This window comes from Triticum urartu, chromosome 4A (assembly GCF_056163025.1).
Source record: "Triticum urartu cultivar PI428250 chromosome 4A, HENAU_Tu73, whole genome shotgun sequence".
NCBI classification, from domain to species: domain Eukaryota; kingdom Viridiplantae; phylum Streptophyta; class Magnoliopsida; order Poales; family Poaceae; genus Triticum; species Triticum urartu.
Genome location: NC_141876.1, coordinates 259,762,157 through 259,834,245, shown reverse-complemented (window position 1 = coordinate 259,834,245; position 72,089 = coordinate 259,762,157). Strand labels below are relative to the sequence as shown.

General features: G+C 44.3%; 1 pseudogene; it reads left to right on the top strand.

Moving 5' to 3' along the window:
* The first annotated feature begins 34,169 nt into the window (after nucleotides 1-34,169).
* LOC147975539 (uncharacterized) lies at nucleotides 34,170-49,596 on the top strand (annotated as a pseudogene).
* The last annotated feature ends 22,493 nt before the right edge of the window (nucleotides 49,597-72,089 follow it).

Genomic DNA, 72,089 nt, shown 5'->3' with positions numbered 1-72,089 from the left:
CACATCATCATAGATGGAGGGAGCTGCAATAACTTGGCTACCATGGAGATGGTGGAGATGCTATCTCTCACCACAAGACCACATCCACATCCTTACTACATCCAATGGTTCAACAAGAGCGGCAAGGTTAAGGTAACACGTACTATTCGTGTGCATTTTAGTATCTCTACATATGCTGATTATGTTGATTGTGATGTGGTACCTATGCAAGCATGTTCCTTATTACTTGGTAGACCATGGCAATTTGATAAAAATTCTGTACAGCATGGTAGAAACAATTAGTATACTCTTGTTCATAAGGATAAAAATATTACTTTGCTTCCTATGACTCCTGATTCCACTTTGAAAGATGATATTAATAGAGCTAATAAAGCAAAACAGGAGAAAAATAAGAGTGAAAATCAAATTGTGGCAAAGAATTTGAGAAACAAATGAAGCCTAATAATAAACCATCTAGTGTTGTTTCTGAAATTAAATTGAAAAGTGCATGTTTACTTGCCACGAAATCTTGTATTGATGATCTAGATTTTAGCAAATCTGTTTGCTATGCTTTTGTGTGCAAAGAGGCATTATTTTCATTCGAGGACATGCCTTCCTCTCTGCCTCCTACTGTCACTAACATTTTGGAGGAGTTCACTGACGTCTTTCCACAAGACGTGCCACCGGGATTACCACCTATTCAAGGGATTGAGCATCAAATTGACTTAATTCCCGGTGCATCATTACCCAACCGTGCACCATACCATACCAATCCAGAGGAGATGAAGGACATTATGCGTCAAGCACGAGAACTACTCGACAAAGGTTATATATGTGAATCCTTAGTCCTTGTGTTGTTCCTATCATTTTAGTGCCGAAAAGGGATGGTACGTCGCGTATGTGCGTTGATTGTAGAGGCATTAATAATATTACTATTCGTTATCGTCATCCTATTCCTAGGCTAGATGATATGCTTTATAAATTGAGTGGCTCTACAATATTCTCCAAAGTGGATTTGCGTAGTGGATACAATCAAATTCATATGAAATTGGGAGATGAATGGAAAACAACATTTAGAACTAAGTTTGGATTATATGAGTAGTTAGTCATGCCTTTTGGGTTAACTAATGCACCTAGTACTTTCATGAGATTAATGAATGAAGTTTTACGTGCTTTCATTGGACGATTTGTGGTAGTTTACTTTGATGACATATTGATTTATAGCAAATCTTTGGAGGAACATTTGGAACATTTACGTGCTGTTTTTGTTGCTCTACGTGATGCATGTTTGTTTGGTAAGCTTGGAAAGTGCACCTTTTGCACCGACCGAGTATATTTTCTTGGCCATGTTGTTACTCCACAGGGAATTGAAGTTGATCAAGCCAAGATTGAAGCTATTGAGAGTTGGCCGCAGCCCAAAACGGTCACACAAGTGAGGAGTTTCCTTGGCCTCGTTGGTTTCTATAGGCGTTTTGTGAGAGATTTCTGCACCATTGCTGCACCTCTCAACGAGCTTACAAAGAAGGATGTGCCTTTTGTTTGGGGTACCGCACAAGAAGAAGCCTTCACGGTGGAATGTGATGCTAGTGGAATTGTATTAGGTGGTGTGTTATTACAAGATGGCAAACCTGTTGCACACTTTTTTGAAAAATTGAGTTGGCCTAGTCTGAACTATTCTACTTCTGATAAAGAATTATATGCTCTTGTTCGAACCTTAGAAACATGGCAACATTATTTATGGCCCAAGGAATTTGTTATACATTCTGATCATGAATCTTTGAAACACATTAAAAGTCAAGCAAAACTGAACCATAGACATGCTAAATAGGTTGAATTCATTGAGACTTTCCCTTATGTCATTAAACACAAGAAGGGTAAATAAAATGTTATTGCTGATGCATTGGCTCGTCGTTATACTATGCTTTCAGAACTTGACTTTAAAATATTTGGTTTGGATACCATCAAAGATCAATGTGTGCATGATGCTGAATTTAAAGATGTATTGCAGAATTCTAAGGAAGGGAGAACTTGGAACAAGTTCATTCTTAACGATGGATTTGTGTTTCGTGTTAACAAGCTATGCATTCCAGCTAGCTCCGTTCGTCTTTTGTTGTTGCAGGAGGCGCATGGAGGAGGATTAAGGGGACACTTTGGCGTCAAGAAGACGAAGGATATACTTGCTACACATTTCTTTTGGCCAGAGATGAGACGGGATGTTGAGCGTTTTGTTGCTCGCTGCACTACATGTCAAAAAGCTCATGACTCAATCCTCATGGTTTATATATGCCTTTGCCTGTACCTGGTGTTCCTTGGGAGGATATATCTATGGACTTTGTTTTATGTTTGCCTCGAACAAAGAAGGGGAGGGATAGCATATTTGTTGTCGTGGATACATTTTTTTAAATGGCACACTTTATACCATGTCATAAAAGCGATGATGTTGTTAATGTTGCAGATTTGTTCTTTCGTGAAATTATTCGCTTGCATGGTTTGCCAAATACTATTGTTTCAAATCATGATACCAAATTTCTTAGTCACTTTTGGAGATGTTTATGGGCTAAGTTGGGGACTAAACTGCTTTTTATTACTACTTTTCACCCCCAAACTGATGGACAAACTGAAGTAGTCAGTAGAACATTGTCTACTATGCTTAGGGCTATTTTGAAGAATAATAAGAAAATGTGGGAAGAATGCTTGCCTTGAATTTGCTTATAATCGTTCATTGCATTCTACTACTAAGATGTGTCCTTTTGAAATTGTGTATGGTTTCCTACCTCGTGCACCTATTGATTTGTTGCCTCTTCCATCTTCGGAGAAGGTTAATTTTGATGCTAAAGAACGTGCTAAATTGATTTTAAAAAGGCATGAGTTAACTAAGGAAAACATTGAGCATATGAATGCTAAATATAAACTTGCTGGAGATAAGGGTAGAAAACATGTTGTGTTTGCACCTGGAGATCTTGTTTGGTTACATTTGCGTAAGGATAGATTTCCTAATTTGCACAAATCAAAGCTAATGCTACGTGTTGATGGTCCTTTTAAGGTGTTAGAGAAAATAAATGATAATGCATATAAACTTGAGCTGCCTGCAAATTTTGGCGTTTGTCCCACTTTTATCATTGCAGATTTGAAGCCTTATTTGGGTGAGGAAGATGAGCTTCTGTCGAGGATGACTTCATTTCAAGACGGGGAGGATGATGAGGACATCAATACCATTGTTATACCAACAGCGCCTGCTGCTATACATACTAGACCAATTACTAGAGCTCGCGCACGCCAATTGAATTATCAGGTACTTTCGTTTCTTGGTAATGATTCTGATGTTCATGAGAATATGATGCTGCCTAAATTGGATACATTTGATTTTCTTACAAATGAAGGGCCTAGCATGGATAAGAGGGATGAACACTGGAGCAAGACCAAGCATGGAGATGATGGCATGCGCAAGGGGATCAAGAATGGAGTTATAAGTGATGATTTTAGGACTTTGAAGCCACCATAAGGAGTGCAAGAAGCCTTGGATGAAATATGCATGGTGCCACTTCATAAATTTTGTCTAGAGGCTATTCTAGGTGTTGCGTCACCTTGTTATTGGGCCAGGCCCATGTATTTTCGAAATACTTAAGTATAGGCTGTTTTTCGAGTCCGTATGTGTGGGGAAACAAGAGTTAGGGTTGGTCTCGGACCCCTCCTCCAAGGGCCACGAAATCCCCCCCTCTTCCTCCATATATACAGCCCTTAGGGCGTCGTTTAGACCTTGGGTTTTGTTTAGATTAAAAGTTTGGCATAGCTGCAACTTCACATACTTTGTTTGTCTTCAAGGACCAGACCAAAGCATCACAGAACCCCAGCTTGATCAATAAATCTTTCATCTTATATTCGCAATATCCAGATTGCAATCTCAGTTTATTGCTTGTTTTTCGTTTGCCCGCAGGAAACAGACCCTCGTGGTTATGTTGAGCGTCCTGCAGCGTGGTCAATAACCCCTCGGAAGTTGGTTTAGAGATTGCTAAGGCGCGACGTCTCGCATGTTCATAGTCGGATCGTCAAGGTCGACTCTGATAGAAAATGATAGCCACCATCTCGTCGAAACATCGGGACACCTTCGCCTCTATCATGTAGGCACACGAGGTCACCAATGTTGAAGACCATGGGGTGCTTGTTAATGTTGAGCTTGGTCGCAAGTCGTTGTACTTGGCACTCGATAGTATGTCTTGTATCTTCATGCACCTTCTTGAGATGAGTCACAAGTGCACTTGCGTCCAAATTGATGCGCTCTTGGAGTGGTAGAGGGAGGATGTCCAATGCTGACCATGGGTTGAATCCGTCGACGACCTCGAAGGGGGACTTGTTGATTGTTGAGTGTCTTTCTCGGTTGTAGGAGAACTCAGCGATAGGTAAGCACTCCTCCCACTCCTTGATGTTCTTTTGATGAGTACTCGAAGTAGAGCGGAGAGTGTGTGGTTGGTCACCTCCGTTTGGCCGTCGGTTTGTGGATGATACGCCGAGCTTGGCGCGTAGGGCCTTCCAAAAGTAGCTAAGGAACTTGACATCACGGTCCGAGATGATCATCTTTGGCACACCATGTAGATGCAATATTTCCCTACAAAACAGATTAGCAACATTTGAAGCATCGTCTATCTTGTTGCAAGGAATGAAATGTGCCATCTTAGAGAAACGGTCCACAACGACAAATACCAAATCCTATCCATTTCTAGTCCTAGGCAATCCAAGTACAAAGTCCATGCTAATGTCTTCCCATGGTTGATATGGAATTGGGAGAGGCATGTAAAGGCCATGGGATTGAGCTTTAGACTTAGCTTTGTGACATGTAGAGCATCGGTTGGTGAAGCGGTTGACGTCGCGAAACATCTTGTGCCAATAGTAGTTCTTGCAGAGCGTGTCGAAAGTCTTGTCGCGTCCAAAATGTCCCATTAAGCCTCCTCCATGAGATTCATGCAAAAGCAACAAACGAAGAGAAGACTCGGGGATGCAAAGCTTGTTAGCTCTCATAAGATAACCATCTTTGATGTAATAGCATTCCCAAGAGGTGTGCGTCAAACACTTGGCATGAGGAGTAGCAAAAGCAGGATCATGCTCATACAAGTCTTTTATATGCTCAAAGCCAATGACATCCAATTCAAGTTGAGTAACAAGCATGCATATGCGGGAAAGGGCATCCGCCACAATGTTTTCCTTACCTTTAATGTACTTGATGACATAAGGAAAAGACTCAATAAATTCACTCATTTAGCATGATGCTTGTTCAACTTGGTTGGCCTTTTAGATACTTGAGTGTTTCATGATCGGAATGAATGATGAATTCATGAGGGCGAAGATAGTGTTCCCATTCATGCAAAACGCGCACTAAAGCATAAGCTCTTTGTCATAGATGGGCTAATTGAGTTGCGCTCCGGAAAGTTTCTCACTAAAGTAAGCTATGGGGCGCTTCTCTTGCGTTAACACACCTCCTATGCCATTACCACTAGCATCACAATGAATCTCAAAGGGTTTGTCAAAGTTGGGTAAAGCAAGCACGGGAGCATGAGTAAGAAAATTCTTAAGCTCATTGAAAGCGGTATTTTGGGATGGTCCCCAAACAAAAGGCGCATTCTTCTTGCTCAAAGCATGCAAAGGCGAAGCAATGGTGCCAAAATCTTTCACAAAGCGACGATAGAAACCCGCAAGGCCAAGAAAGCTACGCACTTGATGCAAGTTGGTTGGTTGGGGCCAAGTTTTAATAGCATTGATCTTGGAGTAATCAACATGAACACCCTTATAAGAAATAACAAAAACCAAGAAAACGAGCTTATCAACACCGAAAAGGCACTTCTCCATGTTAGCAAAGAGATGCTCGTTTCGAAGAGTTTGCAAAACGGTTCGAACATGGGTGACATGATCTTGAAGAGATTTGCAACAAACAAGGATATCATCGAAGTAGACCACAACAAACACACCAATGTAAGGGCGAAAGACATGATTCATAAGACACATAAAAGTACCCGGTGCTTCTGATAGACCCATAGGCATGACTAACAATTCATATAACCCAAACTTAGTTTTGAAAGTTGTTTTCCATTCATCACCCTCTTGTATGCAGATTTGATAGTAACCACTCTTAAGATCAATTTTTGAAAAGATAGTGGCACCACTAAGTTCATCAAGCATATCATCAAGGCATGGAATGGGATACCTATAACGAATGATGATAGCATTGATAGGTCTACAATCGGAGCACAACAAAAGCTATAGTCTCGTTTTGGCACAAGAATGACCGAGACGGCACAAGGGCTCAAACTTTCACGCACATGTCCATGGTCTATGAGATGCTTTACTTGCCTTTGTATTTCTTTGGTTTCTTCAGGGTTGACGCGGTAGGGAGCCTTGTTCGAAAGAGGTGCTCTGGGGATGAGGTCGATGCGGTGCTCGATGCCTCATAGTGGAGGTAGTCCCGGAGGTAGCTCGTCGGGGAAAATATTGTGAAATTCCTGCAAAAGAGAAGACAACACTAGAGGAAGAGTGTGAGAGGTGTTAGCTTGTGGTTCATTGTCCTTGCACAAAAGGACGTAGTGTAGGACACTAGATGGGTTCTCACACACTCCTCTTATCTCACTTTTAGTGGCAAATAGGACTAAGTTTTTCTTTTCGCTCATCGTGGAGGCGCTCGATTTGGGCTTGTGGTGCTCATTCTCTTTTTGGTGGCTCACTCTCTCACTATGCTCTCAACGATGTTTCTTGTCGGCGATCACTTGGCTTGGATACATGGGACGAAGTACGTACTCCTTGCCCTTCATTTTTAAGATGTAGTGGTTCGTTTGGCTGTTGTGAATGACTCCTCTATCAAATTGCCATGGGCGTCCAAGGAGAATGTGGCAAACGGTCATTGGAACGACATCACACTCCAAAGTGTCTTCGTAGGCGCCAATTTTGAAGGAGACTTGTACTCGATGCTCGACTTGGAGAGTGCCAGAGTCGCTAAGCCATTGAACTTTGTATGGATGTGGGTGCTTCCTCTTGGGCAATTGGAGCTTGGAGCAAAGTTCTTCACTTGCGAGGTTATGACAACTCCCTCCATCGATGATGACCTTGACGGATCATCCACTGATGCCGGCCTTGGTATGAAATATGTGGCATCGTTGGTCTTCTTCTTGGTGATGTTGGAGAGTCAAGACCTTCAAGACAACAAGAGCGGGACTTGAATCTTCATCGCAAAAGACTTGTTCCTTGTCATCATTCACTTGCTGGTGCATGGCGACTTGCTCAATAGCGTCCATTTCTCCTTCACTCATCGAGTCGTAGGTGCCGTCGTCGTTGAGAATCATGGTCCCCTTGTTGGTGCACTCATAGGACTTGTGGCCTCGGGCACCGCATGTGAAGCATTTGAAGGAACTTGTCTTGACGGTCTCATCGGTGGGGGTTGATGATGAAGCTCTTGGCTTGAAGTTGCTTGTAGTAGGAGGATGACTTGGAGTTGACGAAGCTTTCTTATGACTCAACTTGTCGGCGTTGCTTGTAGAAGGCTCGGTAGACGGTGTTGGAGTCATTGAATCTTGGATGTTGGAGAAGCCGTATGACTTGGATGCGAACATGGCATACTTGAAATCATCTTGCACTTGACGTTCTGCCTTTGTAGCTTGATGCACTAGCTCAATGAGGTTCGAGTATGGTTTGAAGTCGGCGATCTTCTTGATAGGATGGTTGAGTCCATTCAAGAAACGTGCCATTGTTTGCTCATCACCTTCCGTGACATTGGCTCTTATCATGGCAATCTCCATCTCCTTGTAGTACTCTTCAACGCTTTTGGTTCCTTGCTTGAGTAGTTGGAGTGTCTTGAAGAGGTTGTGGTTGTAGTAGGTAGGCACAAAGCGTGCTCTCATGACATCATTCATTTGCGCCCAAGTAGTGATGGGTGGTTCACCTTTTGCCCCTCGGCGCTTGATAACTTGTTCCCACCAAATGAGGACATAGTCTTGGAACTCAAGGGATGCCATCGCGATCTTCTTCTCTTCTTCATAGTTGTGCAAGCAAAAGATTTTGTTGACCTTCAATGCCCATGAAAGGTACTCTTCGGGATCATTTCTTCCATTCTACTTGGGCATGGTGAACTTTAGCTTGCCGTAGCGTTGCTCTTCATTGTGTTGGGGTCGGGGATGATGACGTCCATGTTGTTGATGATTGTCAAGCTCATGTTGCTCTTGGTGAGGAGGATTGTCAACCTCATGTTGCTCTTGTCGTGGAGGATTTCCATTGTCTTCATGCGAGCTTGTGGAGGAGCTTGTCGAGCTCGAGGAGGAACTTGACGATGCGCGCGAGCTAGAAATCTTCGTTCGTGAGCTTCTTCACGGGTGCTGCCTCTTGTTCACGCCGATGGCGATTACTTGTGGCGACGACGTGACTTGAATCTTGAAGGGCACATTGCGCCTCAAGTGCTTGAGCTTCACGGATTTTTTGTTCTTGGCGTAGTACCTCGACATCTTGTGCATATTGGTGTAGACGTGCGCGCTCTTCCTCTTCATGTTGGCGTTGTCGTTGATGTTCTCGTGCTAGCGCAAAAGCCTCTTGGGTTTGACGTTGTCGGTGCTCTTGAGAGTTGGTGTCGCGTAGAGGATTGAGGATTGCTAGACGATCGTTGCGTGCGGTAATGCGGAGCATCCTACGGACATCACCATGTCAAGAGTCCATTTGGCAAGTGACACGCGCGACATCTACTTCTCATACCTAAAGGTGAATCTTCTTCTTCACACGTGTTCACTTGACCCCTTCGAGGATGGTATACTACTTGACACCCCTCTCATGTGCATGCATAGGTATTGTCAGAACTTCACGGATGACGAGGAGGAGTGCAAGCGCCAAGGAACACCTACACCATCCGCGAGGGAAGCATGGAAGAGAAGACGGAAGAAGAAGGAGCTGCAAAGTCTACAGCGACCGGACGACCAGACGCCACCGGACGTCCGACCCTCTACAGCCGCCGGACGACCGACGAAGACCAGACGCCCGACAAGTCCCAGGCACCGGACGTCCGACGCTTTCCGAAAATCCGCTGCCACCCATCCAGAAGCAAAATGACGGATGTCTGACGCCCTCCGGACGACCGGACCCCCGCGAGCGACCGTACGTCCGACGCCGACCGGACGTCCGACCGTGCCTGTGCGCAGCCGGGCCTTTGGCCTTGTATATCTCTCCCACTTACCCCTTCGTGGCTTAGACTATAAATAGACCTTCCCCTCATCCTTTCCAGGGTTAGCATTGGTTTAGCTCATGTTTAGAGATAGAGCATTTCTCATCCACATCGGATCTACTCCACGAGAGAGACCGCGACCTCTACGGAGAAAGTCCCTTTGGATTCAAGACCTCGTTGCGGAGAAGAACTTCAAGACCTCCTCGCGGAGAAGACCGGTTACCTCTTGTATCGTCTGTTGTTGACTTTGGATCTTGTATCTTCCTTTGTGTTCATGGATTTAGCGTATGTGTGATCATTCTTGTTGATTTGAGTGTTCTCTTGTGTTTCCCTCTTGATTTTCCCCATATTTCTCTACTCGTGTTCTTCGTGTTCATCACGAGATCTGCTCGTTTCGTGAAAGATCGGCCCATAGGATTCTTACCCTACATAATCTTGGTATCAAGAGCCACGTTCATCACGATTTCGGAGCCTCCCCATTGTGTTGCTAGCCTAGTTTTTGTTGATTTTGTCCCTAATTCGAAAATTCCCCACCAAGAATAGCCCCAATTTTTTTTTGTGATTTGTTAGTTTGACGAAGTTTTGTTGGATTTGATCCATGGATTTGCTTGGTTTCAACTGGATCTAGCATCTCCCCAAGTTTCCCCATCTTTCATGCACGAAATCTCCTCATTTTTGACCCCAAAATCCCCAATTTCCGCCCAAAATCGCATCCCGAAACTCGCATCTCGCGTTGACCCCGACCCCTGGACGACCGACGCTTTCCGGATGTCCGGAGCCCCTAGAACGACCGGACGTCCGACCTTTTACGGACGACCGGAACCCCTAACCCGAGCCAAATTTACGGATTTCCGAGCTCGCCCGGACGTCCCCCCCTCGGACATCCGACCTTGTCCGGACGTCCCTAACCTGAAAATATCACCTTCGGCCGATTTTTGTTTCGGCCATAACTAATTCGTCTGGTGTCCGATTTTCGCGTTCTTTAGCTCGTTGAAAAGCTCTTGACATCCTCCTTCTCACAAAAATACCACCAAAATCTTTTGACTCCATAAATTTTTTGGAACTTTGGCATCTTTGGCTAGGGCTTCCACCACATCATCCGCTACACCACCACCGACTTCCGCAACCTAACCCATATTGACCCCCGTTGCATATGTGGTTGCTTGAGTAGCGATTCGAGTCTCCTAAGGTGTTTCGGCTACTTAGGGACGGTTGCTTCCTCATCAACCACCACCACCACTTCCGCATAGGCATAGCCCACCATACATTTCCACCACCCCAACATAACCAAATTTTGTTTGACCTTGTTTGAGTTGTGTGTTGTGTCTCCTAAGGTGTTTCGGCTACTTAGAGACGGTGACCTCAACTTCAACGTCGTGTATAATACACCACCTTACCCTCCATTTTCGCATTGCCTACTCACAAAACCCATCACTGAATTTCCGCAATCCCATTGAGCTTCCGCAACCACCACCGCATCCCGATACCACCATTTGACATTTGCCTTTGAGATTTTGAGTTCGCGGTTTTTCCATTTCCTAAGGTGTTTCGTCTACTTAGGGACGAGTCACCATCATCTTGGTATCTCCATCAAGATCACCGCCATTCATCATCGCCACGGACGGTAACCTCCATATCATCTTGTATCGTGGTATCCCTCCATTGTATATTCCCTTGCCATTGCATTGTTAACCCCTAGCCTATTTTGCGTCACTTGCCTATCGAGACTAGCCATTTGAGTATTGCCGGCAACATTACTTGTGCACATTAGTGATCCACACCATACATTGCATACATACCATATCATATTGGTATCATATCATCTCGTGTGCCTCAAGTTTGTTCCCGCATATACCCAATTGCTATCTTGGTTTGTGCATTTCGCATTGTGTTTAAGCAAAAGAAAAAGAGTGAACAAAGAGCTTGTAAGCAAGTGCCATAGCATCATACCACATTGCATATAAGATCGTGTAAGTGCATCTAGTGCCACCCCTAGTTGGTTTTGGAGTATTGACGACAAACCTAGTTGAGGGACTAATGTGTTTGTGAGAATTGCAGGAAAACACAGGTAGAAGTCCCTCATTGATTCAGTTTTAGTACCAGAGATGACCCCTAAAAATGTACGAAGACATTGAAGACAATGGTGGTTTATGAAGATATTCATATTGAAGACAATGACATGAGAAGACTCCCTAAGAAGCTTTTGGAACTCGAAGACCTAGATCCTTCGTAGTTTTATTTCATTCATGTTGTGTCATAGGAACCACCGTACTGTTAAGTGGGGTCGAAGAGAACCAGTCAGAATGACTGAAGTGATGCCTAATTCAAATCCTATGTCTTCGAGCGAAGACTTTGAGAGAAAATCTTGTCCAGAGTCAGACAAGTCAGCTTTACTTGTAGCCCAAGTAAAGTTGCCGTGTGAGTTCAAAATTCGACCGTTGGTACACGTGTCAGTTCCTTAGTGACCCAGGGTCATTTCGGACAGATCAGGTCGGGTTGCCAAGTGGCTATAAATAGTCCACCCCCCACAACCATAAACGGTTGGCTGCTCAGATTTCAGTGCACGGCTTTTGTCGTTTGAGAGCAACCCACCTCGAAGCCTTTGAAAGAAAAATTCCCAGTGAGGAGAAAAGCCCTAACCACCCAGAGCCAGAGTAAATTGGGCATCACTTAAGTCTTCGTGTCTGTGTGATTTGAAGACTTATTACACTTGAGGACTGTGCATCCTCCAGACGGTTAGGCGTCGCGTTCTGAGCATCCAAGAGAAATTGTGGATTGTCAGTGAACGAAGTCTGTGAAGGTTTGGGAGTCTACCTTGAAGACTTACCTGAGTGATTGGGCGAGGTCTGTGTGACCTTAGCTCAAGGAGAAAACGGTGAGGACTGGGTGTCTTGGACTAAGTGTCCTTGACTGGGTGTCCGGGACTGTGTGTCCTTTGGTTTAAATACCTAGCCGCTCCAACCAGACGTACAGTTGTCACAGCAACTGGAACTGGTCCAACAAATCATTGTCTTCAACGTGTCACTGGTTTCATCTTCACTTCCTCTCGCTTACAGTTATTCATTGTGAAGCCATTGCATGCTTGCTTTATCTTTTGTCTTCACAACATGAATGTATGATCTGTTTGGCTTCATAACTTCTTCCTACCTGATCCTTATTACACTGAAGCTGTTTGTCATTGCGCTTTCACTCTATTGAATACATGACCATGGCTGGCCTAGTGTAATCTAACTTCCGCTGCATAGTAATAGGCATGATCTTCACTGTTTGTCTTCACAACTCTCACGTTTTGAAGACTTTCATAAAAATCGCCTATTCACCCCCCCTCTAGTCGATATAACGCACTTTCAATTGGTATCAGAGCAAGGTGCTCCCTTGTTCTGTGTCATTCGGTTTAACCACCTGGAGTTTTAGCTATGTCGACTGCAGGGATAATCAAAGTCTCCGCTGCTTGTCCCGTCTTTGATGGAACTGAATATCCCTACTGGAAGAATAAGATGCGCATGCATCTTGAAGCCATTGACGTCGACCTATGGTATGTCGTCGAAAACGGCGTTCCCAAGGCTGGAGAAGGTGTCACTGCTGCTGATGTCAAGAAGTTCGTTCAACTGGACTCTACTGCCAAGAATATCATCTGTGGTCATCTGACCAAAGGACAGTATGGCCGTGTGAGTGCCTTGAAGACATCCAAACTGGTCTGGGATTGGCTCTCCAAAGTTAATGAAGGCATATCAACCCAGAGAGATCAAAGAATCAGTGTCCTTCGCAATCTCTTCAACCGCTTCAAATGAAATGACAATGAGAATGTCCAGCACACCTTTGATCGGCTCACTGACATCACAAATGAGCTTCAAGCCCTCGGCGCTACTGAGATCACCAAACATGAAATCGTCAAGACGCTGCTGAGATCACTTGATAGTTCGTTTGACATTCTGGCCCTGATGATTCAAGAACGTCCTGATTTCAAGACACTCGATCCGTCTGACATACTTGAGAGGCTCAACACACATGAGTTTCATCTTTCTGAGAAAAGAGATATCTACGGTCCAAACTATGGGCGAACTCGTGCCTTGAAGGCAAAAGCTGTCTCCTCATCTGAAGAAGAATCTGAATGCAGTTCTGATGATCCTGAAGACATTGGAAGAGAACTTGCAATGCTAGTGAAGAAGTTCCAAAAATTCACTAAGAAGAAAGGCTTCAGGAAATCTTCACGATCAAGCTCAAGGAATGATGAAGCTTCTGCTCATGACTACAAGAAGAAAACATGTCACAAGTGCAAGAAAACTGGACACTTCATCTCTGAGTGTCCACAGTGGGACAATGAGAACATAAGGAAGAAGAAGAGCAAGGAATATGATTCTGACGACAAGAAGAAGAAGAAATACTCAAAGTCTTCTTCCAAAACTTCATCAAGGTCTTCATCACACAAGAAGAGCTCATCTGGCAAGGCACGTGCGTTTGTTGGAAAGGAGATGGATTCAGAGGAGGAGTCCGCATCTGAGGAGGCAGAGGTGGAGTCTGAGGAGGAGTCTGATTCTGGCATTGCGAGTCTGGCTACAGCATACGTCGCCAAGTCCATCTTCAATACTGAAGACAATGACTGCATCACCGACACCGACGCAAATGACAAGAACGACTCCACTCCTACCTACTGCTTCATGGCACGCGGTGCCAAGGTAAACACACGCACAACTCGCTATGAAACATCTAGTGACGATGACTCTGAATGTGATTCAAAACCTAGCTACAAAACACTTGCTAAAATTGCAACTGAACAACAGAAAGCTATGGAACATATTCAAAAATTGTTAGACAGAAGCGATGATCTGTTGGGTGCTGAAATGACTCGATCTGAATCCTTAATTGAAGACATAAAAAACCTTCACGTTAAGTGTCAGGAACTTGAAGATCGTCATGATACTCTCTCAACAACTCATGAAAAGCTTTCCTATGATTATCTTCAAAGGAAGCAAGAACTTGAGAAATTGAGGGTGGCTCATGAAGATCTTCAAAAGGAAAACGAGTCACTTCGCGCTGAACAGATCAGTCCCGCTCAGGAAGGATTTGAACCACCATGTCTTAAATGCATTGAGCGTGATAATGCTGCTTCTGTTGCTGAATGTTCCACTGCTACTACTGTTTCAAAATCTTCAACTGTTGATGTGGTAACTAACCCCTCTGCTGAGGATACCACTGCTATTGCTGATGAGAATGCTAGGTTGAAGACATTGCTTGAAACAGGGATGTACAAAAGTCTGAAAGGGCATCAGACATTATGTGATGTCCTTAAGAAGCAGATTCTGAACTGAAACCCTAGGAAAGAGGGTGTTGGGTTCGTGAGGAAAATTAATGCAGATGGGTCTTACTGGAAACCTGAGTAGTACCCCAAAACTACATGGGTTGCTGCAAAGGAACTTTCAGCAGATCCATCCAATTTATCTGGCTTCACTTGTGCTAACCCAATTATCATTGATGAATCCTTTGATGCAAACTATAAACTGTTTAAGAATCAGAATGGTGAAGTGTTTGCCAGGTACATTGGTACGAACTGCAGGAATGGACCGCCTATGAAGAAGATCTGGGTTCCGAAAACATGTCTGGAAAATCTTCCTGTGAATGTCTTCATGACACCTCACTTGAAGAAGACAAACCTCAAACCAAAGGCTTCATATGGTCCAAATGCTTCATACAAACAGGGGACTCACCTGAGTCGCACTAACGCAAATGTTTTGCAGGGGAACCATATTAAGGCATATGAATATGAGAGTGGTTCATCGAACCGTCATGTTCATATGACCAAAAATTATTCTGCTTATTCCTATGAGTATTATTGTCCACCTGCTAGACTATTTGCTAAGGTTTCAAAGCCAAAATTCTCAGATGCTGCACTTAGACTTATAGCTTCTAAGCCACCCTTGAAGATGTGGGTGGTTAAGAAAGCTCAACTCTCCTTTGCAGGGAAAGGTCTCCAGCACAAAAACAAAATCTTCTGATGCTATTGCTGGGGACCATAAAAATCTTGTGGGGCGCAAGATAAACTGCCCAAATGGCATCATTATGTACTTCGTTCCTGAATCGCATGCTACTCTCCCCATTAGTCCTAATCTGGATCTAAGTTTTCATAACCCACTAGTTCGTCAAATGTTTATGCTTCACAACACTCTTCGTGAAGCCTATCCCCCTAACTGCACTGTAGGGTACGATACCAGCGACTTCAAAGTCGTCAGAATGGATTATTGACAGTGGGTGTACAAATCACATGACTGGCATAAGAAGCCTTCTTATGGACTCAACTTTACGTCCATCCGACAAGAGCCACATTACATTCGCTGACACTGGTAAAAGTAAGGTATTAGGTCTAGGTAGAGTTGCAATCTCAAAGGATCAACACATGGATAAAGTCATGCTTGTTGAATCCCTTGGCTTCAACTTAATGTCTGTCTCAATGCTTTGCGATTTGAATATGATTGTAATGTTTGGCAAATATCGCTGCCTGGTGCTAATGGAATCTGACAAATCTCTAGTGTTTGAAGGGTATAGGAAAGGTGATTTGTATGTGGTAGATTTCTCAGCAGGACCACAACTTGCAGTATGTCTTCTTGCAAAAGCTTCAGAATGCTGGCTTTGGCATCGAAGGCTTGGGCATGCTGGCATGAGGAACCTCCACACCCTTGCGAAGAAAAAGCACGTCACAGGCATCGAAGGCGTCAAGTTCAAGAAAGATCACTTATGCGGTGCCTGTGAAGCAGGGAAGATGACAAGGGCAAAACATCCTTCGAAGACAATCATGACCACTACTCAACCCTTCGAACTGCTTCACGTGGATCTTTTCGGTCCCACTCACTACTCAACTTTTACTACTTCTGCATGCCTCTATGGCTTCGTAATTGTTGATGATTATTCTAGATATACTTGGGTGCACATAATCCTTTACAAGACTGAAGTGCAGGATGTCTTCGGACGCTTCGCAAATCGAGCTATGAACAATTTTGGCGCCAAGATAAAGCACATCAGAAGTGACAATGGCACTGAATTCAAGAACACTGGCCTTGATACATATCTGGACACCTTGGGCATCACACATGAATTCTCAGCTCCATACACGCCACAGCAGAATGGCGTCGTCGAACGCAAGAACAGAACACTCATTGAGATGGCCAGAACAATGCTAGATGAATACAAGACTCCAAGAAAATTCTGGACTGAAGCCATTGATACTGCATGCCATACAATCAATCGTGTTTATCTTCACAAGCTTCTGAACAAGACATCCTATGAACTCCTAACTGGCAAGAAGCCAAATGTCAGTTACTTCAGAGTATTTGGCGCAAAATGCTGGATCAAGGACCCACACCACACCTCAAAGTTTGCACCAAAAGCACATGAGGGCTTCATGCTTGGATATGGAAAGGATTCGCACTCCTACAGAGTCTTCAACCTCTACCACTACAAAGTGGTTGAAACAGTGGATGTGCGGTTTGATGAAACCAATGGATCACAAAGAGAGCAATTGCCAAATGTGCTAGATGAAGTTCCAACAAATGAATCAATCAAGCTTATGGGAACTGGAGAAATTGTACCTTCTGAAGCTCAACCTGAAGAAGAACTTATCATCTCAGCACCTGATCCACATGAAGACAATGCTCAGCCTGAAGATATACCTTCAAATGACCACATAGATCAGCAAGAGCAAAGTCTTCGCCCCACACACCCTCGTGTTGCAAATGAAGTACAAATTGACAAAATACTGGACAGCATCAATGCACCTGGTCCACTCACTCGTTCAAGGGCAACTCAGCTAACAAACTTCTGTGGGCATTTCGCATTCATCTCAATATCAGAACCCAAGAAAGTTGAAGAAGCCTTCATGGAACCTGAATGGATTCAAGCTATGCAAGAAGAGCTTCAACAGTTTGAGCTGAATAATGTATGGGAACTGGTTAAGCGTCCTGATCCACGGAAGCACAACATAATAGGCACCAAATGGATATACCGCAACAAGCAAGATGAGCATGGTCAAGTTGTCAGAAACAAAGCTCGTCTAGTTGCTCAAGGATATACTCAAGTGGAGGGCATTGACTTCGATGAAACATTTGCTCCTATGGCTAGGCTTGAAGCCATACGCATACTGCTGGCCTATGCAAATCATCATAACATACTTCTCTATCAGATGGATGTGAAAAGTGCCTTTCTCAATGGCAAGATTGAAGAAGAAGTGTATGTTGCACAACCACCTGGCTTTGAAAATCCAAAATATCCTGATATGGTATACAAGCTCAACAAGGCACTGTATGGCCTCAAACAAGCCCCTAGGGCCTGGTATGATACACTCAAGTACTTTCTGAAAAGCAAAGGCTTCATACCTGGTTCCCTGGATCCCACTCTTTTCACGAAGACATATGATGGTGAACTGTTTGTGTGCCAAATATATGTGGATGACATTATCTTCGGCTGCACCAATCAGAAGTATAGTGAAGAGTTTGGATACATGATGCAAGAGCAATATCAGATGTCCATGATGGGGGAGCTGAAGTTCTTTCTCGGTCTTCAAATACGACAACAATGCAACGGCATCTTCATATCTCAAGAGAAATATCTTAAAGAGTGCCTAAAGAAGTTCGGTATGCAAGACTGCAAAGGCTTCACAACACCAATGCCAGCCAAGCATCATCTGGGTCCCGACGACAATGGTAAAGAGTTCGATCAAAAGGTATACCGCTCCATGATTGGGTCTTTGCTTTATTTATGTGCATCTAGGCCAGATATCATGCTTAGTGTTTGCATGTGTGCTTGATTTCAAGCGACACCAAAGGAGTCGCATCACTTAGCTGTGAAGCGAATTCTTCGATATTTGGCTCACACCCCAACTCTAGGATTATGGTATCCAAAGGGCTCAGAGTTTGATTTAGTTGGATTTTCGGATGCTGATTATGCTGGTGACAAAGTTGATCGCAAGTCTACATTAGGCACATGTCACTTTCTGGGACGATCACTTGTATGTTGGTCTTCAAAGAAGCAGAACTGTGTATCACTCTCCACTGCTGAATCTGAATACATTGCTGCTGGATCTTGCTGCGCTCAGCTTCTGTGGATGAAGCAAACACTCAAGGATTATGGCATTCATCTGAAGCAAGTGCCACTTTACTGCGACAACGAAAGCGCCATCAAGATTGCCAACAACCCAGTTCAGCACTCGAAGACAAAGCACATTGAAATTCGTCATCACTTTCTCAGAGATCATGTTGTGAAGGAAGACATTGATATCATACACGTCAACACTGAAGAGCAATTGGCAGATATCTTCACAAAGCCCTTGGATGAGAAGAGATTTTGCAAGTTACGGTGTGAGCTAAATATCTTGGAATCCTCAAATGTCCTGTGATCAGGCACACATCCTAACACTTAAGCGTATTGATGACTTAGATGTGCAACACACGAAGTAGCATATATCTTCAAACAATGAAGACATACATTCTAAGTGTGAATACATTAATGTGGAATTTGACTTCGGAGCGCCACGGTAATTGTGCACCGTGTCTGGGTCTAATACTTCCTATACGGTGGGTAACGCCACCACCAAACATTCCATTTTGAAGTATTTCTCTCATGGCGTTACCTCTCAATGTCTTCACAATTGGTTTGGTTTCATTCTTAATATGTCTTCATGATTATCTTCACTGCGTTGATTATATGGATATATATGTACTGATGTTCTGTCCTCTACAGCATTCACTTATAGCTATGTCTTCTTGGTTGAATCTTTTGAACTAAGTGAATGTGATCGGACCCTAACCTCTCTACGCTTTCTATCTCAAACTCTATCTCTCCAAGTCATATGCATTCTGTTGAAACTGTCAAATGTCTTCACTGTGTCCTTGTCAGCTGAAGACATAGTGACAACCATAAAAGTCCGTTTTTAATGCTCATTCCTCCACATAAGATCCGGAGAAGCAGGAACGACCGTCCGACAATTTAGGCGTTCGTGGGACATGGAACAAATCCCAATCTTCCTCTAACTGGCCACGCGTGCCTCAAATGCGAACCACCAGGGGTACCTGCGTAATAGCGCAGTGCTGCCTCTATCCCTATAAATACACGATTCACTGCGGTCATTATCTCCTTCTTCCACCCTCGCACGAACCCTAGCGCCACCGCTAGCACTCGACGACGCCGGTGACGAAGCGCTTCACTGCCGCAACCTCTCCGACGCCGTTTTCACGCCGATAGCGGACATCGCTCTCTCCGCCGTCGCCGTAGGTGTCTTCCGTCGCCAAGTTAGGGCACGGAGGATCGAATTGCTCGGCCTCAACTCTCACTTCGTCTAGCAGTTCCAAGTGTGGTAAATAAAACCTCCTTTTACAGCTTCTTTTGATCCTACAGTTCAGTCACTTTCTGCCATAAGAAGTTTCTCTTCACACCAGTTAAATCTCTCGCTGCATCTCATAACATGCCTAGTATATTCACTTGTGCTTCATAAAGTAGTTAGATTCCTCACTTGTACGGATCTATGGGTTCGTACAAATCTGGAACCAACTTCTTATCTATAAGTGAATGTCTTCGCATAATGAGGTCAATGTCTTCTAAACCGATTTATCTTCAAAATCTTCTGAGAATGCATATGACCTCTTCCCCTTCCCTCGCACCTTAATGCTGTCACAGGTACATGTCCGCGGGAGAATCCTTTGGTTCTCATAGTCTGCATTCATTTGCAGAGTACTTGCAACATCACATCAACTCGCCTGAAGCCAGTTCTTGCAAAAGGAAGCCTTTGAAGCCTTTGAACATCTTGAAGCCTTCCAAGTTATTCATGGCTTCAGAAACAGCAGCAAGGAAGGGAGGCAGACAGCGACGTGGTGAAACGTCCAAAGATCTGCCTGATGAATTGGCAGAGATGTACAAAACTGATCCTGAAGAAAGCTATGGTCAGCGCAAGACACGAATCCAATGGATTCGAAGATATTGGGCAGAGCAATGGTTCCACTACCGCTTCGTCACTCAGGAATATGCGGAGAAGTGCGCCATCAAGAGACCGTGGGGAGATGTATTATACAAAAATCTCGTACCCAGGTCCAGAGACGAAGCCATTGCTCAAGGCTTCTATCCATGCATGGTGAGAGGACCACAGCCAGCTGAGGCACATCCGTCATCACTTCTCTGGTGCCGCGATGATAATCTCTTCAAGCGCAACTTTCAGTTTGCACAACAGTCAGCGAAGATAAACAAGAAGAAATTTGGGCTTGACTTCAACCCTGGTCCCTCCTCACCAAGGGCAGATGGCACACGCAACGCCGATCCCAATATCATCGGGCCGTATGCCAATCTTGCAGGCCTCATCACTCGCATCCTAGTCCAAGGGACTGCTGTGAATGACCCTCCAGCAGATACTGAGTCAGATGACGCCCCTGCTGCTCCGAAGCCAAAGCAGAAGAAGCCAAAAGCACCAAAAGCTTCAAAGCCAGCCGCTTCTCCCAAGATCGCAAGAGTGAAGCCTTTAGCAACTGCACCTCCTAAAGCCAGTGTGCAGTCAGAAGGCTTATCACTAGTTTCCAAGCCCCAAGAAGCCAAGAAGCCTCAGTCACACACAGGCAAAGAGCTCACAGCTGCTGACATCCTGCGCTGCGAAGCCATTGATCTCTCAAGCGATGAAGATCTTGGAGATGATGCTCTTGAGCAGCTCATCAAGAGCAAGGAGGAGGCTGAAATCTTCAACAATCTGCCTCTGTTTGATGTCGCCATCATCCACAACTTCATCGATGAATGGTTTGACACACCAGACATAAGCTTCAATGATCTGCAGCTACCCATAGGCCTCAGCGTTGCCTTTCAAGGTGCAATCGCTTCAGAACTTGCAATAGCCCAGCGAATTGTAGAACTGAAGCAGAAAATTGATCATGAAAAGGCTCAGTTCAAGAAGCACGTGGCCAAGCTTAGTGTGCAAGAAGTGAAAAACTTCAAGATCATGTTGCACGAGCTGAAAGAAAACTTCCTGAAGACGCGTGCCGAAGCTCAAGGCTCGCGAGAACGCATGAAGACTTTGGCTGATCGCTGCGTGCAAGCCTACAATGAGGCAGAAAAGCGCAAGGCACTTGGGCGTCCCGGCATTGACCCCAGGATGGCCGCGAAGAAGAAAAAGATGGCGGCTGTGCCCGAACCTGAAGCGCCAAGGTCAGAACCTGATGCTCCGATTGTCTTCCCAGCTGCAATGACTGGCTCGAAGCCAAAGAGTCGATCAACCGCCTCACAGCACAGGAAGACACGGACTACAGAGGCTAAAGCTAAGAAGAGAAAACATTCTGAAGCCTCTCCTTCTGAACCCATCATCAAGAAGCGCAAGACCAAGAAGACTCGGGCTGCTCCCACAGAGCCCCTGATAGTTGAACCACTCTGCGTCCGCTATCCTGACGCAGACCGTCAGTTGACAGTGCATGAGCCTGCTTACATAGAGGCTCCGCACGCTGAAGACATTCCAGCAGCCAACCCCAATGCTGCTGAAGACATTGGTCCCCAAGACAATGTGCAAGGTGATTCAGCCCTTCCTCAGCTTGAGACAAGCGAACAGATCAGTATCGGTCGTCCATTGACGCCAATCACACAAAATGCATCGTGGGCAGATCGCCCACAGGAGGAAGATGAGCCCCAACCCACTGCAACTCCACCAGCGCCTACACTCCATAGGCTTCGCAAAGGGCCAAGGGCTCAGGCTGCTGAAGACATTCCGACTGCATCAGCCGAAGAGCAAGCAGAAATACCACAAGCTCCAACTCCACCGCACCAACAAGAAGCAGTTCTCAAGGAGAACGTGCCTGAAGCTGAAAATGTTGAGGCTGCCACAAACAACGCCGAAGCAAGTGTGGAGCCCTCCCCAACAACAGCTTCCGAAGACACCGAAGCTACTGCTCCTGAACATTCTGTGCCTGAGTCTGCTGCCGGACCACAATTCAACTATCATATTGCGCACAGGCCCCAGGTCCAGAAGCCGATCTCACGACTACCAAGGTTCCCAGGTCCTGCATCAGCTCCTGGTTCCTTCAACATCAATGGCTTCAGGGCAGATAACACGTTTTTCGACCGCTCCAAGAACCCTTATTCAAGGGAACGGATTGTATCAGATAGGTTCTGGAGCCATCAACAGCGCAGCTATTATTCATGCATCCTCTACAACCAAGGCCGCATCTTTCCTCACAAGCGCCTTGAGGTTGAAGCTGTTGCAGGTCTGCCTGGTCTGGAAGAAGCACTGGATTGCTTCAAGCAAGTGGGTTTGCTGCCATTTATCACTGACGAAGAGCACTAGAACGAAGAACTTCTGCTCCAGTTCTATGCCACCTTGCATATCAAAGGCTATAACAGAGATCCGAAGACATGGATCCTGGAGTGGATGACAGTAAATATCCATCATGAAGCCAATGCTTTCGATCTAATTGAGCTTACCGGCCTTCCCACTCCTGGCGAATTCTTTGAAGAAGGGTGCCAACTCCATGCTGAAGCAATTGAGAGCATATTTCAGCGTCCTGAGCCAGATATGAGTCAGATGCTCTCAATGATGAAGCCATTTCCTCCAAATGCACCCTATCCAACTAAGTTCTTCATTGAAGACTTAGAGTACCTGCCCAGAACAATATATCACATCATAAGGTGGACTCTCTGGCCAGTCAAGGGACACTCTCGATATGCAACGATTGATGGTGCAATGAAGACTCTCATCTTCTGCATTCTTCACGGCAAATGCTTCAATACACAGGATCTCTTCATCCGTCAATTTGCAGCGTCTGCTTCAGAACTGTTTGGAGTAAAGTTTTATGCTCCTTGGGTTATGAGGCTGATCAAGCTTCACTCTGCAATCTCCTATCAACCCTCAGCCTGCAATCATAGGATATTTTTGCCAGATGTGGACACATCTGCTGAAGCAATATATCCAGAACCGGCCAAGCAACCACTAAGTCTTCAGAATGCAGAACACCAGAGCTTCACTCAAAATATTGAAGGTGTTGAAGCTCTCTCCCGAGTGTATCCAATGGCTGGCACCACACGTGCCCCTGCATCAACTGAAGCCACCAACAGCACAGCTGCAAAGAGACCCAAGAAGCGCGCTCGTACACTCAATGACAGAGAGCTTCTTGTGGCTCTTCACCAAAAGCAAGATAGGCATCACGACTGGCTCAAGAGGCAGATGAGAAGCATCATGCAAGAAGTCAATCGCATCAGAAATCTGGCAACCAAGAATGCATTTGTCACACACGAGACCTGTCGCCGCACTTGGAAGGGCTTCACTATGATGTGCCCTGAAGCTGTACTGCATGAGGATGGCTTCACAGAGCACTTCAAATTTGACTCCACGCCTCCAAGAAGAGCGGTGATGCGCAGCACACCATCACTTGAAGAGTTAGAGTTCTCTTCTTCTGCTGCCACCGTGTCTGCCCGGATTATTGAAGAAGAAGACGACGCGACATCATCTCCACCTGCTTCAACGCGCGTCGAATCTACACCAAGCTCGTCTGCACCGCCGCCAAACAACTCCACCGACCCTGCTGCGCCTGGGAACGCGTAGAAACCTCTATGTCTTCAAACCTTTTTGGTCATCACTGACAAAAGGGGGAGAAGCATATGATGGTTATAGTCTTCAAGCGGGTCACTATGGGCGGGTGCCTTCATATTTTGCTACATTTTGCTTCGTGCTTACAACTCCCTTTTTTGCTACATTTGCTTCATTGAGTTGTAACACTTAGCCTTGATGGTCGTCTGCTACCTGTTTGTCACTCCGTTTTGCGAAGATAAATTCCGCATGTGCGACGATAAATTCCGCACTCATCTCATTCTGCAGACGTCCATTTTCCATTATGCATGTCATTATCTTCATATACTTTCACATGCATAGTGGATTGTCATAAGTTGAAGTGGATCTCCACAAGTATAACCTGCCATGTGCATTTGCATTCAAGAAGCAAATTACTTATATGCACATATTCAGGGGGAGCCCTTGCAACTTATGAAGACAATTCTTTTACAATTTCACAAATTATGTTTCCCGTTGAAAACTTCAACTAGTTTGTCATCAATCACCAAAAAGGGGGAGATTGTAAGTGCATCTAGTGCCACCCCTAGTTGGTTTTGGAGTATTGACGACAAACCTAGTTGAGGGACTAATGTGTTTGTGAGAATTGCAGGAAAACACAGGTAGAAGTCCCTCATTGATTCGGTTTTAGTACCAGAGATGACCCCTAAAAATGTACGAAGACATTGAAGACAATGGTGGTTTATGAAGATATTCATATTGAAGACAATGACATGAGAAGACTCCCTATGAAGCTTTTGGAACTCGAAGACCTAGATCCTTCGTAGTTTTATTTCATTCATGTTGTGTCATAGGAACCACCGTACTGTTAAGTGGGGTCGAAGAGAACCAGTCAGAATGACTGAAGTGATGCCTAATTCAAATCCTATGTCTTCGAGCGAAGACTTTGAGAGAAAATCTTGTCCAGAGTCAGACAAGTCAGCTTTACTTGTAGCCCAAGTAAAGTTGCCGTGTGAGTTCAAAATTCGACCGTTGGTACACGTGTCAGTTCCTTAGTGACCCAGGGTCATTTCGGACAGATCAGGTCGGGTTTCCAAGTGGCTATAAATAGTCCACCCCCCACAACCATAAACGGTTGGCTGCTCAGATTTCAGTGCACGGCTTTTGTCGTTTGAGAGCAACCCACCTCGAAGCCTTTGAAAGAAAAATTCCCAGTGAGGAGAAAAGCCCTAACCACCCAGAGCCAGAGTAAATTGGGCATCACTTAAGTCTTCGTGTCTGTGTGATTTGAAGACTTATTACACTTGAGGACTGTGCATCCTCCAGACGGTTAGGCGTCGCGTTCTGAGCATCCAAGAGAAATTGGGGATTGTCAGTGAACGAAGTCTGTGAAGGTTTGGGAGTCTACCTTGAAGACTTACCTGAGTGATTGGGCGAGGTCTGTGTGACCTTAGCTCAAGGAGAAAACGGTGAGGACTGGGTGTCTTGGACTAAGTGTCCTTGACTGGGTGTCCGGGACTGTGTGTCCTTTGGTTTAAATACCTAGCCGCTCCAACCAGACGTACAGTTGTCACAGCAACTGGAACTGGTCCAACAAATCATTGTCTTCAACGTGTCACTGGTTTCATCTTCACTTCCTCTCGCTTACAGTTATTCATTGTGAAGCCATTGCATGCTTGCTTTATCTTTTGTCTTCACAACATGAATGTATGATCTGTTTGGCTTCATAACTTCTTCCTACCTAATCCTTATTACACTGAAGCTGTTTGTCATTGCGCTTTCACTCTATTGAATACATGACCATGGCTGGCCTAGTGTAATCTAACTTCCGCTGCATAGTAATAGGCATGATCTTCACTGTTTGTCTTCACAACTCTCACGTTTTGAAGACTTTCATAAAAATCGCCTATTCACCCCCCTCTAGTCGATATAACGCACTTTCAGATTGTCATATCTGATCATCTTGGATCATACCACCGGAACATCATACCTATATAGCATACTTGGGATAGAAGACGTTGCATTTTTGTCTCCTATAGGTTGTGCACAAGTGTCGTATCCGCCTATTGAGCAATCGTGCTAGCGTCTCTCTAGAGTTATGCAACAAGAGCATTTCCCGTGGATTCCACATTTTGAGCTCATTCCTTGGTTGCACGACCCATTTTATCTATCCGTGTGTGTGTTTCCGTGTGCCACATATTGCTATTGGTCTACTTGTTTCACTTGTGAATTTGTGAATCTTTTTCAACTTTATTGACTTTTGCTAACATTTTACATTAAATTTTTGTGCCACTAGCCTCACCGAGCTACTCCATAAGCTTTAGTTTGTAGGTGTGAGTGAACGAGTCCGGTATCAATTCCACTATTCTTTCATCTCACATTGAGTAAAACGGGACACATCCTCAAATATGGGAAAAGTCAACTTGGTATTGTTTATCTCATTTCCTACTCACCTCTACTCGAGTCTTGTGATGGATAGGCAAGGCATTTCACCTTCGGTCTACATCAACAATGACGAGTTTGATGCCATGAATAACTCTACCGACGCCAAGATGCAAGCTCAAATGGAGGAGATCAAAGCCCTCATCAAGCGATCTTCCTCATCTTCGAGAAGACGCTCAAGTACACATGCTTCCAAGCTACCATCTCTGGCAAGATCACATCGACATCGACACCATCACAAAAAAGAACGTGAACCTCAAGAGCTCAACACCAACAACCGCTCAACGACTTCACCATCTCCCTTGGCATCTTCGCCTTCGGATATACGGCATCTTCGCCAACAAGCACCTCAAGACTACGCTCAAGACAAACTCCCCAAGCTCAAGTCCACGACTTCCACGAGCTACTACGTCCTCGACATCGACCACGCGATTCCTTTCTATGGGACTCAAGAACCCGAGGAGTATCTCGAGTGGGAGAATTTGATGGATGGTTACCTCAAGATACATCAAGTTCCTCCCGAAGATCAAGTGAAGTGCGCCACAAGGAACTTCCATGACTACGCGTCCACATGGTGGCTTCACACACCTTTAGAGACCTACAACATGAGTTGGCCTAAGACGAAGAGAGCTTTGTGGTGTGAGTTCGTGCCTCCAACCTACATGGAACAACTTCTACGCCAATTGGTGAACACCACCCAAGGATCCAAGTCCATCGACGAGTACTTCATGGAGATGAAGAAAGCCTTGCGAGGAGCCGACGTGGACGACTCCATTTCGATGAAGTTCCACTTCATGATGGGATTGCACAACAACATCGCCAAGACGATCTTCCTCGAGAACTACAAGTCCCTCGATGACAACTACATTGGTGCTCTCAAGGCGGAAAAAGAACTCATGAAGGCCAAGGCTTCTCCACCCCAAGCACACTTCTCGAAGACCAAGCTCCAAGATGATGTGCATGAGGCTAGTACCACCAAGATGTCCAAGCCCGACGAGCTCCAAGATGATGCTTCCAAGTTCGACTTCACCGCCATGCCTCTTTGTGGCATTAATGATGCCGAGTCCTCCATGACTCTTGACGGTGTGGCAACGACTACGACTATGGAGCCAATCAAGGAACACACTTCGGAGGCGAGCGACATGGTGACGAGAAAGGATGATGCTTCCATCTTAGGAGGCGAGAGTGATGATGAGCCATCTTCGGCCTTCATCCACGGTGACAACAACGAGATGGTTGAGCATGGGATTTTCCCTTTGACCACGGCGATGTATGATGACTTGAGTGACTTGTGCCACCATATTGACAGTGATAGTGACTTCACCACTAGCCCTATATATGATGTGTTGCCACAATTCCCATGTGAGGAGAGCCACAACCCCCACCACTTGAGTGAGATGAGTGACTCCACCATATGTGAGTTGGAGTGCACCTATTTTGAGGCAGTGAGTGAACCACCACATAGAGAGAGTGAGATAGTTGATAGGTCACGTGAGGCCACTTTCAACACTAAAAACTTGACCTCTACCTCCTTTGTGTCTTCTCATTTGGTGCTAGGTCCTTATATGATGACGCGTCGATTCTCGACGACTTCGTCCTACCTTTGGACAAGACGATGGCCATGGTGGAATATGATGCACCCCCACATGGTTCCATCAAGATGACGATGACCAGCATTTGGTCTTTCCCACCTCACCTACACCACTTGAGTGGAATGAACAAGGTAACATAGGTGAAGGTGATGCTCTAGTCCCACTAGTGGACATTCTTGACATTGATTGCTTGCATGATGTTGATCAACCTATTTCCATCCTTCATGCTAGTTTGACTTCCCCATGCGATGATTTACCCATTTATGATGAGTATGATGATTGCCATGTGGAGTCTATTAGTTGTGATGTCGTGTTACATAGGATTTCTTGTGCTAATTCTCTCGGTCACATCATGTTTGCCAATACGCTTGACTTGTCATATGCTATGCATGAGATCAATCATATGTCATATTTGCAATCTCTTCATAGTGACTATGCATATGCTATTAAAATAAACCCAATTTGCACATGTGGCATAGATGACAAACCTATGGTTATTGGCATTTGTTTCTCTTGTGATGATATTGACATGCTACCTTTGCATCATTTATCTCATATGCCATGTCATAACCACCTAGCTTCGGATATGCATTGTTTTGGATGTTGTCCATTTTCTCCATATGATGTTTCCGATATTGCTCATGAGGAGACCCCCATAGTTTCCTCATACATATTAGGAGATTTTGATTCATCCCATTCATTTCATGATCCCAATACTTGTGTGCACAATATGCTCCCCATGAATAACAATGCTATTGTTGTGCCTTATACTTGTATGCTCAATTTGCATCCCCATCGTGTTATACACAATAACTATTCTTTCATGATGGATGACATGTTCTTATACCATGCATAAAATTTATTTGAGAGATGCTTAACTTGTACTAACTCTCATGTGCACATACACATCATGATGGATGATGTGTACATTTACCACACACACAATTTCTTTGTCTTGTGTCTCTTTTGTGTAGGTACCCACGAATACTTGTCAACCTCACAATCCCATGAGTTGACAAAACGAGCTCTAGAGAGCAATGATGACTTGGGATCCCATGGATTTTCTTTCCCACCACTCTCTTCGCGCAAAGACTTCGCGCATTCCTTCTACATGACCCTCACTTGGCTGTGGGTTATTGTCCATTACATATTATATGCCCGTCTTGCCATGTTCACTTTGCATGATATGCTAATTACTATGACTTTGTCATGCATTCGTGACCCATGCTTTGCATTACACATGATGATTGATTCTCATACCTGTATGTGTATTTGCAAGCTTGGTGGAGATATTGCTTGTTATTGCCATGTTTTCTTTGTGCCCATGCCTATGATGATACTATGATATTGCTTTGTGTTTGTTCTTGTGATATGTCATGTGCATTGCCTATTCCTATTATTTGCTCACATGCCATGATTGCCATGATTTCCTCTAGTATGTTGCATCTTCACACTACCAGCTTGCACGACTTGATTCCTACGATTGCTTATGTTGCATCACCAATGATTCATACTTTCTCATTTCATGCGGTTGATGACAACCATCTACATGCTTTGCACATGATTATTATTGGTTGCCATCATATATCTCCATATGTTGCCTCTCTCATGCTAGATGATTTGCCATGTATTGAGCGCAACCATGATTTTCGTCTTGCTAATGAGATTGCCCCATTGCATTCTCACATATGTTTGGAGATTTTGACATATTCCTTGTGAAGCATGCTTGTCTTGCATCTTTGCACCATATACCTAGTGCCATGAATATAGCCATTATTGCATCATATTATTCATGCACTTGTGCTACTAATGTTTGTGTGCAAAAGAAGAGAACCATCATGATGGATGATGTGCTTATCTACCATGTGCATACATTCTTTGCTTTCTTTTGTGCATGTGTAGGATACTTGGACTTTGTGTCAACTTCCACATCACGTGAGTTGACAATTCGAGCTCTTGAGAGCGAACCACCTCCTACTACAACGATTCTACAGCGCATTTGCTTGTACTTCGGCATTGTGAAGAATGCACAAGGACACGCCTTCAAGGTGACATCTTTCTTGAGCATGGCTATTGCGGATCATTCTACTTGTGTTGCTTGCACACATGTTAGAGATCTTGATTCAACTTTTCATTTTTACCGTTCCATGCATCATGATATATATGCCTTGTGTATTGCATCCAATTCTTGGATTACTTGCTCCTATCACATGTTTGGTTGCAACAATGCTATTTGTTCACATATGCCATGTCCCAATGATTTCTACATGCTTGCCTTGATTGCCTCACACATGATGAACACTTGCTATTTCTATTGTGTTGAGTGCCATACTATCTTCACTACACCCTATGCACATTGTGCTTGGATTGTCTTGCACTTATTCCATGTGTTTAGACACTTTATTTTACTCGGTGTTGTGAATGATTCCTATGCCTACCATCGACCATTTGTCGAGCATTTTATGCATGATTTCTATGACCTTGAGGTTGATGCTTCTTCTCATGTCACACAGATTTGCATCACTACCTTACATTCACATGCTTGTCCCCATGATTTCTTTGCTTGTCCTAGATTGATATGCTTACATGCCATGTTACAATCCTTTGGCAAACCATATGCCTTGCATGACGAAGACACTTGTTGGGTGAAATCACTGCTTGAATGCTTGGTTTTGCACTAATGCTAACCGCATTAGTTTTTCCAAGTGTTTGTTGTCCATGCTCCTTTTGAAGGAATTCCAAGACGGTGTGACATTGGAGAGTGCCCATTTCGAGCTTCAAGATAACGAGAACATGGTGATCAACCACTCCTACATGGCGACGCCATCTCTTTCCCATGGTGATTTGGATTTCGATCCGAGGTCGGATCTTTCCCAAGGGTGAGGGGATGATGCGGAGCATCATACGGACATCACCATGTCAAGAGTCCATTTGTCAAGTGACACATGCGACATCTACTTCTCATACCTAAAGGTGAATCTTCTCCTTTACACGTGTTCACTTGACCCCTTCGAGAATGGTATACTACTTGACACCCCTCTCGTGTGCATGCATAGGTATTGTCGGAACTTCACGTATGACGAGGAGGATTGAAAGCACTAAGGAACACCTGCACCATCCGGGAGGGAAGCATGGAAGAAAAGACGGAAGAAGAAGGACCTACAAAGTCTACAGGGACCCGACGACCGGAAGACGTCGGACGTCCGACCGTCTACCGCCGCCGGACGACCGACGAAGGCCGTACGTCCGACAAGTCCCAGGCACCAGACGTTCGACGCTCACCGGAAATCTGGTGCCAACCATACCGAAGCAAAACGACGGACGTCCGACGCCCTCTGGACGACCGGACCCCCGCAAGCGACTGTACGTCCGACGCCGAACGGACGTCCGACCCTGCCTGTGTGCAGCCGGGCCTTTGGCCTTGTATCTCTCTCCCACTTACCCCTTCGTGGCTTAGACTATAAATAGACCTTCCCCTCATCCTTTCTAGGGTTAGCATTGGTTTAGCTCATGTTTAGAGATAGAGCATTGCTCATCCACATCGGATCTACTCCACGAGAGAGACCGCGGCCTCTACGGAGAAGATCCCTTTGGATTCAAGAACTCCTTGTGGGGAAGAACTTCAAGACTTCCTCACGGAGAAGACCGGTTGCTTCTTGTATTGTCCATTGTTGACTTTGGATCTTGTATCTTCCTTTATGTTCATCGATCTAGCGCATCTGTGATCATTCTTATTGGTTTGAGCGTTCTCTTGTGTTCCCCACGTGATTTTCCCCTCGTTTCCCTCCTCGTGTTCTTCGTGTTCATCGCGGGATCCGCTCCTTTCTTGAAAGATCGGCCCATAGGGTTCCTACCCTACATCATGCGGCACGGCAAAGAGTGTTCGATGTCAGTGTACTTGAGCCAGAGAGGGTGAAGTCGGAGTGTCGACTTGAGCGGGTCCGTCTTGATGAGGACGAAGTTCAAGAAGACCGGTTGAGCAACAAAGTGTGAATCTCGTCCATTCTTGCGTCGTTCTCTTGCTTTTTATCGTCGAGCTTGTGGTCGAAGTAGTACCTTGTCCGTTGCTCGGAGAGTCGCAAGTCGGCGGCAAGGTTGTCAATGAGTTCACTCATTGCTTGTTGCTCTTGATGCAAAGCACGTTGTGCACCAAAGAGGTGGCTCTTGGTGACGTAGGAGTTCATGTCGTCATCGTGCTCAATGAAGAGTGGGTTGGTATAAGTAATTGGCCTATCCATCATTCCAAGAGAAAAATGTGAGTTGTAGAAAGAGAAGAACGAATACCAAATGTACCTTGACCGAAGTTGAAAGTGGATCAATGATCACTCCAATGTGGACAAGGAAATAGCACAATTGGTACCAATTCTTGTCGGTTTCTCACACCTACACAAGTAAGAGCTTATGGTGGAGCTTGGTTAGGATGGTGGCACAAAATTTGATGCAATTGTAAGTGAGCTTCAATAATGTTGGAAAAGATTCGCAAGATTGCAATGCAAAAAGTAGACCAAGCAAAGTAATGTACATGGAAACACACACACAAAGAAATAAGTGGGGTTGGGCAACCAAGGATGAGACACAATGTGGAATCCACAGAAATGCTCTTGTTGCACAACACTATAGAGACGCTAGCACGATTGCACAATGCGCGGATACAAGACTTGTGCGCAACCTACTAAGCAAAAATGCAACGACTTCTATCCCAAGTATGTTCTATGCAAGGTGTTTCTATGATATGATCCAAGATGATCTAATACGACAATCTTAATGTTGTATGATGCTATGGTTCTTACGTAAAAGCTCTTTGCTTATCTTTCCCTTTTGCATAAAAGCTTGTTTGGCTCTTTGATGTTTGAGCTCTTTTCTCATGCAATGCTTCACGAACCAAGATAGCAATTGTGTATGCGATGACAAACTTGTGACACGAGAGATGATACCAAGATATGCAACAATGATGTATTTAAGCTATGGGAAGTATGATCACTAATGTGCACAAGTCTCGTTGCCGGCAATACTCAAAGGCTAGTCTCGATGGGTAAGCGACGCAAAGGAGTAAGGCTATGATGGCTAGCTAAGTAATGGCAAGAGTGATATGTCCGATACCAAGACGAGGTTACCGTTCTTTGGTTCCTCATCCGTAAGCAAGAACAGATGACGGTGATCAAATGGGTGGCATGAATACCAAGATGTAGTCGAGGTGGTCGTTGTTGATGACGCGTCCGTGGCGAAGATGAGCGGCGGTGATGTTGATGTCGAACCGTACCTAGATAGCTGAAACACAAAAGGAAACGGAACCGCAACTAAAATTCTCAAAGCTCGAAGTGGCCACACGCGTCGGAGTGTGAAATGGGTAAGCAATGGTGGTGGTATGCGGAAGTGGTGATGGTGTATAGGTGGTAGGAGTGCGTAGGCGGAAATGTGGGTCGGTGGTGGTGACTAAAGTAAAAAAATCAGTTTCGTCAGGGTCGTCGGACGTCCGGGCTGGGCCGGTCGTCCAGTCGTCGGACGTCCGGTGCCTAGGCGATTTTTGGGCACGAGATGAACTTCACGTGGGCGAGGTGGAGAGGTCGAAATTCGTCGAATCTGGGCGATTTCGTGGATGGAAAGGGTGGAGACAAGGGGTAAAAGGTAGATCCACTCAAGGCAAAGCAAATCCACGGATCAAAGCCAACAAAATTTGAACACACCAACAAATAACAAAAAAATGTGGGGCTATTTTTGTGGGGAATTTTCGAACTAGGGACAAAAACAACAAAACTAGGCTAACAACACAATGGGGAGGCTCCGAAATCATGATCAACATGGCTCTAGATACCAAGATGATGTAGGGTGGAACCCTAATAGGCCGATCTTCCACGAAAGGAGCGGATCCCGTGATGAACACGAAGAACACAAGGGGGAAACGGGAGAGGAAACACGGGAAAATCACTAAACCAACACGAAATAGTCACACATGTGCTAGATCCTCTGGTACATAAGAGATCACATGATCCACGGATAACTAAGGACGATACAAAGGTAGCCGGTCTTCTCCATGAGGAGGTCTTCATGATATTCTCCGCAAGGAGGTCTTGAATCCAAAGGGATCTTCTTCGAAGAGGGGCCACGGTCTCTCTCGTGGAGTAGATCCGATGTGGATGAGCAATGCTCTATCTCTAAAATGAGATAAACCAATGATAACCCTAGCTAGAAGGAATAGGAGGTCTATTTGTAGACTTAGTGGAAAAGGGGGCGAAGTGGGGGGTACATGGGCTGCGGCACAACTCATGGCAGCACACAGGCGACGGACGCCCGGGAGTCACCGGTCGTCCGGAGGCTCGCGAGGGTCCGGACATCTGGTGCCTGTCGGACGTCCGTAGATTTGGCTCGGGTGGACTTCGGTTGGACGTCCGGTCGGGGTCGGTCGTCCGGAGCCTGGAGGTCGTCCGTCGTCCGTAGCGCTTCGGAAGTCCGTAGTTTTGGCTCGGATATGGAAGTGTCGGTCGTCTGGAAAGGGTCAGACGTCTGGAGCCTGGAGGTCGTCGAACGTCCGCGGTTCGTCATTCGTCCGGAGCCTGGGGACTTCGAGCAGTTCTTCTTCTTGTCCCATGAACTTGGCGTCCTCATCGTCTTGTCCGTTGAATGTAGTTGGTCCGTGGCCTTCCTCCAAGCACCTGGTCAAACATAAGGTTTCCGCTTGAGGTAGTAGCCAATTGTCATGCATGGAAAGTGGTAGTTCGGAGAGGAATGAGTTCACCTTAGTTTCGGGAGCTCTTGCACGTGCTCGTGCCATTGGTCCGCTAGTCACTTGGTGAGACGATGGTAGGTCCATGGGGATGAGCTTGGGATGCTCCGCATCACTCTAAGTTTTCTCAGCGGTGTTTGTTTCATCCGTCCCAAGTTGCCTTTGTTTTTCCCCCTCTCCCACCCTTTTTTCATCAAGGACTTAGATATCTTAATAAAGTATTCATTTTATTGATGGGAAGTCTCCCCACTCTTTTCCGTCGATATTCTTATCCGGTGATTCTCAGGAAGATACTAAGGAAGCTTCAAGTTCGTCACTCTTCACTCGTTTTCTTCTCCGGTGGATTCAGTTCAAGGTTTGTCGATCATATCTTTTCCTCATGTCAAATGTTTTCTCATGCCGGTGCATCTCTTAATCATTCACCTCTCAGTATTCATTTGTTCCGGAGTGCCTCAATAATTCATGGTGCCGTATCTCGTTGTCATTCTCATATTTTGAAGACCAAAGAAGTGTTTCCTCTAGATATTGGTCCGCTCTCTTGAAGATTCATGGTTCTAGCTTTATGCCATCCTCTCATAATTGTTTTCGATTGTGAAAATTCTTTTCACCCATCCAGAGAAATTCAGGAGTCTTTTCAGTTTGATTCTTCGGTGCCCATCATCTCAGAATTATTTATTCTAGCTTTCAGCTCTCGTTCTCGAATTCTTCCCGGGCATCATTCAAGTATTCTCTAATCAGCTTGTGATCTCTTCGTTCTCTTGTATCAATTTCTCTCAAGTATCAACGTCGTTTTCTAATTCCTCCCGGTGATTCGTTCACTTTTCTTCAATCATTTTCAATTCGTACGGTGGTTCGTTTGAGATTTCTCTTCCTTCGTTATTGTATCAATTCATTCATTCTGTCCAATCCTACCAGCGGATCATTGAGGACTTTTCTCAAGTATGGCTATATCTTTTCAATCTTTTTAAGAAGAATAAGTAGTATGCCAAATTTGTTGCTTGTCATCAACTTAATTGATGAAGGATAAGCATAATGTAATTATTGTTTCATTGAGTAAATTCAAATCCTTATTCCGGAGGTTCATCCAAATTATCAGTTCCAAGTTGTCCATCTTTCTTTCCGGAGTTCCAAGTTTTCTCAGTAATATCGTCCCGAAGCTCCATCTAAATCATTGCAAGGCTCCTACCGGAGTTCTTTCAGCTTTCCTTTCGTTTGATCATTCTTTTACCGGAGTTCTCACGAAGGCTCTACATGGTGGTTCGTCAAGGATTCCTTTCATTCTTCAATTGTTCTTCAATATTTCTCTCCAAGTTAAGATCCGCCAAGCTATACTCAAATTAAACAGGGTGCTCAACACATGTTTGTTTTGAGGAGTTCAAGCATTCACGCATTCTTCATCTCGCATTCTGAAGTGCAATTCTTTCTACCTTATCTCTTGAGATGGTGTTATGTCATTCTTGACAATTTCTTTCGTGTTTCATGATTCGTAAGTTGTTAAGAATCAGATATTTTAAACCCATCATTTTCTGTTCGTTCAGGAGATGCTTTCCAATCCGTCAACCTCTTCATTGCAGTTATCTTGGGTTATATCTCACCTAAAGCCTTCCATAAGGAATGTCGCGATTGTGGTGCTTATCAATGATCCAATCTTCTCCTTCCTATCTCGGTGAAGAAGTTCTTCATCTCTTCTTTGTTCTCGATCAATCTTGTTTCCGTTTGTGGCAGAAGTTCACCTCAAGTTTGAGATGTTTTTATAAGCCCACAAGCAGCTTATTGTTTTCGTTGTTGACTTTTCAACAACTCCGTTCAAGCCTTCTCAGTAAGGATATTTCTTTCAAATTCATTTGTGGGAGGAGTTATCATTTTCTTCTCCGTTCTACTTGTTCCATCAATCTAGATTCTATTCTCCCGTTCCGGAGGCATTGCGCTTTAACTCCCTTCTAACCATCATCTCGTTTTATCAAAGACCATGTTCTTTCCTTGCTTATTCCGTTTCAACCAGAGTGGTTGCATGTCCTTTCTTGACGCTGAAGCTCTTCATTCATGTCTTTCAACCCACAAGGTTCTCATAATGTTCCTTGTTCATCTTTTCTAAAGAAGTGTTTTCTACTTCGTAAATCTCCGTTGTATTCTTTCCTCCAATTGTTTAACCTCTCAAGGTTCTTTGGTTTCACTCGTTTGTACAAGAAGCAACTTAGTTTACCTCTTCCTCTTCCGCTTCTCTCCGATGTCGTCCTAGATCTCGGGACGAGATCCTCTCGTAGTGGTGGAGTGTTGTGACACCCCGAGACCGATGCGCCAGGTGTCTTCCAGTTTTTCACTTTTGTTGCCTTTTCATTTGTTTGCGTGTTGCATTTTTGCCATGTCATCATCCGCATTGCATCTTCACGTCTTCAAAACTTGCGTACGTTTGTAGTTGCCACGTTCCCCCTTGCCTTCATTGATCGTTTCGAGATCAACCGGACCGCTCTCTTCTCTCTTGTCTTTTCCATGGCAATGTTGTCAGACTGCTTTGTCTTCATTGACCATTTTCGGTCCAACCACACACTTGACCTCGTTCGCCTAACCCTCTTTGCACAATGCATGAACCCCTCGCCCGTGTCCAAAACTTCTCCGAACCCGAACCGGACTATCATTACCGTTGGGTCCAGATCATCCCCAAACATCTAAAAATCATCTCCGTTTTCTTAATTGGACTTCCTAACCTATATTTTCTCAGCTGCCCGATTACGACGGTAGGGACGTGACAGCCCCTAGCCTAATCTCATTGCAATATAAATAGTGGACAACCCTAGAAACTATGGATCATGTCCCATCCATCCATCCATCCAATCACTCCACCGCCGCTGTTCCACCAAATCCCCTCAGGATCCCCCACTCCTCGTTTTCCTCCACCCACCAACCAGGAGCCCGAGCTCCTTCTCCCACGCCCATGAGTGCCGAGGCCTCTGCTTCTCCTCGCACCCGCATTAGCAGCCCCACGCGCTTGTGGATCCCGTTGGCCTCGCTTGAGCTCGCCGGGGAGTAGAGCACGACGACGCCCGATTCCCCGTACCCCTCTCGATCCAGGAGCCCGAGCTCCCCTGCCTGAGGCCGCCGTCTTCGACCAGCCTCGTCAGAGACCAGCGCCCCGCTGCCTTATCCTTCCAGTTCGATCCCGAGAGGAGCTCCTCCATGCCCCACCCCGCGCCTTGGACCTACGCCACTACCGGATCCCTACCCCGTGCCCAACGCTGTCCTACGCCATCGTCGTTGACCACCAGATGAGCATCCCGCCCATCTCTTCTCTTCTCCCTCCTTCCATTCATCTCCCTCTCCCTCACATCTCTCTCTCTCTCTCTCTCTCTCTCTCTCTCTGTCTGCTCGTACAGGGAGCTCCGACGCCTCGAAGCTACAGCGCCGCCATCGAATCGCCTTGGTCTCGAACTCTGCTGCCTCTTCGAACGAGCGCCGCCCTGCTGACCACGTGCCTGCCAAATTCCGCTGCCGGCGCCTCCTGCATCGCGACCTGTGTGCCTCTTGCCTCCTCTGCATCGCGCCGGTGCGCCTGGCCTCTTAATCACGTTGCTCCCATGCTACTGCGTGCGAGGACGAACGACTAGTGCCAAGCCCCACAGCTCCTATTGACCGCGTCGTTGCCTCCAGATCCGGCCCAGCTCGTGTCCAGCACGCCAAGGCCCAGCGCCTCTACAACCTCCAGCCGGGCCAAGGCCCGATGTGAGCAGCCCCCTCCAGATTCCCTGTTCCTATTGGGCCAGCCAGATCCAGCCTAGTGCATGTTTTTTTCGTTCCTGCGAATTTGTATAATTTTCCAGAGACACCAGATTTGCAGAAAACCCCCTAAGCTTCATGCATTTAATAACTAACAAACCGTGAATCTTATGTAAAACCTTTAAATATGTAAAATGCTTAGATTTCGTCTAGTTTCACTATATACTATTTTCATCCATGTTTAAAATGCTTAAAATGTTGTTTGTTTAATTTTGCTCCAAATGACATGCTAAAATGATTTATTTCATAACTAATTAACCGTAGCTCCTAATTAAATAAATTATATATGTAACTTGCTTAGAAAATGCCTAGTTTAACATGGTGCACTCATATTGCATGTTTAACAACTCTAAAATATGGTTTAGGGTAGAACAGTACCAAATTCATAATATGCATATCAGGATTTTTTCGGAATTGTTGTTTGTTGTTCCGGCCTGATTTAAACTTGCCTAGATAGTTAGTTTACTTATGCTTCAGCCTTTGCCATGATTAATAACATTTAATATTGTTGGGTACATAATCGAGAGAGAACTAAATAAGTCATGTGGTGTTTCGTCAATACGCAACTCGTTGCATATTGAGCTCCACTTAATTTGTAGTATTGTTTGTTGCACTTTGCCATGCCATGCCTCTTTAAACCGGACATGCATCATACTTGGTTGTGCATCATGCCATGTTTATGTGATGGTTGTTTACCATGTTGTTTGCTTCTTTTCGGTGTTCCTTCTTCGTGTTAGTTCTGGTAATGTTGCGTTGGAGAGGATCCGTTCGACTACGTTCGTTTGTCTTCTTCATGGAATCGTTCTTCTTCCTTGCGGGATTCCAGGCAAGCTGACGCTAGGACGATTACACAATAGGAGGATAGGTTCATGCAACACTAGAGAGACGCTAGGACGATTACACAATAGGTTCATGCAACCAAGGAATGAGCCAATATGTGGAATCTATGAAAATGTTCTTGTTGCACAACACTAGAGAGACGCTAGGACGATTACACAATAGGAGGATACGAAGACTTGTGCACAACCTACTAAGCAAAAATGCAACGACTTCTATCCCAAGTATGCTATATGTGTAGTGTTCTGGTGGTATGATCCAAAATGATCGGACATGACAATATTAATGTTGTATGATGCTATGGTAGTGCTCTTTGCTTATCTTTCCCCTTTTTTCTTAAAAGCTTGGTTGGCTCCTTTTCTTTTTGAGCTCTTTTCTCATGCAATGCTTCACGAACCAAGATATCAATTGTGTATGCGATGACAACTTTGTGACACAAAAGATGATACCGAGATATGCACCAATGATATGGTATGTATGATATGGGAAGTATGATCAGTAATGTGCACAAGTCAAGTTGCAGGCAATACTCAAAGGCTAGTCTCTATGGGTAAGCGATACAAAAAAAGTAAGGCTACGATGGTTATCTGATGCGGAGCATCCCACATTCATCTCCATGTACACTCCGGCTACTCTCCAAGTCCCAAGGATACATAGGATGAGACCTCAAACATACGCCATCGGACGCAAGGTGAACTCGCTCCTCTTCGAACCATCACTTTTCATATGTGAGACATGGCTACTACCTCAAACATGTGTGCCACGCATCACCAGGAACCAAGAGGAAGCACATGAACAAGAAGGCTAGGACACCAAGCACGAGGAACGAGAAGAAGAGCTGCAGAAGAAGCTCTAGCCACCGGACGACCGGTCGGGACCGGATGTCCGATGCCTGAAGACCCACCGGACGACCGGCGACCCCGCACCCGAGCCAAAATGAGCGGACGTCCGACACACTCCAGCGTCCGGACGTCCGATCATCCCCGGAAATACGACGCCACCTCATCCAAGCCGAAACACCAGACGTCCGACAAGTACTGGACGACCGGACGTAGAACCCTAATCGGCCGATCTTTCATGAAAGGAGCGGATCACGTGATGAACACGAAGAACACGAGGAGGGAAACGAGGGAAATCACAAGGGGAAACACAAGAGGAACACTCAAACTAATAAGAACAAGTCACACAAGTGCTAGATCCTCGAATACAAAGGGGAAGATACACGACCCAAACCCAACAACGGACGATACACGGTAACCGGTCTTCTCCGTGAGGAGGTCTTGAGTTCTTCCCTAAAAGGGGTCTTGAATCCTCTTGGGGGATCTTCTCCGGTGGAGGCTCGAATCTCCAAGGAGAAGGTAACCAAGTGGATGAGCAAAGCTCTCACACGAAATATGAGCTAATCCTTTGCTAACCCTAACTAGGAGGTGGAGAAGTTCCATTTATAGTCTTGGTGCAAATGGGGGAGAAGTGAAGTGGTACATGGGCCTCGGGCCCGATCACTGTGCACAGACAAGCGCCGGTCGTCCGACAGGTACCGGACATCCGGTGGCTCATGAGGGTCCGGTTGTCCGGTACTTGTCGGACGTCCGGCGTTTCGGCTCGGATAAGGTGGCGCCGGATTTCCGGGGATGGTTGGATGTCCGGACGCTAGAGTGTGTCGGACATCCGGGACTTGTCGGACGTCCGCTCATTTTGGCTCGTGTGCGGCGTCACCGGTCGTCCGGTGGGTCTTCAGGCGTCGGACGTCCAGTCCCGACCGGTCGTCCGGTGGCTGGAGCTTCTTCCACATCTCTTCTTCTCGTTCCTCGCTCTTGGTGTCCTCGCCTTCTTGTTCATGGGCTTCCTCTTGGTTCCTGGTCATGCATAGAACATATGTTTGAGGTAGTAGCCATGTCTCACATATGGAAAGTGATGGTTCGAAGAGGAGCGAGTTCACCTTGTGTCCGATGGCGTATGTTCGAGGTCTCATCCTATGTATCCTTGGGGCTTGGAGAGTAGTCGGAGTGTACATGGGGGTGAACGTGGGATGCATCGCATCATCTGCCCCCCCCCTTGGGAAAGATCCGACCTCGGATCATGATCCTCATCACTAGGGAAACGGTTGTTGTGGACGAACTTGTAGTTGGACGGAGTTGAAATCATGGCGCAATCCAAGTACTCGAAGGTGTCGCCGGAGTGGTATACATGAAAAAAGAGCAAACACAAACAACACTCGGAAATACAATGGTTAGAGCACACAAATTGCCCATCATGTAAGAATGAGTCCGTGCAACAAGATTGATCATGACAAGGTGCATGAAGCTTATCCAAAAGAGATGGAATGGTATGCAAAGCATTCATGGGAGCAAAAACATTCATTGCGCACACTAATGTGTTGTGAATATGATCAATGCAACCACGATGCAAAATGATGTCATAGAGAGACGGTTTATCAATAGCATGAATATGGTAATGGATGCTCAATATGAGTATGTGATCATGCAATTGATGATGGGCAATATGATCATGATGTATGAATATGCCATCAAGAAAGATCACAACATATTTGCTAAGGAAATGCACAAGCTCATATATCATGGATGACATGGGAATACAAGATGCAACAAGGCAATCATAATGTGAGTCAATCCATGCATAAGATGAAAATTTGTCGTGTGTATGATATGTCCATCGAGCATGACATGTGTGAGCATAATCAATAAATATGGACGTGTTGGTGTACCAATGCTCGACGTCGTGGCATGAGTGGAGGTTCGAAGGTACATCCACTAAGTCCGGGCGCTCCTCAATGTGAAGGTCCATAGAGCCAATCTTCAATGTCGCTCCTCCATTCGTGAGATGTACCATGTAGACAACAAGAAGGAAACAACAATGAAAGAATGACCCATCCAATATGCATATGTGAGGATGGCTCAAAGGGAAGGAGGTCACCTTTAGGAGATTCTCGCAAATGTTGTTGTTGCACATCGTGTATGCCTTCGCATGACCAAGTTGTCGCATAACGACACTGCCTTGTGAATCCTCCAAAATGAAAGAACATGACAAACACTTGGAAAAACAAATGAGGTTAGAGGAAGTGCAAAACCTATCATTCGTGTGGTAAGATACAAAACATGTGTATGCATCATGCTCATCATAAGAAAGGACAAGGGAGCATTTCATAGTATGGAGGCATATGATGCGAGAACAAGCAAATACAATAGGCGCAATCAAGCAAGCATGCATCACAAGTAAAGTGTCCAAGTCTCCAAGATCAATAATCATAGATGTATCACTTGGAGGCAAGCGACAATGAACAAAATATATCATGTGAGAGGCATGAACATATATGTCATCAACCCAAGAAAGCGAGTAATAATGGAACATGGGTGATGCGACAAAGCAAGCAATCATAGCAATCAACTGGTGTGAGCTAGTAGTGCGAAGATGCAACATACTAGAGGGAATCATAGCAAGCATGTCAAGGGGGAAAATAGTGTGCATGAATAATTCACATAACATAGCACAAGCATGAAAGGAGGATATGAGCAAAATAGCATGAGGTACATGATAAACAAGGCAATAGCAACAAGGATCTCCACCAAGCATGCAGATACACATAGGAGTAGCATAATAGTGAATCATGGGTAGATGCAAGTAAGGGTCACAATTGCATGGCAAAGAAGCAAGCATACCATGCAGAGTGAACACGGTAAAATGAGCATGAAGCGACAAGTGGTATATAGCCCATAGCCGTGTGAGAGCCAAGTGAGGGAGATGCGCGTAGTCGATGCGCGAAGAGAGCGGTGGGAAGGATAGTTCACGGGATTCCAAGTCATGTTTGCTCTCAAGAGCTCGTTTCGTCAACTCTTGGGATTGAGAGGTTGACGAGTATACGTGAGTACCTACACAAAACAAAGAAAAAGGGAAAATTGTGTGTGCGTGGTAGATGTACACATCATCCATCATGATGTGCACGTGCAAGTGTTAGTTAGCACAAAATAGCCAATGCTCAAATAAAGGAGATGCGTGATATAGAAACATGTCATCCATCATGATAGGTTTGTTGTTATGTATAGCATAATGGAGACTCAAATTGTGTAATGCATCACAAGAAATATGTAGAGCATTGTTATTCATGGAATGCATACGGTGCAAGCAATTATGAGAATCATGCAAAGTATGGAATGCATCAAAATCTCCGAATATGTATGAGGAAACTATGGTGGTCTCCTCATGAGAATTAATGGAAACATCACATGGAGAATATTGGCAACATCCAAAAAAGCATATTTGGTTCTATGTGATCATGGCATGGCATAGTAGATGAATTGCGCAAATCATGTAAAGGAAGTATAGCAATATCATCACAAGAAAAACAAAAGCCAATGACCATCATCTCGTCATCTATGCCATAAGTGCAAATGGGATTTATTGTAATGGGGCATTGACGGTGTCCTGGACTAGGGGGTCCTCACCACATCATCTCCCGGTCAGTTAGATTGGGCCGAGGACCCCCATAGCCGTATACTCATGGGCCAGTTCGGACAGCTGTCGCATACAAGGAAGATTCCACAAGACTTGGTGGTCAAGACAAGGACTCCTCCCCCACCGGCGTATTCGGCTAGGACTCTTGTTATCCCAGGCCTCTGGTGCATTATATAAACCAGGGCTAGGCTAGTCGATAGATACACAACAATCATAATCATAGGCTAGCTTCTAGGGTTGAGCCTCTACGATCTCGCGGTAGATCAACTCTTGTAATACTCATATCATCAAGATCAATCAAGCAGGAAGTAGGGTATTACCTCCACAAAGAGGGCCCGAACCTGGGTAAACATCGTGTCCCCTGTCTCCTGTTACCCTTGACCTTAGACGCACAGTTCGGGACCCCCTACCCGAGATCTGGCGGTTTTGACACCGACATTGGTGCTTTCATTGAGAGTTTCGCTGTGTGATCGACAAAAGGATCAATGGCTCGCCCGTAGGTCAACTGCGACGCCGGCATCTTCGTCGCCGGCTCGACTCGTCACCTTGGCTTGACCGAGGACCATGCTCCATCTCCGATCGTCATGTTCGGACGGGGGCCTTCTTCAACATCAACTCCGATCTCTATCATGATCATAGAGGAATCATCCATGGGGCTCGAGGGCTCAATGTCAACATTGCCCTCGGGTGGTCGTGCTGTTTTTATGGACAACAAACTTGTAACCGCCATCACCGCCTCCTGGAGCGTCAATTTGACGATTGCTTCAGTGAAATAGTGCGGAATTACGTCTACAACAGCCATGCAAAATTTCGTCAAGTTCCGATGGAGGAATCTCCGACAATCGACGATATACCGGAGCCCTGTCAAATCTGGACGGGAATCTGGACGAGTTTAGGGCGTGGTCTCCAGAGCCCAGCTCGGAGGTCCTTTGGAAGATCCAACCGTTCATCTACTGCGGAATTCCCATATCTACCACTCCTCCAAATTTCCACTCGATCGACGGTTCAAACTCTGGGAACCTTTCGATGAGTGGACCAATTTTCAGATCTGTTTTCTGCGCGAATACGGATCCGACCCGAATTCATGTTTCTTTATGACGTGATATTGGACAACCTTTTGAGAGTTCTCTTCTATGGTATTGTGCATCGTTTTTAAACACGTGCCTGTAAAATTTTAAACCTCCTAGAGGTGTATTAGAATATATTGTTGGGATTATGCAATTGCTAATCAGATCTTATCTAATACACATGAACAATATTTGATTTGATGCGGAAATTAGTGGACAGTAGTGTGTTTATACCTCCGTTTGGAGAGGCTATCACGGTGGAGGAGGTAGAGTCGGATGACGAACTGTAGCAGCGTAGCAGATCACTCCAGCACCTAGCCGGAGTAAGGACAAGCCTTCACGTCAACGTCCAGCACACTCCCGATTGGATTTGGAGTGAATTTTGGAGGGCCTTGTTATCCTAAACGATACGACGATCAATCAGGTGCAGGGATGCCCTCTTTTATATATAGCGTTGTATATGACGTGGGACCTAACCATAATTTATTAGCCCCCCAATCACAGGCGCAAATTGCTAATTACCATTAATTAGTGTTAATCCCGTAATTAACTATTGGGCCCACTTTAACTTATGGTAATTAACTATTGGGCCCACTGTAACTTATGGTAATTAACATATTAACCATTTAATCACTTAGTTTTCTTACATTCTCCCACTTGATTGAATGGTTAATGTCATTAGTCCATACTTCAACAAAGGCATCACACCAAGATAATGTATTCGCAGCAATAGTATAATCATTACTGGAACCCCAAAATCTATAGCGTAAGACTTCATTTCAGAATGGATAATTAGTTATGGTTGCGAGTCTGTATGGGCATGCATTCATCCTCCCTACTATGGTCCTAATAGTTTGTTTCTTTATTAATCATTATGTGCACTTAGTAAGCGAAACAAACTTCCTTATTCCAAGTTCAAATATTGAGATCTCATCATTTAGTTACCCCAATAGTTATAGGCTTTCCATTAGACCCATGCTAGCAATATGTTCTCGAAAGAGATTTGGTGGCAAGCCTTTAGTCAGGGGATCATCAATCATCAACTTAGTACTTATATGCTGAATTTTAATTGTTTGATCTTCGACTCTATCTTTCACAACAAGGTACTTAAGGTCAATATGTTTGGTAGCACCACTTGACTTGTTGTTACTCGAAAGGAAAACTATAGCTTGATTATCGCAGAATAATGTTAGTGGTTTATTTATGTTGTCTACCACTCTAAGTCCGGGGACGAAGTACTTAAGCCATACGGCTTGCCCGGTAGCCTCAAAACATGCCACAAAGTCTGATTGCATCGTTGAAGATGCAGTAAGTGTTTGTTTGCAGCTTTTCCATGAAATTGTCCCCCCTGCAAGTGTGAAGATATAGCCTGATGTGGATCTCTTAGTATCCTTACACCCTGCAAAATCAGCGTCTGAGTAACCCATAATTTCTAGGTTGTCAGTCTTTCTATCTGTAAGCATATGATTTTTAGTCCCTTGCAGATAGCGCATTACTTTCTTGACAGCTTTCTAGTGATCTAAGCCTAGATTAGACTAATATTTGCCAAGCATTCCAGTTACATACGCTAAGTCGGGACGCATACATACTTGAGCATACATAATGCTCCCAACAGCCGAGGCATAAGGAATTGTCTTCATTTGATCAATCTCTAATTGACTCTTGGGACACTAAAATAGACCAAACTTATCACCTTTAACAATAGGTGCTTGAGTGGAAGAACAGTTATGCATGTTGTATCTTTTAAGGACTTTGTCAATATATGCCCTCTGGGACAGTCCAAATGTCCCTTTAGACCTATCTCGGTGGATTTCTATGCCTAAAACATAAGAAGCATCCCCAAGATCTTTCATGTCAAAATTAGATGATAGAAATCTTTTGGTCTCATATACCATGTCTAAATCACTGCTGGCTAGCAAGATATCATCGACATAAAGTACTAATATGATAAACTTGCTCCCACTTGTCTTAATGTATATGCAATTGTCCACTTCATTTTCCTTAAAATTAAATTTCCTTATGACCTCATCAAATTTAAGGTACCACTGTCTAGACGCTTGTCTTAGCCCATAGATAGATTTCTTAAGTCGACATCCCATATGTTCCTTGCCTTCTATGACAAAACCTTCCGGTTGAGCCATATATACATCATAGTGAGCAACAAGAGCCATAAATTAAGGAATGCGGTTTTAACATCCATCTGATGTAGCTCTAAATCATAGTGAGCAACAAGAGCCATAACAATTCTTAGCGAATCCTTCTTCGAGACGGGAGGAAATGTGTTAACATAGTCTATGCCCTCTCTTTGTGTGTAAACTTTAGCGACAAGTCTTGCTTTGAATCGTTTGACATTTCCTTTAGAGTCATGCTTAGTTTTGTAGACCCACTTACAGCCCACCTTTTTGACTCCCTCAGGAATTTCTACTAAATCCCAAACATCATTAATACTCATTGACTTAATTTCATCATTCATGGCCTCAAGCCACTTAGATGAGTGTCCGCTTGTCATGGCTTCCTCAAAGGAGGTGGGATCATTTGCCTTACTAATGTCATTTCCATCTTTAGTCATGTAAACATCATATTTATTTGTATTAATGGCAGCTCTTCTATCCCGCTGTGATCTACGTAAAGGTTCATTATATATCGCAGAAGACTGAGTGATGTGAGGCTCATTATTAGGCGCTGCACCAATAAACCCAGAATCATTAACTGGAGGTGTTGCGCTTGAAGACGAAGGAAAAATAGACTCTGGGATCATCGGTAATGGTATGTCAGTCCGATTTTCCTCAACTATGATTTTTCTTGTCTCGGAGCTCCCACTGACATTAACATTCTCTAAAAATTTAGCATGCCTCGTTTCGACAAATTTAGTGGTACGTCTTGGACAATAGAAACGGAAACCTTCGGACGTTGCTGGATATCCAATAAAATGGCAACTGACGGTTTTAGGATCTAATTTTCCAATGTGTGGATTAAAAATCTTAGCTTTAGATGGACAACCCCACACATGCAAATAATTTAATCTAGGTTTCTTCCCAGTCCACAATTCATAAGGTGTCTTGGGTACTTATTTACTAGGAACCCAATTAAGTATATGCACGGCTGTCTTTAATGCTTCCATCCACAAATTCACCAGTAAACTGAAGTTGGAAACCATGCTCCGTACCATATTCATCGGCAGAAGTAATAGGAAATGGGCCACAAATGGCAGTGTCGATTAATTCCAAAACCCCACTACTACGAATTGCTCCTTTCTTAATTTGTTTTACGAATTTCCCCTTAATACAATTGATGCAGTGATCTAAATCAGAGAAGTGTAAGGGGTGAAGTATCTCTTCTTTAATGAGACGCTCCATTCTCCCCTTCGAAATATGGCCTAAATGACAGTGCCATAATTTCGACAAAGTCTCATGCTTATTTATTACATCACAAACATTCAATGATTCAGATGAGTCGTTCAAAATGAGTCTATAGAGTTTGTCATGGCGAACGCCATGACCAATATCATCATGACCAAACTTAATAACACATCGTTTGTTCCCAAAATAAGTCTCAAAACCATCATCATCTAATAGAGAAACAGAAATAAGGTTCCTCCTCATGGTAGGAACATAAATAGCATTATTAAGAAGGAGGGTGAAGCCATCTTTTAGCACTAACGGGAGAGTCCCAACAGCTTCAACATTAGCCTCCTGTCCATTTGCAACTATAAGAGTTCGCTCCCCCCTTTGCAGCGTCCTCACGGTAAGGAATCCCTGCAATGAGTTAGAAATGTGCACGGTGGCACCTGAGTCAACCCACCAAGTATTAGCGGAAAAATCAATGCTTACATATAGAAAGACTGACAACCTAGAAATTATGGGTGCGGTAGCATTTTTTCTAGTACTACGAGAACTAGTACTAGTACGTGCAGATATGTAATTCACTCTCTGTATGTAGTACACATATAAGTCTGCTGATTATTTATACACAGTTATTTCTTTGTATGATCAGTAGATCTTTTAGCATAATTGTGTTAAATTAAAATAGAACTAGCGTGAAATTTTGGTTTAACACTGCAATATTATTCGGGACAATTGCCATAATTAATTTTAGTAATGCATGATCACATACTGACCAACGTTGTTTGTGATCATGAATATTGCAGTTAATTTCCCGATGATGTTATTATATGATTAGGTCCTCTTTCGTTATTGCCCAACGGTATTGCGAATTAGGATTTTATTAAATTTGTCATGTTGTTAATTAGAGCAACGTAGGATTCATATCATGCAATATTTTTTAATATGGATATTTTCATAATTCGTAATTTTAATATCCATGTTAATTATGTTTTATTCAGCTTTGAACCCATCACTTATTTCTGGGCTCCTGAACTCAATTGAGCACCTCAATGGGACTAACTTTCCTACATGGAAGGAGCAGATTTCCATTAACCTTGGGGTCATGGATCTTGACTATGCACTTAGGGAGAAGGCTCGAGTTCCCTTGTCCTCTGATGATGAAAACCTTGCTGAGAGAACTAAGGTTTATGAGGTTAACAAGGAGAAGTGGGAGCTCTCCAATCGATTGTCCCTCATGATCATGAAAAGCACAATTACTCTTGGGATTAGGGGAGCTATCCCCGATTTCGAATGTGCTAAGACTTATCTGGCATCGGTGGAGGATCAGTTTAAAGGCTCCACAAAAGTCTATGCCAGTACACTGATCATGAAAATGCTCACCACTAAATATAATGGTGCAAGCGGTGTGAGAGAACATATCATGACTAGAACGATATGGCCACAAAATTAAAGGGCATGGACATGGAGATTTCTGAGGGCTTCTTGGTTAATTTCATTATGACCTCCCTTCCTATGGAGTTTGGTCCATTCAAGATCAACTATAACACACAGAAGGAGAAGTGGACCATGGGTGAGCTCACGGCTATGTGCGTTCAAGAAGAGGAGCGACTTAAGGTTGGGAGAATTGATGCGCGGCCCAGTAACTCGCATATCCCAAATAATATCATAGCCAGCCGCAGCTAGTCAGTTACCAGACTCGTGTGCTAGTCAAATCCCTAACCGAGCTTCCTACTGCGCCGCCGTCGCTCATAAGAAACCGGATCGAATAAGCGGTAGTTGCGGTGGCGAGTTAGCCGTTCACTGATGCACGCACTAATGAGAAGCGGTCGGTGCTAAGGCGTCCAGCGCGGCGGCGGCAGGAGCGCCACCATGAGGCGCGCAGCAGCGGCAACACGGCCTGAGGCACACGGTGGCGCAGCAGCGGCAGCGCAGCCTGAGGCGCACGGCAGCGCGGCGCGAGCACATCTGGATGTGCTCGGCTACAGCAGCATCACCCTTAGACGGACGGCGGCTGTGGCACCGCCATGATGTGCGTGGCTGATGCCTAATTACGTGATTTTTCAGGCAAGTACTATTAATCTACTGTCAATTTTCTGAAATAGATTCATGTGATTAGATCCAACTTGGCTCTGATACCAAATGTTAGAATATATTGCTGGGATTATGCAATTGCTAATCAGATCTTATCTAATACACATGAACACTATTTGATTTGATGCGGAAATTAGTGGACAGTACTGTGTTTATACCTCCGTTTGGAGAGGCCATCACAGTGGAGGAGGTAGAGTTAGATGACGAATTGCAGCAGCGTAGTAGATCACCCCGGCACCTTGCCGGAGTAAGGACAGGCCTTCACGTCAACGTCCAGCGCACTCCCGATTGGATTTGGAGTGAATTTTGGAGGGCGCTGTTATCCTAAACGATACGATGATCAATCAAGTACAGGGATGCCCTCCTTTATATATAGCGATGTATATGACGTGGGACCTAACCATAATCTTAATTAGCCCCCCAATCATAGGCGCAAATTGCTCATTACCGTTAATTAGTGTTAATCTCGTAATTAACTATTGGCCCACTTTAACTTATGGTAATTAACATATTAACCATTTAATCACTTAGTTTTCTAACAAGGTCATCTTCATCATCATGCTGGTTCAAACCAGTCCGGCAATATTGCTCCAAGGCTGCTGACCTGCGCTAGACAAGTCGTCACTTTGTTGAGTCGAGCTCAACTTCTTTGGATCATCATCTCGGCAAGCCGAACAAGAGTTCGTCATCGTGAAGGATAAATCATCACCAACATCGCCTCCCCATGGATTACACGGAGCGGGCACACCGGCATCGCCGCATGGTCACTTCATCAAGCCGACATGGACCACGTTACGACCTGCATCGGCAGGGCCGCACTGTTGCTTCTTCAAGCCGGTGTCCATCACGCCGACCTACTTCGACTCATCGGCTGACATTGAGGCTTCGACATCTCAGCTGGACCAGGGGCTTCTCCATCTCTTCATCAACCTACTCCGGAGACTTCGGCGTCACTAGCCGACCAACTCCGTCACGATTAGCTGGACCGAGGGCTTTGCCTCGGCGAGCCAACCTTTGCCAGCATCGCCATGCCGTCGCTTTATCGCCCATCAGGAAATGGGTGTGCGGATCGAGTCCCAATTTTGGGAATCACCTTTCTTCGGATTGCTACAACAAATAAACCAGGTGCTATTAATCCTAGTAGTTTTTGCTTGTTTGGGTTCATTTTTCCCAAGGAATTATTACTCTGGTTTGTCCATCATATCTACACAGGTCTATCAAATGGTGGCCGCATTAACGAGGTCGCATGGTGGTTCGGTTAGTTTCCGTACATGGTCCAGCTAGCGCCGCATCCGGAACTCGGACCGACCTGTGAATTCAGCCTTTACCGCATCACGCCGACGCACTGCTTCGACATTGACTTCGGCGCCAGGCCATATTTCTTTTATTACTCACTTTGCATAAATTATTCATTATGCAATGATTTTTTAAATTATTATTATTACTATTATCTCCGGTTTGCACTATTTTTTGCACAGGAAAATGATCCGGGTTGGGCAGTATCGTCAACTCGGCATACTTACATACCATGTCACCTCGGTTGGACAGGGGGCTTCGTCAACACTTCGTTACCCCATGTCGGGGACTTTGGCATCACTCTGCCGGCCTGCATTGACCGTGCTATGTCACCACTTCGGAGTGCCGAGCTCTTTGCTCCGCCACCTCGGGACCGGCTTGGGGGATGGAACCTTGTCCCGCATCAAGCTTGGACCGCGTCGTCAATACCAAACACATTAACCAGCTAAGTTGCCTTCATGCTCAAAGTTTTAAATTTTTAACTTGTGTTCGGTTCGACCAAGCATTATACTTTTTTTGGAAAAAAGTTGCTTGTAAAAAATTTCCTTGTCAAAACTTTGTTTGTGACACACAAATTCATATACCCCGTTTACCTGGGGGCTTCCTTTATGAAGCCTTTCCTCTTGCAAATGATTACACTTGTACGACTTCATTCCTTGTTCGTGTATTACGCCACAATATGCACCATGTTGACTTAAGTGATTTGCAAGCTGGGTTGCCTCGCTCCTATGTTTACCCCTACATTCCTGATTGTTCGGCTAGGGAGTAAAGGGAGCACCTCTTCGATTGTCACGATCGGGTCATCCGAGCCGGACCTCAGACTGGGTGAAGCCGAAAGCTAGCTCTCTTATTGTTTTCAATTATGGTCGGCATACAACGGAACTCATGAGTACAAAAAATCTATTGCACAAGTCTCATAGTAATAATGAGCACCGAAGAAAGGTATCGGTGGGGGTACTATTTTCTTCGAAGATGCTTCTTACACTTCATCAGTAATATAGCATAAGTTCCTTGAGCGCACTTTGTCTGTTACAGCCTTATGGCCTGATTGCCTGGTCATCGGAAACACCATCGATACTCTCAACAGGTGGAGTACATGACACTTTTCGGCCCTTGGCCGAAGAGGGAGAAGCCGATGGTCGGTTAAGACGCGTTTAAAGTTCAGGTGAACACAAATTAATATACTAGCACATATGCTCGTGCGTTGCAACATGATAATAAAATTATATGCCTCTAGCTCAATATAAGAATGGATCAAGACCCCCGCATGTCTGTATTCTCTAGTTCAACATGGCACCCTTTAATTATGGCCAAACAAGTATATTCTTTTTTATTGACACATGCCTATAATTTATTTCAATTATAATTAACCAGCATATTGTTTTTTATTGGCACATGGAAGCTACCACTGTCAATAAGTTGTGGTGTCCCTTATTCTGAACAAGTCGACTTAACTCGATGCGCCGGATGCAGAGCAGGCCCAGTATGGGAGTTATCGACCTCACGACCTCAAAGACCCGACCACATATTGCTAGCCACGCAAACAAACATGTTCTGCTAACCAATGGTCAGCATAAATATAAAAGAATATAATGCAACGCGAGACTCGACACTTTTTTAACTTTTCAAAACCGATAACTATGAAATCCAAATATACATGGCAACTTGAACAATTTTCCAAATTAGACGCATTTTTAAAAAGACGAACAAAAAATTTGAATGGAACATTGGTTGAAATCCACAAACATTTCTCAAAACATGAACGTTTTATAAAAACACGTTTTTTAAGTTGTGAACAATTTTTGGAAACGGGAAAATGTTTTGAACATATAGAAGAAATTTAGAAATTTGTCTTTTAATGCAAATATTATTTTCAATTTTTGAACATATCACTAAAACAATAATTCTAATTTGTAACATTTTTTAAATCTTGAATTATTTTCTGAAAAACCACAAAAATATCAAAAAATTGGAAAAATATTTTATATTCTGAAAAAAATCGATATGAAAAAAAATTATAATTTCAAACATATTTAAATAGGACACACAATTGTGGAATTCATCACATGAACTACCGAATATACTTGGCAACTTGAACAATTTTCCAAATTATGGATGGTTTTTTTTCAAAATTCCAAACATTTTTGAACAAAGCAAGAACGAAAATTTGAACGGAACATTTCCTGAAATGCACATACATTTCTTAAAGACATGAACCTTCTTATAAAAATACGAACAATTTTTAAGTTGTGCTTTTTTTTAAAATGGGAACATGTTTTAAAAATGCAGAAGAATTTTAGAAAATGTGTTTCTTTAATGCAAACTTTATTTTCAATTTTTAAACATATCGTTAAAACAAGAATATTTTTCGAATTTGAAACATTTTTAAAATGCATTTGTTTACATGTTGAACAATTTTAGAAAATACAAACATTTCTTGAAAAATGGGAATATTTTTGTAATTTATATTTGAATAAATTTTGGCAAGGCAAAAAAATCCTAACATTTAGCAGAGTAGGAACACATTTTTGTAATTTGTATTTTTTACGAAATTTTGAATAAAAATTGAAAAATTACAATTGCGATCATTTTTTTTAATTTTGAATTTCTGAAAAAATGAATAAAATAGACTTGCAATAGGAACACATAGAAAAATGAGCTGCCGAGTCTTGGGCGCCCTGTGCGTAGTTTAAATTAGTTTCCGCATTGAGCGGGAAATAGAATTTTTTTTATTGCTGCGTGGGCAGGAAAATATGGGCTAACTTTATTCGGCCATAGGGCGCACAACCCATGTACGAAATTCTACATAAATCGTATTTCCTTTGCCAACAAATGGAGTACGAAAGTTTAGTACCACCTCGGATATAGGGAAAAAAAATCTTTTGGCGGTGAACGGATGAAAAAAATCGGAGAAACGCACCTTGCTTTATTAGTAGGTACAGAAGTACTTCGGTACATACAATCATTATACATAAAATTCTTTTACCCAAGTCACTTGGGGGCTCTTAAATTTATATGAGCCGTTTTATAATAAGTGTTCTTCTTCTTAGTCGTTGCGAAGTTTTTTTTACTATTATTTATCACTCCTTTTTTCAACACGAGTGTGTGGTCACTAGCCGGGGAGCCTAATTTCTCTCTCAAAACCGCTAGAGTTTAGTTTGCTAAACTGGCCTAATGAGAAGTACTCCGCCTTCGGGATAGTAGGTTGAAGCCGTAGGCTGACCCGCTTGAAGTCTTGAGATAGGATGTGTCATGTTAAAGCACGACAGAAGCACTTTTTTTCTACAGTCCAATTTTCATATTGGCACCGAACACTTGATCTTATTCGGACGTCAGGTTTTCACTGACGTTTTTTGGTTTGCCAAGCCTATGGTTCTTTTAAACTATTTGTGTGTTTCCAGCATTAGTCTCGTACCGCAATGCCAGACACCTTTAGAGATTGGGCAAAAACACTCTTGGATATTGCCATATATTCATCGGTTTCGAATTGTGTCTTCGGTCAATAGTTGGGTTGCCCGGCTCCTGTGCTTGCCTCCTACGTTCTGCTTTGTTCGGCTAGGTGTGCAAAGGGAGAACCACTGCGATTGTACTTCTAGCTCGCATGCTTAAGCACCTGATAGAGGTGAAGGTGTCCCAATGTTTCGATGAGATAGATATCATTTTCTGTGGGAGTCAATTTTGACGATCCGACTACGAACGTGCGAAGACGTCGCGCCTTAGCAATCGCTAAACCAACATCCGAGGGTTATTGAGCACGCCGGAGCACGATCAACCTGACCATGAGGGTCTATTTCCTGCGAGCAAACGAAGAACAAGCAAGAAACTGAGATTGCAATCTGGATATTGCGAATAAAAGAGGAAAGCTTTATTAATGAAGGTGGTGTTCTGTGACGTCTTGGTCTGGTCGTTGGACACAAACGAAGTACGCGAAGTTGCAGCTATGGCGAACTTTTAGTCTAAACAAAACCCCAGGAAAAAGCTACTAGATGGATCTACTTATATAGGAGCAAGGGGTGGCGGCCAAGGAGGTGGGAGGACGTCCCAAGACAGCCTAAAACTAACACTAGTTCGTACAAGGCTCATGGGCCCAAGTGGAGGTGATGCAACAACTTTGGGGTTGTAGTTTGACTCGGATTCTGCTGCAACGTCAGATTGTTTCGTCCATAACTCAACGCTCCAGACAAATTTGAAGGTGAATGCAATTGGGTTGGAAAGAGCACGGAATATAGTTTCCAACAAAAACGAATCACCCAATTCGGAGTCCGTATGAAAAAGTTGTTGGCGTTTTGAGTCAGGTATGTCTGTGCAGTCCGAATCTGAATCCAGAACGTGAGAGACTTGGACTCTATCTTCTCTTGCCCCAAAAGTGACATGAGAGGACTTTTTGAACAGAACATAAACTTCTACTTTTCCCTTATCTTCATATGTCGATTGTACAAATGTCCCATACACCTGCAATTAGAAAAAACACAAAAGTGTGTGAAGTATTTTTATTCTAGATAACATAAATAGATTATTGAATAGTTTGCATTAGAAATCACCTGACAAATATGCATGTATGCAATATTTTTGGTCGTATCCAAGGTAGTCATGTCCTCATCATCCTCCCCTTCTTGAAAACAAAGCCATCCTTGGCGCTGCTTAATCTGAAATGTGGCTAACAAAAGAGACAAGGTGTACATGTTGTATATGTATATGTCATTCATTTTTACTTCCCCTGGTTTTTGCACAAATGACACATGTATATGTGAGTAACTTTCATAGATCATAAAATCAGAAGCCGGAATATTATCACAAGAAGTAGAAGACATGAAAATATTGCAACTCAGTTTGCTCCCATAAGTGAAGCTCTTATTCATATCAAAGGATTGACAATGATCATCATTAAACCATCCCAACATTGGTGAATAAACATTACTTGCATCAAATTTACATGCTACAACATTCTTAAATAAGCAAACTTGCAATAAGTCATTTGACACAGAATCATCACCAAGATTAGAGGTCATATCAAAATGATTAAACATTGGTTCTTTTGCATCAACAGTTAATTCAATGGGTGAACTCAAAAATGTTGGTATTTCAGTTGTTTGATCACATGATGCATTCATGACAGTAACAAGATTCTCCAAACTAGGTGATGTTGTAAAATCAAGAGGTAATTCAACACATGATGTATTTAAGTTAATTAGGCAAGCATCATTCTCATGTGAAGTTATATCATCGGTACCTTTACTGTTACCTTGTCGCAAAGATGTAGCTGATGTAGGTACGGACGTTGACAATGTACCATACTCTTAGTTGATGTGACGCTCACAATCCGATGTGGGGCTGCTCTAGTAGGTGCAATGGTGGAGTAACCAACCGGCGGTGGTGAGCATGAACTGGAATAGTAGTTGTTGTAGTCACCCAATGCATCCTCCTGTATCTGTATCTCAAAGGTACAAGCACGGACATACATACCAGTAATGCAACGAGGAATATACTGAAATCTTGCCTGAATATCATGGTTCAAACCACAAAAAAAATCTATTCATTGTATCATCCTTAGATTCTTCTATGTCACAAGGATGCATATAAGATTTGAACTCTTGGTAGTAAGCATAAACCGTGTTGTTGCCTTGTTTAAATTGTTCAAATTTTCGTCGCAATTCACGACGATAGTAAGGAGGGAAAAATTGTTGTCTCATTACAGCTTTCAAAACTTTCCAAGTTGTGGGTTGGTTATCAATGTTTTTCTTACAATGTACACTCCACCAAACAGAAGCAAAACCAATAAATGCTCTAGTGGTAGCTCGTACTCTCTCAAGTTCAGAAAAATCTTGGTGAGTAAAAACGTGTTCTACTTCAAGCTCCCAAGCTAGATAAATAGAAGGATTAAATCTACCCTCAAATGTTGGTAAAGAGATAACCTGACCATATGCTTGTGTGTGTTGTCCCAACTCTCGTGATGGTGAAGATGTGTCCGTCGTACAAGAACTTCTATCTCCGGAACCTGTCATGATTATTAGAAACAAGAAACAAAATTCAAGAGTAATGTTCCTATGAACTACTAGGGTATGGTGGTAAAACACTCACAGTATAACAAATATCAATATCTTACAAATTCTTACCATGCAGCAGGTGGTGACATGCAACCAGCAGTGTCAAATAACTCCGAAGATTGTGTAAAGCGATTGCTAGTGGAACGTACATATACACGGTGTAGAAATATGTGGAGTTGAGTTGGCTATATATGGTAGCAAAAGATTAGCAATAATCAATTCAAAAATGCATTGTTGAATAAACGCTCAACGACGGTACTATGCTGGTCCTAGGCTAGACCGGACTAGAGACGTGAGCCTAGAACACTAATGAGGCCACGTCGTAGCACAACTAGCATCAATAGAAGATAATAAGTAGCTCTGGAAGCAAAATATAAGTGAAGATCACAATAGCCGTAAATATAATGATGTGAAACAACAGGCAAGCATGATATATCAACAACTTTCTCTCCAACTTTCCTCTGGAAAAGTTTGTGGCAATTTTTTGATAATTTTTTTTCAAGAATTATATTGACTCAAGCTTTCAAACGCAAAAGGAATCACTCAATTCGGAGTCCGTATGAAAAAGTTGTTGGTGTTTTTTTTCTTTTTTTCTCTCTCCCTCTTTCCAAAACAAACTAGATAAGATGCAGATTGGATCTAGCGAAGATGTGAACAACATCAACTAAGATTGTGACAATGAACGATGGGTAGCACGTGGTGGAAATTGATGGATGGGTGGTGGACAGCGGAAGGGATAACGATGCAGCGGCGGCGTGACTAATGTGAACAGGACTCGAAACTCTAAACGAACTAGACACTAAGACCAACAACTCGACATGACGACGCAACCGATAATTCAACTATGCAAGCAATGAAAAGAAAATAGCAAAGGCTCAGATTGGCTTGGGCAAAGGATGAATAGATCTAACCTTTTTTGTGGCTTTTTCTTGCACAATAGGTAAGAAAATAAATCTAATCTAGGAAAAACTAGAAATTCTCACCGAGCAACCTGAAAACTGATACCACTTGATAGAGGCGAAGGTGTCCCGATGTTTCGATGAGATAGATATCCTTTTCTGTGGGAGTCAATTTTGATGATCCGACTACGAAAGTGCGAAGACGTCGCGCTGTAGCAGTCGCTAAACCAACTTTCGAGGGTTATTGACCACGCCGGAGCACGATCAACCTGACCACGAGGGTCTATTTCCTGCGAGCAAACGAAGAACAAGCAAGAAACTAAGATTACAATCTGGGTATTGTGAATAAAAGAGGAAAGCATTATTAATGAAGGTGGGGTTCTGTGACGTCTTGGTCTAGTCGTTGGACACAAAAGAAGTACACGAAGTTGCAGCTATGGCGAACTTTCAGTCTAAACAAAACCCCAGGAAAAGCTACTAGATGGATCTACTTATATAGGAGCAATGGGTGGCGGCCAAGGAGGTGGGAGGACGTCCCAAGACAGCCTAAAATTAACCCTAGGTCGTACAAGGCTCATGGGCCCAAGTGGAGGTGATGCCACACCTTTGGGCTTGTAGTTTGACTCGGATTCTGCTGCAACGTCAGATTGTTTCGTCCATAACTCAACGCTCTGGACGAATTTGAAGGTGAATCCAATTGGGTTGGAAAGAGCACGAAATCTAGTTTCCAACAAAAAATGAATCACCCAATTCGGAGTCAGTATGAAAAAATTGTTGGCGTTTTGAGTCAGGTATGTCTGTGCAGTCCGAATCTGATTCCAGAACGTGAGAGACTTGGACTCTATCTTCTCTTGGCCCAAAAGTGACGTGAGAGGACTTTTTAAACATAACCTAAACTTCTTCTTTTCCCTTATCTTCATATGTGGATTGTACAAATGTCCCATACACCTGCAATTAGACAAAACACAAAAGTGTGTGAAGTATTTTTATTCTGGATAACATAAATAGATTATTGAATAGTTTGCATTAGAAATCACCTGACAAATATGCATGTATGCAATATTTTTGGTCGTATCCATGGTAGTCATGTCCTCATCAGCACCTTAGTGGAGAAAGCCGAAAACTGACTGTCACAATAGGCTAAACTGGTCAGCGATCCGATGCCTATGTTAAATGACGGGTCGTTCATAACATTGGCCGAAGTGTTTACGGCTTGACCTCGGATGTCGCCGAACACTAACCGGGGACTCATAGCTAGCTTCCCCAGTTTAAAGCTCCGATGACTAAGCGGAAGTTATAAACCCCGCATATCTGATTGCCTCGTTTCCGCTAACACAACCACCTTCGGGCACCGAGACGTCGGCTAAGGGTTGTTTTGTTATTGCGAAAACACCCTGCGTAGTATCTACCAAGGGGTAGAGGTCGACGATGGGCCACTTTCAACTGATAAACGGTCGCAATGGAGTCAAAATAATGATGTAAAGTACTCGGATACATAGAATCACTACACATAATCTATGATTTTACTCTGGATATCGATCCTGAATTCGGCCACCCGTGCCCACATAAAGGCTCGGGGGCTACTGGGCTTTGCGCTCATTATTTACAAATATTAAAGGGGCACATTGATCCCCTGATCTGGTGTTGCCACCTGACCAGTGTGTCGAGGGATACTGCATTGCCTATTCAATGCAGAAAATTCAAAGAGCTGAGTGTTCGGCTTGATCGAACTATGAGAAAGCGCGTCTTCGGACAATAATAAGTACCATCTGGACCTATCTGGCATCAAGCTAATATATCACGGCGACTTCTCACGACCCTCTCGCAGGGGCCCGTCTGCTAATCATTATTATTTCTAATATATTACACTGCTTTTTTATTCCTATGTATGCTGTCGAGCTAGGAGTTGATCCTCAGGCCGATTTTGCACATCGACCTAAGTCTCAGCGGCTACTGGGATCAGCAGTCTTGTGTCATCCTTCAGGTGCATCTCGGGTTTTAGACCGATACACACCTTGAGAGCTACTAGCTATATATCTCGGCAGAGAATAAATTGCACCAATAAAAAATATTGACAAAAAATCGACCCACAGTCGGGGTGGTGCACCACCTCAGAAGCAGTCCGGCATAAAGCTCAGGCACGAGTGGCTGGCTCCATAGAGGGCATTTCCGGCATTATGCTCGGCTAAACTCCTTCGACTTTTTTGAACCAAGGTGATATGACACCTCGGATATAGCCCGGCATTGGAGCTCAGACGCAAGAGGACGCTGCTGCTCGGGAACAACTTCAAACCCGAGGTGTGGCATAAAAATAATAAGGAATTGATAAAGGCCGAAGACTTAAAGGGCTCCTCGGATACGCGATGTGTGAGATCTTCAGATTTAGCTCGGCAATCCTCAAGATAGAATATGGGAAGATTTGTTGAACCAGTTTTCAAGACCGACGACCGAAGGCAAAGAACAGTTCGGAAGAACCAAGGAGCGTCCCCAACTTGAAGACCGGTTCAGGGGGCTACTGACGATGTCCTGGACTAGGGGGTACTCACCACGTTGTCTCCTGGTCAGTTAGATTGGGCCGAGGACCCCCATGGTCGTATACTCATGGGCCAGTTCGGACAGCTGCCGCATACAAGGAAGATTCCACAAGACTTGGTGATCAAGACAAGGACTCCTCCACCACCGGCATATTCAGCTAGGACTCTTGTTATCCTAGGCCTCTAGTGCATTATATAGACCAGGGCCAGGCTGGTCGATAGATACACAACAATCATAATCATAGGCTAGCTTCTAGGGTTTAGCCTCTACGATCTCGTGGTAGATCAACTCTTGTAATACTCATATCATCAAGATCAATCAAGCAGGAAGTAGGGTATTACCTTCATAGAGAGGGCCCAAACCTGGGTAAATATCGTGTCCCCTGTCTCCTGTTACCATCGACCTTAGACCCACAGTTCGGGACCCCCTACCCGAGATCCGCTGATTTTGACACCGACATGCATGCATAGTCACTATGTTGAGATTGAAATGATGCAATATGGGATATCTCACTCATAGCATATGACAAGGTTAATGGATTAACAAACATGATGTGACCAATAGAACTTTCACATGATATCCTATGGAGCATAGCATCACAACTAGGCAAATCAACATGCTCATCGTGATATTCATCATAGATAGGTAAGTCATGACATGAAGAAGTCACACTAGCATGAAGCATGGGAATAGGTGGATCAACATCATGCAAGCAATCATTGGTGAGATAGTTCGCTAGTGGGACAAGAGAAGTACCCTCACCTATGTTACCATTGGAGCATCGCTCATGTGTTGTAGGTGAGGTGTCGAAGACCGAGTCGTGGTCATCTTCATCTTGATGGAACTATGTGGGGGGTGTAGCATCATCCACCATGGCCATCGTCGTATCCATTGGAGGCACCGACTCGTCGAGGATAGGCGTGTCGTAATATAGGAGACCTAGCACCAAAGAAGAAAACACACTAGGAGTAGAGGTTAAGTCGTTAGAGATCAAAGTGGCCTCACGTGCCGTGTCAACTAACTCACTCACTAAGTGTGGTGGCTCACTCACTCCCTCTTGGATGCTCTGAAGTGTGGGGCTAGTGGTGGTCACACTCATCCTCTCATAGGAAATGCACTCAATGTCACAAATGGTGGAGTCACTCATATCACTCATGGTGGGGTGGATCTCTTCACATTGGAATTGGGTCATCTCTTTATATGTGGGTGATGGAGAGATGTTGGTGAAAATGTCTCCATGCTCAATCATGTCGTAGTTTTAGTCGTGGATGAAGGCCGAAGATGGCACATCATCACTCTCCTGTAAGACCAAAGATAAGGTCTCATGTGCGGTCTCGTAGCTTGACTCGGAGTATGAGTCCAATATGGGCGTCGTCTTCATGTTGTTGGAGAGGTTCATGCTCATCGCCGTGGTCGAAGGGGATGGCCCTTGCTCGACCTTCTTGCCGCCGTCTTGTTGTTGTAGGAGGTCCATATGATGTGGCACCTCATAGCTCGTCTCCATGACCGAAGGGAATTTCCCATGCTCGACCATCTTCCTTGAGGGGCTTCCGAAGATGGAAGTGTCGCCTTCGCTCGTAGGTGGTCGCCTTGTAATTGATGATGTCGATGTAAGCGAAATCACGGGAAGTAGGCGAAGATGCCGTACGTCCAAAGGCGAAGATGCCTTGATAACACTTGGCGAAGATGCCGAAGTGGTTGTTGTAGCCGTAGCTCCATCTTGGTGGTTCTCATCTCGCGGTCTTCTCTTTTGCTCATGAAGCTTGGACTTGGCGTGAAGTAGAGCTTGTTGGGACTTGTACATTTGTGCTTGGCGAGCATCTTCATGATGATGGTGTCATTGTCGCACTTGAGCTCATAGTAGATGTCGTTCGTCGTCATCGTGCACATGTTGCTTGGAGGTGACTTGCCCTTCATGACGAGGTGGATCATGAACATGATGGTGGTTTCCACGGAGATGTGGAAATGTATGACTTGCGCTTGCATCATTTTTGCGCTCCGAGGACTTGTGACTTGAACGTCACCGCCTTGAGGATGATGAAGGGGAAGAACGGTTGATCAACAAGGTCCGAATCTCCTCCATCCTTGCAGCTTGCTCCTCCTTGCGCGCGGAAAGCTTGTTGTCGATGTAGTCCCTTTTCCTTGCTTCGGAGTGATGAATGTCGATGGAGAGGTTCTCGATGCGCTCTCGCAATCTCGATTGTGCGCCTTGCATTTGTCGTTGTAGATCGAAGATTGAAGCTTTGGTGATGTAGTTGTTCACGCCGTCGTTGTTGTGGAAGACCGGAGATGAAATGCCTTGCCTATCCATCACTCCAAAAGAAAAATGTGAGAGGTAGAAAGAGAAGAACGAATACCAAATGTACATTGACCGAAGTTGAAAGTGGATCAATGATCACTCCAATGTGGACAAGGAAATAGCACAATTGGTACCAATTCTTGTCGGTTTATCACACCTACACAAATAAGGCTATGGTGGAGTTCGGTGAGGATAGTGGCACAAAAAATTTGATGCAAAATGTTAGCAAGATTCAATAATGTTGAAAGAGATTCACAAATTCGCAAGTGAAACAAGTAGACCAATAGCAATATGTGGCACATGGAAACACACACACGAATTGATAAATGGGGTCGTGCAACCAAGGATGAGCACAAAATGTGGAATCCACGGAAAACGCTCATGTTGCACAACTCAAGAGAGATGCTAGCACGATTGCTCAATAGGCGGATATGACACTTGTGCACAACCTATAGGAGACAGAAATGCAATGACTTCTATCCCAAGTATGCTATGTATATGATGTTCTAGTGGTATGATCCAAGATGATCGAATATGACAATCTTATGCAATGTGGTATGATGCTATGGCACTTGCTTACAAGCTCTTTATTCACTCTTTTTCTTTGCTTAAAAGCTTATTCTTTTTTGTATGGCCACTTTGTGAAATGCACAAACCAAGATAGTAATTGTGTATATCCGGGAACAAACTTGAGGCACAAGAGATGATATGATGATACCAATATGGTATGGTATGTATGCAATGTATGGTGTAGATCACTAATGTGCACAAGTAACGTTCCCGGCAATACTCAAATCGCTAGTCTCAATAGGCAAGTAACGCAAAATGGGCTAGGGTTTATCAATGCAATGACAAAGGAATATACAATGGGGGGATACCACGATACCAAGATGATATGGTGGTTACCGTCCGTGTCGATGATGAGTGGCGATGATCTTGATGGAGATACCAAGATGATGGAGACTCGTCCCTAAGTAGGCGAAACACCTTAGGAAACGGAAAAACCGCAAACTCAAAATCTCAAACGTCAAATGTCAAAATGGTGGTAGCGGGATGCGGTGGTGGAATGATGGGTTATGCGAGTAGGCAATGCGGAAGTGGAGGTTATGGTGATGTACTATACACGGTGTCGGAGTTGGAAGCACGGTCCCTAAGTAGCCGAAACACCTTAGGAGACACAACTCACAACACAAACAAAATTGGGTTAAGTCGGTGTGGCGGGAGTGTGAGGTGGGAAAAACTATGCGGAAGTTATGGTAGTGGTGGTTGATGAAGAAGCAACCGTACCTAAATAGCCTAGACACCTTAGAAGACTCAAATCACTCCTCAAGCAACCACTAATGCGATGAAGAACGAAATTGGTAAGATTGTGGAAGTCGGAGGTGGTGTAGCAGAGGATGTGGTGGAAGCCCTAGGCAAAGATGCCAAAGTTACAAATCTTTGATGGAGTCAAATGGTTTTGGTGGTATTTTTGTTGGAAGGGGGATGTCAAGATCTTTTCAACGAGCTAAAGAACTCGAAAATCGCACTCCGGATGAATTAGTTATGGACAAAACAAAAATCAGCCGAAATGGGAAACTACAGGTACCGGACGTCGGAAGATGGTCGGACGACCGGTGGCCGGACGTCCGGGCATTCTTGGAAATCCGTTAATTTGGCTCGGGTTAGGGGTTCCGGTCATCCGTAGAAGGTCGGACGTCCTGTCGGTCGATGGGCTCCGGACGTCCGTAAAGGGCCGGTCGTCCGGTGGGTCGGGGTCAACGCGATATTTCAGATCCGGGACACGATTTTGGGCGGAATTTGGGGATTTTGGGGTCAAAATTGATGAGATTTTGTGGAAGAAAGATGGGGAAACTTGGGGAGATGCTAGATCCACTTGAAACCAAGAAAGTCTATGGATCAAATCCAGAAAACTTCATCAAACCAACAAATCACAAAAAAATTAGGGCTATTTTTGGTGGGATTTTTTGAATTTAGGGAAGAACACAACAAAATTAGGCTAGAAAACAACGAGGGGAGGCTCCGAAATCGGGATCAATCAAGATCATGATACCAAGATGATGTAGGGTAGAACCCTAATCGGCCGATCTTTCACGAAAGGATCGGATCCCGCGATGAACACGAAGAACACGAGGAGGGAAACGAGGGAAATCACAAGGGGAAACACAAGACGAACACTCAAACTAACAAGAACAAGTCACACAAGTTCTAGATACCCGAATACAAAGGGGAAGATACACGATCCAAAGTCAACAACGGATGATACACGGTAACCGGTCTTCTCCGTGAGGAGGTCTTGAGTTCTTCCCTAAAAGGGGTCTTGCTCATCCACTTGGTTACCTTCTCCTCGGAGATTCGAGCCTCCACCGGAGAAGATCCCCCAAGCGGATTGAAGACCCCTTTTAGGGAAGAACTCAAGACCTCCTCACGGAGAAGACCGGTTACCGTGTATCGTCCGTTGTTGACTTTGGATCGTGTATCTTCCCATTTGTATTCGAGGATCTAGCACTTGTGTGACTTGTTCTTGTTAGTTTGAGTGTTCCTCTTGTGTTTTCCCTTGTGATTTCCCTCGTTTCCCTCCTCGTGTTCTTCATGTTCATCGCGGGATCCACTCCTTTCGTGAAAGATCGGCCGATTAGGGTTCTACCCTACATCATTATCAACGTAATGGCAAGGAGTGAACAAAGATGTCATCGAATTTACCGTCCTTTCTTACTGTTGAGGGTGTGAAGAAATCAAGACGAAGTTACCGTTGTTGATGACGAGTCCATGGCACAGATGAGCGGTGGTAGTGTCGATGTCGAACTGTTGCTAGTTAGCCGAAACACGCTAGGAAACGATGAACCATAACTCAAATTCTTAAACCCAAATGCGTCAAAATTTTTCGGGGTTTGAAGCGGTCAAGTGGTGGTAGGGTTTGGTGTATCAAATTGCGGAAGGTAAGTGGTGGAGGTGAAACTGTGTATTCGGAGACGTAGGTGGTGGTGGTCAAAAACTGCAGAAAATGCAGTTTCGGCAGAGTTAGCTGGATGATCCGGGCCAAGAGCCGGATGATCTGGGACAAGGGCCGGATGATCCGGGCGGGTCAACTGTGCTCGGGGATGGCTCGGGAGGAACTCGAAAATGGGGGAAAATTCGAGGATTTCGTGGATTTGGGATGGATTGCGAGGTGGAGATGGTGGGGAAAGCTAAGATCCACTTGCAACACAACAAATTCGCGGATCAAAACCAACAAAACTTCATTAATACTCACAAATCACAAAAAAAATGGGATCTATTTTTGTGGGGATTTTCGAATTAGGATTAAAAACAACAAAATAAAGCTAGAAAACACAATGGGGAGGCTCCGAAATGGTGATCAATGTGGCTCTAGATACCAAGATGGTGTAGGATGGAACCCTAGATGGTCGATCTTTCACGAAAGGAGCGGATCCCGCAATGAACACGAAGAGAAAACACGAGGGGAAACACAAGAGAATCACTCCAACCAACAAGAACGATCACACATATGCCAGATCGTCAAACACATAAGAGATACATGATCCATGTTCAACTAAGGACGATACAAATAGCACGATCTTCTCCGTGAGGAGGTCTTGAGGTTCTTCTCGTGATGGGATCTTGTATCCGCTTGGGGGATCTTCTCCGAGGAGGTGCCATCTCCGAGGAGAAGGGAACCAAGTGGATGAGCAAAGCTCTCACACAAATATGAGATAATCATTTGCTAACCCTAGAAAAGTGGTGGAGGAGTCATTTATATAGGCAAAGGGGGCGAAGGGGTACATGGGCTTCTACCCAACACGCACATGTAGGTGGTGGTCCGGATGATCCGGACGGACAGCCGGATGATCCGGGCTTCAGGACCCAGATGGTCTGGACGAGGTGAAGAGGCGAGTGGCGTCATTGCTGACCTGGATGTCTGGAGGGGGGTCCGGATGATCTTGGGCTCGTTCGGATGATCCGGCCTCGGGGTGCAGCTTCGGGTGCTCTCGGTTCTCCACTTATCCGGATAGTTCGGGCCGTGTCCGGATCGTTCGGATGGTCCGGCCAGCCTGGGACTTGGCTGATTTCTTCTCCGTCTTCATGCATGTCTTCCGCTTCCGATCCTTCTTTCTCCTTAGCTTCTCCATGGCTAACTCCTTGGTACCTGAGTATGCATAATGTGTCCGTTTGAGGTAGTAGCCATGTCTCATGTGAATCGAAGTGGAATTGTGAGAGGAGAGACGTCACCTCGGTTTAGAGAACTCTTGCACGTGCTCGTGTCATGGGTCTTCTAGGCACATGGTGAGACGATGATAGGTCCATGGGGATGACCTTGGGATGCTCCACATCACTTGAGCTGCATGCAGATTTCGGGGTTAGTCCCACTTTTAACATTGTAGATTTGAAATCTTATTTGGGTGAAGAAGATGAGCTTCCATCAAGGACGACTTCATTTCAAGAAGGGGAGGATGATGAGGACATCTATACCATTGTTACACCCACAACCCCTACTGTTATACATACTGGACCAATTACTAGAACTCGCGCAAGCCAATTGAATTGCCAGGTACTTTTGTTTCTTGCTAACGATTGTAATGTTCATGAGAATATGGTGTGGCCTAAATTGGATATGTGTGTTTTGCTTACAAATTAAGGGCCTAGCTTGGACAAGACAGATGAACCTTGGAGAAAGTTCAAGCATGGAGATGATGGCATGCGCAAGGGGAACAAGAACAGAGTTACAAGTTATGATTCCAGGACTTTGAAGCCACCATAATGAGTGCATCAAGCCTTCGACGAAATATACAAAATGCCACATCATAAATTTCGTCCAGAGGCTATTCTAGGTGCTGCGTCACCTTATTTTCGGGCCAGGCCCATGTGATTCGAAATACTTGATTATCTGCTGTTTTTAGAGTCCGTATGTGTGGGAAAACAAGAGTCGGGGTTGGTTTTGGACCCCTCCTCCAAGGGCCACGAAATCCCCCCCTCTCTCCTCCAAATATACAGCCCTTAGGGCATCGTTTAGAATTTGGGTTTTGTTTAGATTAAAAGTTTGCCATTGCTGCAACTTCACGTACTTCGTTTGTGTTCAACGACCAGACCAAGGCGTCACAAAACCCCACCTTGATCAATAAAGCTTTCATCTTATATTTGCAATATCCAGATTGCAATCTTAGTTTCTTGCTTGTTCTTCGTTTGCTTGCAGGAAATAGACCTTCGTGGTCAGGTTGATCGTGCTCCGGGGTGGTCAATAACCTCTCGGAGTTGGTTTAGCGATTGGTAAGGCGCGACGTCCTCGCACGTTCATAGTCGGATCATCAAAGTCGACTTCCACCAGAGCGATATCCATCATCTCATCGAAAGAAGGGACACCTTTGCCTCTATCATTAGGTGCTCCCATCCCTGGACTCAAATGTTGCTTCGGTCAGGATGGTCCCAGTGGCCTTTGATGAATAAATATTGGCGGGCTTCGGTCAGGATGGTCCCAGTGGCCTTTGATGAATAAATATTGGCGGGGGGTTGGTCCTTCTTCATGTTTTGTGCCTGGTTGGCCTGACCCCACGGCAACAAAACTAAGGGTACCAGCATGGTAGCCTGCCGAGGGAAACTTGTTTACTTAAAAGTATAGAGGCATTCCACCTCTGCGTGGACATATTACATGCACAATTCCCCGGCAAGGTTTATCTTTTTCAGTAATATGCTGATCAAACAAGTACTGACCTTATAGGAGACAAACATGGATTCAAGAGATTACATAATTTGAACTAAAATTTGGCAAGTGACTACATATTTAAGATTAAAAGAAGATAAAATGCCCGTGATGCCTTCACTTTTTCCTCTCCTTCTTCGAAACTACAAGGAGAGACGAAGAAGGTGGAGGGAAGGCCAGGCAAGGATTCGGCGCCTCCCCAGGATCAGGGTGGCACCGTTTCCTAGCTAGGAGGAAGTAACCAGAGGGCAGGTGCGGATGGTGACACTGTCGGAAACCTAAACTGGGGCGGCGGAGTCACCAGAATACACGACTCATCGGAACGGTCGCCCCCGTTCTTGAGGTGTCGTAGGTTGCGGCCACCTTCCGTACCGCTTCCGCCCGAAGCCCCCATCACGACAGCCAAATTGGGCGCCATGCTCTCCATGTAATCCCACAAAGAGCATGGTCATCCCCGACGGCCCGAAGATCAGGAGCCACCGCACATCAAGGAAGCATGTATGTGAACAAAGAGTTCTCCCATGCGACGAGTGGACAGTGCTCGGGGAGTTCAGGTCCGCCTTTACCGATGGAGAGCCCATTCTGCTACCTCCCTCCGATGCCACGAGAGGTGATGAGGACATGACTAACTTGGATACGACCAAAATTATTGCATACATGCATATTTGTCAGGTGATTTCTAGTGCAAACTATTCAATAAACTATTTATGTTATCCAGAACAAAAATACTTCACACTTTTGTGTTTTGTCTAATTGCAGGTGTATGGGACATTTGTACAATCCGCATATGAAGATAATGGAAAAGGAGAAGTTTAGATTCTGTTCAAAAAGTCCTCTCACGTAACTTTTGGGGCAAGAGAAGATAGAGTCCAAGTCTCTCACGTTCTGGATTCACATTCGGACTGCACAGACATACCTGATTCGAAACGTCAATAATGTTTTCAGACGGACTCCAAATTGGGTAATTCTTATTTTGTTGGAAAGTAGATTTCATGCTCTTTCCAACCCAATTGGAATCACCTTCAAATTCGTCCGGAGCATTGAGATATTGACGAAAAAATCTGACGCTGCAGCAGAATCCGAGTCAAACAACAAGTCCGAAGGTGTTGCAGCACCTCCACTTGGGCCCATGAGCCTTGTACGACCTAGGGTTGGTTTTAGGCTGCCTTGGGATGTCCTTCCACCTCTTTGGCCGCAATCCCTTGCTCCTATATAAATATATCCATCTAGTAGCTTTTTCCTGGAGATTTGTTTAGTTAAAAGTTAGCCATTGCAACTTCGTGTAATTCGTTTGTGTCCAACGACCAGACCAAGACCGCTTATGGATCCCCACCATTATCAATACTTCATATATATTCGCAATATTCAGATTGCTTTATCATATATTTGATCGTTATTCGATTGCTTGCAGGAATAGACCTTCGTGGTCAGACTGACCGTGCTTCCGGCATCGTCAGTAACCTCAGGAGATTGGTTTAGCAATTGCTAAGGCGCAACGTCGTGCACGTTTGTAGTCAGATCGTCAAAGTTGTCTCCACCAAATCGATAGTTATCATCTGATAGAGGCAAAGGTGTCCCAATCTTTTGATGAGATGACAACTATCGATTTAGTGGAGACGACTTTGATGATCCGACTACAAACATGCACGACGTTGCGCCTTAGCAATCGCTAAACCAATATCCTGAGGTTACTGACGATGCCGGAAGCACGGTCAGCCTGACTACGAAGGTCTATTCCTGCAAGCAATCGAAGAACAACCAAGAATATGATATTGCAATCTGAATAATGCGAATATATATGAAGTATTGATAATGGTGGGGATCCGTAAGCGGCCTTGGTCTGGTCGTTGGACACAAACGAAGTACACGAAGTTGCAATGGCTAACTTTTAACTAAACAAATCCCAAGGAAAAAGCTACTAGATGGATCTGCTTATATAGGAGCAAGGGGTGGCGGCCAAGGAGGTGGGAGGACATCCCAAGGCAGCCTAAAACTAACCCTAGGTCGTACAAGGCTCATGGGCCCAAGTGGAGGTGGTGCAACACCTTTGGACTTGTTGTTTGACTCGGATTCTGCAGCAGCGTCAGATTGTTTCGTCGATATCTCAATGCTCTGGATGAATTTGAAAATGATTCCAATTGGGTTGGAAAGAGCACGAAATCTACTTTCCAACAAAAAAAGAATCACCCAATTTGGAGTCCGTATGAAAAAGTTGTTGATGTTTTGAGTCAGGTATGTCTGTGCAGTCCGAATCTGAATCCAGAACGTGAGAGACTTGGACTCTATCTTCTCTTGGCCCAAAAGTGACGTGAGAGAACTTTTTGAATAGAACCTAAACTTCTCCTTTTCCCTTATCTTCATATGTGGATTGTAAAAATGTCTCATACACCTACAATTAGACAAAACACAAAAGTGTGTAAAGTATTTTTGTTCTGGATAACATAAATAGTTTATTGAATAGTTTGCACTAGAAATCACCTGACAAATATGCATGTATGCAATTTTTTTGGTCGTATCCAAGGTAGTCATGTCCCAATCATCCTCCCCTTTTTGAAAACAAAGCCGTCCTCGGCGTTGCTTAATCTGAAATGTGGCTAACAAAAGAGACAAGGTGTACATGTTGTACATGTATATGTCATCGATTTTTACTTCCCTTAATTTTTGCACATTTGACACATGTATACATGAGTAACTTTCATAGTTCATAAAATCTAAAGCCAAAAAATTATCACAAGAAGTAGAAGACATGAAAATATTGCAACTCAGTTTGCACATATAAGTGAAGTTCTTATTCATTTAAAAAGAATGGCAATGGTCATCATTAAACCATCCCAACATTGGTGAATAAACCTTACTTGCATCAAATTTACATTCTACAACATGCTTAAATAAGCAAACATGCAATAAGTCATTGGACATAGAATCATCACCAAGATTAGAGGTCATATCAAAATGATTAAACATTGGTTCTTTTGCATCAATAATTAATTCAATGGGTGCACTAAAAATTGTTGGTATTTCAGTTGTTTGATCACATGACACATTCATGACAGTAACAAGATTCTATGAAATAGGTGGTGTGCTCAAATCAATAGGTAACTCAACACATGATGCATTCAAGTCAACTAGGCATGCATCATTCTCATGTGAAGTTATATCATCAATACCTTTATTGTTACCTTGTCGCAAATATGTAGCTGATGTAGGTACGGACGTTGACAATGTATCATACTCTTGAGATGATGTCGCGCTCACAATCCGAGGTGGGGCTGCTCTAGTAGGTGCAACGATGGAGGAACCAACCAGCGGTGGTGAGC